General features: G+C 37.4%; 1 protein-coding gene across 1 annotated transcript; it reads right to left on the bottom strand.

Moving 5' to 3' along the window:
* Positions 1–37,876: 37,876 nt before the first annotated feature.
* On the bottom strand, positions 37,877–38,141 carry APOC1 (apolipoprotein C1). Its single transcript, XM_032484012.1, is given in 2 exon segments — positions 37,877–38,009; positions 38,011–38,141. Coding segments are annotated over 2 exon segments (264 nt in total).
* Between the last annotated feature and the right edge of the window lie 33,948 nt (positions 38,142–72,089).

The following is a 72,089-nucleotide window of genomic DNA, read 5'->3' as shown; positions in this document are numbered from 1 at the left end:
ACCAATCCTTTGATTTAGAACTATGGCCTTTCCTCTGAGTACAAAGTTGGTGATCAGACTGTTTTCTTTAACAACTTTAAAACACGTTCAAAGTAATTACTTGAAAAAGCTTGCAAAGAAATCTGACCACAGAATCCTTTGAGATTTTTGTAATCCCCATACTTTCAACCTCAACAAAACAATCTTGTCTTAAATATCTCTTTTTCCAAAGAAAAATTCATATCTATTAAGTCTTTTCAGAGCATTCTGATTAGTTTTCAGAAAAACAAGTGTTTTGATATGTTTTTAATTTATATAATGTTTAATTATATTTTATAATTATTAAAAAGCACAACAGATATATACACGTTTGGAAACTAACACACATGACTCACACACTCAATTAGTAGGGGCAGAAATGCAGGTGCAGCTTGAGAGCAACCTATTAGAACACAGAGGCATTGATTAATCTGTTTTATAGAGGGAATACAGAGCACGGGGCCAGACTGCCAGTTTGCTAAGTTACTCTCCAAGAAAACCAAGCATCAGATACAGGAGAATAATGTTTCTTTCCAGCTTTATCAAAAACAAAGCATAATTTTTATATTGGTAAAAGCTAGGGATAATTTGAAAATCTCCCAGTCTTTCTGAAAAGACTCTAGAATCAGAATCAATCCTGAAGCAAATGTGTACTAGGCCATAGTGCTAACGGCTTTGTCAAACAGGTACAAGATACAGTGTTGTACATTCGAAACAATGGAACTACTGGCATTTTCAGAGATGCTGCCAATCCAAAAGCAAGATGCAAATTACAAGGTAACTTTACACTGGTAGAACAGTGTTCCTTTTAAGAGAATAAAATATGGTTGACCCTTGAACAGCGTGAGAGTTAGGGACGCTGACCCTCCAAACAGTTGAACATCCAGTATAATGTATAGTTGGCCCTCCATATATACCGTTCCTCCACATCTGCAGGTCTGCATCCATGGAGTCAAGCAACTGTGGATTGTGTAGTACCGCAGTATTTACTATTGAAAAAATTTGCTTCTAAGTAGACCCATGCTGTTCAAACGCATGTTGTTCAAAGATTAACGTATAACATATCTGCTATGTTAAATCTCATAGTTGGAGAGTGTTAGAATCACATAAGAAATTTTGTGACCAAGTAAATTATGCAACATTTGTTTACTAAACTGTGAGTCTGTCTCTTTGTACTGGGAGCTTACAAGTCAGGATTCTGTTTCCTTCATCTTTATGTTTCTAGTACATAGACACCACGTTGCACAAAGACTCTCGAATAAAATGTCAAGATGAGTGTACTAAAGAGCGTCTCTCATGCATTCAACATGCTATTACCTCACCCTGGCTTTAATGGGGATCACAAGAGACGTTTGTCACACAGCCATAAACAGCTTACTGTCTTGATCAAGTATCTCGGAAGAAGTTAAAACAGGGATGAATCAATAGCAGGGCGCTGTTTACCACACCTATAGTGTCTGGGGGATTATCTGACTGAGATGGGTTTTTTTATAAGTAAATAGTCATCTATGGGAGTTTCACTGATACGATGTTCTGCTGTATCTTTTAAAACAAATAGGGCACAGTTATTTGGTTTATCCATAAATTACGACCTTCATTTTTCAATCATTATCATGGTGACCTGTTTCTCAATTTTCTAAGTGTTCCTCACTCCTGGTCTGCCATTTTTAACTCCAGTAGATGAGATGGTCAGCGGTTTCAGATAAATAATACTGGTGACTCGTGCTGTTCCAGAAGTGGCCTGCCTTTTGGTACCTCATTCAGTGTAAGATCTCTCAGGTTTTGGAAAGGAGAGTGATATCTTGGCATTATTCATTCCACCTTAACAGACTATGGTTTGACAGTGGAGAAATTTTGAATGCCCCTTCTCCCTTGGTAACTGAATGAAAGCTTATCTTAATGGAGATCTCTGCATAAGCTTTCTGGTTACCCAATTAGGCAAGTGCGGCAATCTGAATAGGGACTACTTTATTTCACATACCCATTCCAACATCCATAAACATTTTCATCTTCAGCTCAGCTGATCATGTCCTCTTCATGGACTTACCATGTTAGATAAACAGACTGCTAGATTTCGGATACCCTTTAATTGATATACCCTGTTCTATCACTCAAAGACCAATCAGGAAAAGAGAAACCATTCTAAATCTTACAAATAATTACATTAACATTGAAGGATTGTTAATGGAGGCTGATAGCAAGCCAGAAACTAGTAACTGCAAAGAGTCACTACAATCCCTTGGGCTGGAGGGTGACGGGAAGGAATGGTGTTGCTAGAACGCCGAAGCCGACTAACAGAGGTCTGCTAGGGCTGGAAGAGGGAGGGCCTGTCTGCCAGGAGACAGAACTGGGGAGGGAGATACTTCCCAAAGGTAGAGAGAGAACTAGAGGCACAGAGAGAACTTAGCCATGGTAGGGACACCAAAGGAAGCAGAAAGAAGGCGAAAATAGCTTGACTGATCTCACCCTCATGTGGCCAAGACTATCTTGTAAATCTTGGCACCTCAGAAGGGGCCTTGCAAATGTATTTCAAAATGGTAAAGAAAAGAAAGAAAGGGCAGGTAATGAATCTACGTATAAATAAACGGATGCCTGATACACATGCATTTTAGCGGTTTCCCAATAAGGTGCAGAACCAAAGTGTATAATCCATGGGGTTGCAGGAAGGAAATATGAGACCTTCTTTTATTATTTGTTTTTATCCAAGAGAAGGAAGAAATAAAACACGATTATTACTTAATATTTGTATTGACCCTGACACTGTCACTCAGTTTCTGTATCAGATGGCCATGTGCCTTTTACAGAATGTCATAAATGAGTGTGAGGCAAACACTACAGTCGGAGGAGGCTGGGGTAGGAGGGCTTACCCATTTGTCTGTTTTTGGAATCACTGCATCATTTGGCAGTGTGTTTTGCCTTAATATGTGGATTTATGAGTTATCGGAGCTCATTTTGACTACACTAACCTGCACATGGTAGACACTAAAATTAAAAACTTGACAATACTACTAATAATACAGGCACAGACAAGCAACAGGAAACAGCAGCCCTCATCAGCCATTTTACAAGGTGAACAATGATGTTTTAATCACAATGGGTGAGAAACTGGCCCCAAACTTCAAAATTATATAAAAGACTATTTGAAATACGGATTTGCTTCAATTTCTTATAAAAATGAATTTGGCCCTAAGTGCGTATAGTACTTTGCAAGTTAGCAAATTATGATATTGTAGAGGCAGAAGATCATAACCCTTGCATATTTGTTTAATAAAAATTCTAATCTCTATACTACAATATTACTTTTTTTCTTAGAATTTTGTTCCTGATAGTCATATATATGCTTTCATACTGGCAACTAAGTCTTTACTAGAGTGAGAGATTGTTAGCCTATGTTTAATAGTGTTTCTGAAAATGATTTTTATTTCCTTGTAACAAAGTTTTACTCAGAAATTCTATTTTTTAACAACACTACAACTTAACAGCTTTTATGATGAAACTGAAGGCTGAGACTTACTTCAGGACATTTGATTTAAAAGCAAACTCATATTTCAGAACAACTTAGAATAAAAATTTCTGTTACTAAATAAACAAGTAGACAAATAAATAAAACCCAGACCAACCTTCCCAATAGTGGCTCTGTTTTCAGATTTACAATTTGTATTTCTGTCTTATATCCCACCCGTTTTTTTTTCTCTATTCATTTAAATACCACTTGATGTTATTTATAAGGATTTTGTGTACACATGTAGACTCCAAAGTTTAATGTTATTTCCTGTGGATTGTAACTAGCAACTTCAAGCCCAATTAATTAGCTATGTAAAGCTTCACTGGTTCTTGGGTCACTGTCAGAAACAGTGAAGAGTCTGAGATTTTTATTCTACTTGCAGTGTAAAAAGTTGGCCTGCCAGAGTTTCGCAGATGCTGGCGGTAGACTTGAGACTCTCAGCTCAGAGAGGAAGGACTTTGTCACTTAAGGTGCAGCAGGCAAGGCAGCCGGAGCTTCCTGTTTGCATCGGTTCCCCGTCTCTCCCACAGGGGCGATGCCGAGCAGCCCAGAGAAAGGCTACATATTCAGTGGGTTGGTATCACAGCTGAGGGAGCCCAGTCTTTTATAATGGACCATAAGCAAAACTGCCCAACCTCTGGCCTGGAGGCAGCCATTATGTTTATTATACTGGACAGCAACAAACCTGCCTCTGTCCCAGAAACACTCTCTCTGTCTTCGAAGGGGATTCACTACACAAATAGCCTTGAAAAGATAATCCAGGTCAAAAGATAGTTAGTGCCTCTGCTCATACAATGTGCAAAACACAGGAGACCTATGGAGAGCTGTCCCCCCAACACTCAGCAGCTCAGATATGTAAGTTCCTTATTTGGGGGATGGGAAGAGCGAGGGCAAAAGGGTTATTGGATTCATTCTGTGTGTCTGATTTTGTTCAAAGGATTCTTAAAATTCAAATTCTTAGGTATATTATTAACTATATTTAGTGACAGTAGTGCATGCACCTAATTTAAAAATAAATATACATATATATGTTAGGGATGTATTACCCTGCCAAAAAAAAATGTTAGTAATAGGAGTGTAAGATTAATGACAGTTTGAAGACATTTTTATTTTAACCAACTATTAGGTTGAAAAACAATTCAGAAGAAAATGGCTAAGAGACCCTCTGCAATGAGGAGGACAGTGACACGGGGCACGTAGGCTCTGGAGTTAAGTTGATCTGATCCCATTCCCAGTCCTCCTCTGTAACAAAGGCAGGCAAACTAATTTCTCTAGGCCTCAGTTACCTTAACTTCTGAAAAAAAAAATTTTTTTTAAATAAAGAGCATCTACCACTGCTGTTAAAACAAAGTAGAAAATCAGTATTTTTAAGCAGACAACAAAACTGCCATTGTAGGTAGAAAATAAAATTATTAGAAAAAGGTTAGTTGCAATTTTAATCTTACTTTATATACCACTCATTTAATTAAAAGAAAAAGAATACAGGTCATGTACTCTGATGTCTGTGATTTCTACAAGTAGCAAAAGGGAAACTCTAAAAGTGGCAAAGGGAAAACGAAAACTTTCTGAGTTAAAGCCATGTTTCATGGCTGAATGTATGAGTATAATCAAAAATTTTAATAAATATTTAACAAACTTCTGGGTTATCAAAAATGTAATTTATAAAAGACTGAGCAGAAAGCATTGCTTCCACTTCCATTGTAGAAAAGCTTCTTTGAGAAATACTGGTAAACTGTTGCCTTATCTTTCAAAACTGTCCTCGCCAGACATTGGAATTTACATGGCATTTTTTTTTCATCCTTGATTTCTAGTTCCTAATTGTCAATCTCACGTGCCCCATATTTGTGACATCACAAATCTCCTCCCATGGAGACAGGGGCTTGTGATGTCTTAAATGTACTGTGAGGTTTGAACATTTCAAGAATAAGTAATCATTCTTAGAGCCAATCTAAATACAAGTGAAAATAAAACATAATGTGCATAAATGAATAATTTATAGACAAAAATGAGAGACAACATGTAAAGGACAGATAACACCATCACTTTTCTGATGACTAGTGTTATTGCAGCTACTTTTATAATAACATTTCATATGAACAAGATAAAATGCATTACATATTACTGTGCACCTGTGGCCCCAATGAACATTTATTCTACTTATAAATTCTCAGTTCACTAATGTTCTTAGCACTTGGTTTTGGAAATATCAGTTATTTAGATTTCTTTTGAAAAACTTGTGCAGAAGTACTTTTTGTTTGCAATGGAAGATATAACAAGTATTACAAATTTTGAAGTATTGAAAATTTTCTCAGTTAATATGGAGAAATCATCTTGCATCTGTTTGACAGTTCATTTTTAAGTTTTATGTTTTTAAGGTACGTATACTAGTTGTAACCAGTAAGACAGACAGTGGTTCCCTCCAACGTAGTTATTATTAAAACCACTACATGAGTCAACCTGTCAGATGGTTTGTAAAAGAACTAAAATTCTGCAGAACATTCCTTTTTGTTTGTTACATATACATATACATGTATATTTACAGTGTTCCTTTTTGATAATTATAAATAAAATGACCCTGAGTTTAAAACGAGTTATTTGCTAAAGTGCCTTTTTTGCAAACTCGGGATTCCAGGAAGTTCTGAGGACTGAAATGTAGTCATTCATTTCGCTCCTCTTTTATTCAGCCTCAGCTCTGTGTATCTGTGTACAGTCTGAAAGACTCCAGATCTAAAGATGATCAAGATCACATGACCGAAGAATGGGCCAATTGTATGCAGATCCAGGATCCATCAGTGGAAAGCTAACGTCCTCCTTGTTGAAAGCATATAATCATTTTGAAGCATCCTCTTTTTTTTTTTTTAAGAGAATGTCAAAAAAAGCAGAGTCTAATTTTATGTGCCTGGGAGTAGCTATCTAACCTTCAGGCAATACAAACGCTGCTATTACTGGGGAGCACAGTTCTGCGTAATTAACAAACATCATCAGCCTTACAGTTCCTGCAGAACGGGGTAAGTTCCTTGCCCGAAGGCTGCTCTCATCCTAGTAAGTCTGTTTACCCTGTCCAAGATTAGATTAGTTTAATTATTATGAAAAAGACTGCTAAGATCTTACAGCCTAATTATGCAAATGTTTCTAAATGTTCACAAAAGTAATTTATTTATTTGGAGATAAATGAATCTGTTTTGTCATAAAACAGATTGCAGTCCTGGCAATGTACAAGCAGGGTTATGTAGCCTTGGGCAAATCTTTCACCACAAATATCAGTGGGATCCCTAGATTACAACATTTAAAAATACGTAAGTGTTTTTAGCAGGTTTTTATTGTTTTTGTAAATTATAGTAATCCCAGAAAGAACTATCACAGGTTTAATACTCACCAACCTTGTTATGAAAACATGGTTTCTCAGCAGAAGCATTTAAAAGATGCTAACAGCTAAAACATTCCAGGTAGACCTATTAAGGTACACCTGTTTTATTATGCTTAGAGCAGATATCTTCACAATACTGCTGTTTTTTTCCCTCTTTCTTGTATTTATCGTAGTTTAAGTAACTCAGAAGAAAACAATGGAAACAGGCAGTAGAATATATATACATATGATATTACCTATATTCATTTGACTTGTAAAAGCAGTACTGCATTGTAAATAAGTTAAACCACTGCCTCTTTCTAAAAGTGACTTCTAACTCAGCTTTTAAATAACAATACTTTGATATACAGTTTAGTGGAAGCTTGCAAACTTGGAAACACACACTTTAATCCTACCAAATCTCTCAATCTAATTATTTTATAATATTACCAATGTCACTAATATCCCCAGACAGTCATGTCTTAAAATAACCTAACTGAGGTCAGTTATCCAGAGCTTCAAACTTTGACATCAGAAAAGTTTTACAAATTTGCATAAGCCTAAGGATATTTAGCAATAAATTCATTCATTCATTCATTCATTCGAGGAGTGGGCCAGGTAGTTGGTAAGAGAACTGCAGTGCATATATGTTGTTCTTGCTTGCCTGAGTTCCCTTATTCCTTCTTCTGGAAATAGAGCCCATTTATCCTGGGGCAACCTCTACTCTTGGTTTGACTGAGAGCGAGTGTGATTCCATCTTTCTTCCCTCCTACCACAAGAGTGATCACATGACCTAGGTCCAGCCAATCCCAAGACTTAACTACCAGAAGCTATCAGGGAATGATGATAATGATGGTGATAGAATAGTAATGAGCTGCAATATAAAAAGTCATCATTTATTGAGCACTTTCTATATGCTGGACATTGTGATCAGCTCCTCATATGCATAATCTCATTTAATCCTCAACTCCTCTCCACTGGGGTTGGAAAGCTATTAGAGTGTGATATTTGGGGTATCAACAGCCCCCCATACGAGAAGAGTCTGTCAAAGGGATGGAGCTGTGATAACACTCTTTGAGGACGGAGACAGCACACTCTTGGACTGGACTTGTCAGTTGAAGTTAGGAATCCTGGTGTCATTACTGTTGTGTTACAGTGACAGACTCTCAAGTGAGGGACTGACCATCAGCCAGGGTTGACCATACCATAAGGAGCCATGTCCTGACCAGAGAACAAATGCAGATAAACTAGAGATTCTTCAACTTGAAAAAAGATGCAGAACTTGAACACCAGAGAAGGGTGTATATATTTCAGAGTCTATATGGTAGTTGCTATGTATTATGTTTTTAAAAGTATATATGTAAGAAAAAGGGTGGATGTGCATCTATGCTGGACAGTCCGCAGTGAAATGTGAGGGAATCTATTGTTATGAGGTGTCTAGCAACATTTTTCACTTATTTTGGTAAACAAAACGCTGCTTTTAATGCGGAGTACTGATTCCATGTTTAGGTTCAAAAGAGATTGTCCCATTTCCCTGCACTTGTGCACAGAGATAGGCAGGCACACAACCAGTTTAGACCAATCAGAGTCTCCACTGGGAATTCTCTGCCAGATCAAACAGGGAGGAAAGCATTTTTCAGCTAAGTTGTTACCCTTGTTTGACGTGGGGCTTCCGGGTGCCTGGTGGGTGCACTGTGGCCATCCTGCCGAGTCTATGGAAGTCTGCCTGGGAGAGAAGCAGGCGGCCACAGGAAGAGTTGAGCCCCTGAATCTAGCTATGGCTGATGATCAGCTCTCACCCTACACTCTTCAGATATTTGAGTCAGTCAATTCCCTTTTCTGCTTAAGCTAGTTGGAGTTTGATCCCTCTCATTTGCTGCCAGGGTCCTGCTGAGAAAAGAAGTTTGAAGTTCAGATGGAATGAGCTAGAAACCAACATCAATTTTTTTTCATACATTTATGTTTGTAACCATTGTTTTAAGATTTAGTTTGTTTTTAGAGATGCGAGACATGTTCATCTCAACTAAGGGTCCTAAACACGGAGAATCAAAATTTGTCAATTTTGCTTATATCCACTAGCTTCTTTTCCTTTTGGAACCCGAGGGACATGATGAAAGGCACCTCTCAGGGCCTTGGTCAAAGATCTGTACTTCTGGTCTTGCATTTCCTGCGTCTTCAACCACTAACGATATCGTAGATTTGAGGGGTAAATCTCAACAGCAAAAGACAATGCCTATATAAATATACCAAAGTGGTAGGGTTCTTTCAGGTAGGGTTTTATTACAGGAGAATATAGCTTATTAGAAAGAGGTGTGTTAGAAATAAAGGAGTTTGACTTCTGTGTGTGTGTTTAAATTAACAGCTATTTAAATAAGCAGGACAATGAATCTACAGGGAGATTCCAGCTGAAGTCCTCTTGTGTATTAAATGGGTGGTATGAACGATGAGCTTAACAGACTCTGATATTACCATTATCTTGGTTATTGAAGCCATTAGAAGCTGTGTGCTGTCAGTTAAATGATCATATCTCAAGTGCACCTGCTTTATAATTATTCATTTGGAGCAAGATCATTAACATATTCCTTAAGTCATTTACAGACAATTTGACTTAACATTAACAATTTTTGTGCTCTTTACAACAGACTAATGAGGTATATAAATATGTGGGTGCACAGAAATACTATACAATTCAAACAGTTAGGCTACAAAAGATCTACAATTTGTGTGACGTGTTTCTGTATATAAGTAAATGGTTAAGACTCATGACCAGATATGATATTTAAGACATTTCCAAAATAATGCAAAAATAATCACAGTGGACAAATTAATGCAGACTTCTCATTCAGTTGAGTCATCAGCAGAGTACTTCAAACAACTAGTTAAAGATATTTATTATAAAACAGTAACAGCATCTAATTAATAGAATGTCAAGGATTAAATGAAATTACAGCTTTTAGCACATGGCATATAGTAAGCATTCAGTTAAAGACTATAATATTAATAATGATATGTTTAGTCTTATGGGCATATAGAAATATAAAATATAATTTTGTCCTCAAAGAATTTGTAAGCCAATAGAGAAAATATAACCAAAAGAATTCAATAATATAGATAATTTATGTAAATAGTGCCAATATGCTTACCCACTTTGTTGTTGGTTCTTATCATGTGTCATGCGTTGTACTAAATTTGTTAAGTATATTAATCAGTTTAATCTTTGGGTATATTTGGGTATATTGATCAATTTAATCTTCATTATATACTTCCAAGGTTAGTACTATTAATATCTCCAATTCACGCATAAGGAAAATGAGACACAGAGAAGTTAAGTAACTAAGTTTCAGCCACACAGCTAGGAAGCAGCAAAACCAAGGTTTGATTTGAGGCAGTTGACTCAAGCCAGTAAACGTGACCGCTGTCTCTAAGGTACAGAGGCCAACTGCCTAAGGCAGTGGCTTTAGGCATAAGTAAGCATCAGAATCACGGGGAGACTTGTTAAAACACAGATGGAAGAGCCGGTGAGTCTGGGTTGAGGCTGAACATTTGCATTTCTAACAGGGTCCCCGTTGATAATGGCGCGGGGACTACACTTTGAGGACCACTGGCCTAAGTTATATAGCAGAAGAGGAAACAGAAGCTCATCAGCAAGGGGCTCGGAACGTCCTTAGGTGCAGATTGAGCTACTGCCAGCTGGACTAATGAGCCCTTGGCTGGTACTGAGGAGTCTTCGGAAAAGTCAATCTCTCCTGCTTCTTATGCACTATAATTTTTACTTCTTTCCAGATTTTAATGCCTAGTCTAAGAGTTACAGCAAAATAAAAAGCTATGGCTATTTTGAGATGACTTCTTTGGGAAGAGATGGCGTTTATAATTATGATTCAGGGGCACATGCTTGCAAAAATGGGTTTATGTGTAATCACAGAACGGGATAAGGTAATCAGTACCTTAAGGTGAAATAAGGTAATCAGTAGGTTTAGTGACTGAAAGCATGAAAGCCTCTCCATGAGACCATTTCCAAGGAAGAAGTCACATATTTATTCATTCATTGATTCAACAGGTATTGATTAAGACCTATCATGTATTGGGTTTACAACAGTTAACAAAACATAGTAGCTGCTCCCATAGAATTTATGGTTTAGGAGGGAGAAACTGGGGACAAATATAATTTAGATTATGTTAGCGAAGTAAAGTGCTACAAAGAGAAATAAATCAGGGAGTGTGAGTGCGTTACACAGAAGTCACAGAAAGTTTTTCCTACAACACTTGGGAGAAACCTGAATGAAATGAAGGAGAGAATCACACAGAGAGCTCAGAAAAAGAGCTTTCAAAATAAGAACATCCCTAAGGCAGGAGAGGTGCCTTCTAGAGAATGAGTCAGGAGGCTCTGGTAGAATGGAGGCGAGAAAACCAGGGAATTAGCCAGAAAAAGGAGCATCATGTCTTGTAGACCAAGGGAAAGACTTTGAATTTTATTCTGAGTGAGATGGGAAATAATTGGTGTGTTTTCAACTGATCAGGATCACTCTGTATTTGACATGGAGAGAAAAAAATGTAAAATGGCAGGGGCAGAAGCAGAGAGACCAACTAGGGAGCAATTGCAAAAATCTAGGCAACAAGATGATGACGACCGGGACCAGGATGGTAGCTAAGAAAGTGGTAAGAAGTGTCTGAATCCTGAAAACATTTTTATGCTAGAACCAACAAAATTTATTGATGGAGTATATGTCAGGTATTAAGAAAAATTATGCAAAGCTTGGAAATAGGCAAAAAGTGAGTGGTGAATGATTTCAGTGTCTTACGGAGGCAAGGGGCCACCTAAATGTTATCTAGATGTATGTGCTTTGTTTGGATTAAAGATCTCATCCTTAATGAAATTCCATGTTAACTCGTAGACTTCTGTCCTCTAATAGATGCAAATAATTCCTGTTTAGTAGGAAGGATAACCCCAAACATTTATAGTTTATTTTTCTGTGGGATATTAATCAGTTTGATATCTAACCCAGCAATCTTTTCCTAATATTTCTTAGTGTGCTTATATACATCTTACTGGTTTCTCCATTGATATGCCTTTGATATATGTTCATTTTACACTTGCATGAAAGCACCATGCTTTTTTACGTTGGAAAATTACACTGTAACATGAGTAAGAAAAAAAGTTGAGGGTGACACCATCAGGGATGTTGTCTAAGCATTTAAGAGAGTGTAGGTACCATTTCCTGGATTGAGAAAGTATGGCAAGGGAGCAGGACTGAGGGGGGCAAGAGAACGCACAGTTTAATCTGAGGCGTTTACGTTTCTATAGTGGAGTCACTCCATAAGCAGAGTCAGACATCCAGATGAGAAGCCCAGGCTGGAGAAACAAATTTGGGAGAAATCATATAGATGATACTCAGAGCCATAGACTCTGCATGAGATTACCTAAGCAAGAGTGTATAAACAGAAGGGAAAGAAGTCCAAGGACTGATTCCTGGGGCACTCCAACACTTCAAGATTTAGAATATGCGGAGGAGCCAGCACAGGGCACTGAGAAGGAGCAGCAATAAGGGCAGGAGAAAATTTGAGAGTGATATCCCAAAAGCCAGGACAAGAAACTGTTCTAAGAAGGAGGTTGATAAATTGTGTCAAATGATGCTAGTAAAAGCCAGTAAAATAAGGATGAAAACTGACCACTGGTTTTTTGTATCCTAAAGACCTTTAACAGAGCAGTTTGGGGCCATAATGAAGACCAAAGCCAGACGGATGCAGTGGCATAAAGAGAGACAGTCAACCACAGTTACATACACAGTAGAATAAATAAACCAGAGAACAGTCATACAGGAAGATATCATCAGAAGTGCAAACGAACAAAGGTACAAACAGGAACTTAGATGAACCTGATAAACATAATATTGAGTAAAAAAAGCAAGACACAGGGTATGTACCACATGATTTCATGTATTAAATGTTCAAAACCAAGTAGAACAAAGCAATACTATTTATGGATGCCTACACTGGTAGTCAAACGATAAAATTATAATCAAAAGCAAGAAAATGATGATCATAAAAGTCAAGTTAGTGGTTCCTTCTTGAGAGGAGGAAAAGAAATGTGACGTGGGGGTTACTGGGATGCTGACAATGTTCTATTTCTTAACTTAGGTGATGATTATAGGAATGGTTCTAAGTATTCATATTCATTATTCACCTCTATGATATTTTCTACATGTGTGCTTATTTCACAACAAAATAATTTTGAAAAAAAAATAGCAGATTTAGGACATAGGATTTAGATAATCTTTCCAAGAAGTGTTGCAGTGGAGAGGGACAGAGAAACAGGGCAATGGCTGGGGAGAGATGAGAGTTCAAGGGGAGATAGTGCCACATGTTTGCCAGCTGAGGGAAATTATCCTGTAGTGAGGGAAACATGGATGACTAAGGAGAGAGGAGGAACAATGTGGAAGCGACATCGTTGAGTAGGTAAGAGGGAAACACAAGCAGGAGTTGGCTTCAGATAAAAGAACTAGTAGTTTAAACGTATAACAAGAGAGAAGGTGTTCATGGATAGAGATGCTGGACATTTAGCAAACAAAATGATGGCAGCGGATAGGTCTTCTTGAATGCCTCTATTTTCTCAGTCGAATAAGAAATAAGTCATTGTCTGGTATTGTAGAGAAGTAGGAAGTGTTGAAGGTTTGAAGAGAAAGGAAAGGTGTGAAATCATTATCTAAGGGGCAATGGAAAATGAGCTGTCTAAGGAAACGTCTAATAGGACTGTCTGTCAGGCAGCAAGCCCTCAGGTATCACTTGAGGTGAGCAGCCAAGAATTTAATGTAGGGGAGTTTGAGATCTGCAAATGTTAGCCACTATATATAAAAACAGATAAAAATTTTATTCTGTATAGCACAAGGAACTATATTCAATATCTTATAATAGCCTTTAATGAAAAAGAGTATGAAAACGAATATATGTATATATATGTATGACTGGGACATTGTGCTGTACACCCGAAATTGACACATTGTTAACTGACTGTACTTCAATTAAAGAAAAAAAGAATTTAATGTAAGATGGTCAGTGATGTTATGTGTTTTCCTCTAGCGAAGTTCATGTCTGTAGATACAAGCACTAAGTAGTTTAATAATTGGATATAACTAGAGTTGGGCAGATACTGCTTGAAAGATATTAGCAAGAGAGTCCAGGAAAAAAAATGTTCATAATCGTAGACTACAGAATTCAAGGTTCATAAAAGGGTGATAGTGAAAAGGTAGAGTCAGTGAATTAGGGATACTGGTGGTGTTAAAGAATAAACCATATCAAGCAAAAAAGTATATATATAGCTACAATATTGAGTTAATATTTGTGGCCAAATACTGATTTAGGAATGTAAAAATTAGAGTACAGTTTTGTGCACTTTCTCATGAGTTCCTCTATTCTTTTCAAATATCCTTTCTCTTTTCCCATACAAAACTTCCTCAAGTAGAATGAATTGAAAAGGAAAGAAAATGTATGTGGGTAGCTTATTTTATACATAATAGTTTGTACCTCTTAATCCCCTACCCCAGTATATTGCCCCTCCCCTCGTCCCTTTCCTTTTTGTTTCCTTTTTGTTATATACACTAGTTTGTTTTATTTTTTAGATTCCACATGTAAGTGATGTCATACAGTACTTATCTGTCTCTGTCTGATTTATTTCACTTAGCATAATACCCTCCAAGTCTATCCATGTTGTTGCAAATGGCAAGATTTCATTCTTTGTTATGGCTAACAAGTATTCCATTATATATATATATAATATATATATCTTCTTTATCCATTCATCTTCTTTATCCATTCATCTGTTGTTGGACACTTAGGTTGCTTCCATATCTTGGCAATTGTAAATAATGCTGCTGTGAACATTGGGGTGCATGTATCTTTTTGAATTTGTGTTTTTATTATTTCTACACTAGTTGTTTTTCTTATTTCTACAGAGGAATACTGCCTAAATGGGAAGAGTATATCAACAGTAGAACCAAGAAGCTGGGACAGCTGGGACAGCGACCCCCTTCTTCCCCAAGTGGATCCACATCACTTGATATGATGTCACAAGGTGTGTTTAGGCCTGGATTTCCATACCCCTGAGTATTCTTTTTACACTGTTACATGGGATCCCATTTCTGGAGACTGTCTGGGACCAAATTTTGCCTCATAGCTGTGAGTGGGGCAAGCTGGACAGATTGCCCTTTTTCCCAGGGCTCTGTCTCTCACACCACCTGGAAGATATGATCACCCACACTGCCAGAGGACATCTTAAGCAGAAGCTCTGATTGCTGAGAGCCAAGTCCCTGAAAAAGCAAAAAAGATTAAAGTCCAGATGCTCAGGACCATGTCATGAGCCAAGATGCCTGACAGCAGACAAGCAAGCCAAGGTCCAAAACTGAGCTGCAACCAGCCAATATGTCAGTGGAGCTTAGAGCTCACCAAAGGATCCTGTTAGAACTTATGTTAGTCGTAGTCAGCAAATGGGAAGAGAAACATGTTATAAAATTAGGAAAATGAGAGTTTTCGTACAATAGCGTAATTCTAAAAATTCAGAGAACTGCATTTTATCCTTAGAAAAATACTACAGGTTTATTGAAGCAACATTAGAAAATAGCAAAAAGAAAAAGGAAAATTAACTTCATAACCTGCCACAAGGGATACATATACATTTTTTAACAAAATGGAGTTAATGGCAATATTTCATCTTATTTTTGTCACTTGGCATACTTAGAATGGCATTTTAAGATATCATTCTTACACTTACCTAGAAAGGCAACCCACAAAAAGGAAGAAAATGTTTGCAAACCACCTATCTGATAAGAAGTTAAACTCATACAAATCAATGATTAAAATATGACTAAAAGTGGGCAAAGACTTGAATAGACATTTTTCCAAGGAAGATATATAAATGGCCAACAGGTACATGAAAAGATCCTCAAATCACTAATCATCAGGGAAATGTAAATGTAAATCAAAGACACAATAAGATGCCACCTCACGGCTGTTAGAATGGCTTGTGCACTGTTGGTGGGAATGTAAATTTGCACAGCAACCATGGAAAACATCATGGAGGTTCCTCAAAAAAATTAAAAATAAAACTACCATATGCTCCAGCAGTCCCACTTCTGGGTAGGTGTCTGAAGGAACTGAAGTCACTCTCTTGGAGAAATGATTGCACCCCTATGTTCACTGCTGCATTATTCACGGTAGGTAAGACATGGAAACAACCTAAGGCTCCATCAACAGATGAATGGATAAAGAAAATGTGGAATGTAAAAACACAAAAACATAATGGAATATTCCATAAAATTTCATACAAACAATGGAATATTATTCAGCCATAAAAAGAAGAAAATCCTGTCTTTTGTGAAAACTTGGATGGAACTTGAAGGCATTGTGCTAAGTGAAATAGGTAAAACAGAGGAAGAAAAATACTGTATGATATCACTTATATGCGGAATATTAAAAAAAGTAAAATCATAGTTGCAAGGGGGTGGGGTAAGGAAATGGGGGGATGCTGGTCAAAAGAGACAAACTTCCAACTATAAGATGAATAAGTTCTGGGGATCTAATGTACAGCATGGTGACTATAATTAACAATGTTGTATTATGTATTTGAAAATTATTGAGATGCTAAATCATAAAATTCATTACCTCAAAAAACAAATCATAATTATGGGAAGGATGGAGATGTTACAACCTCATTGTGGTAACCATTTTACAATATATGTGTGCATGAAATCATCATGTTGTAAACCTTAAACTTACATATGTTCTGTCAATATTATTTTAATAAAGCTGGAAAAGAAAGCACCATACTATTATGGATCATCTTAATGCTCAATGAATTAAGGTATTCCATCCATTTCATTAACACCCCACTGTTAGGTATTCCATGGTTTCCTTGTTGCTGTAGACATCTGTGATGCCTTCTGTCACAGTCTGAGTTAGGCCAGACTTCACAAGAGAAAAGCATAACCCTCCACAATAATGCCTTCACTTCAGAAATCAGCCACAAGTTCAGGGTTCTCTACACCACCCCAGCCACCCCACTTCTCATCAGTTAGCTACAAATTTGGGAATTCCCACTAGCAGCTCAGGTTCTGTAATTTCCTAGAATGATTTACAGAACTAAATACAGAGCTACACTTATTCCAGTTTTATTACAGCAAAAGAATACAAATCAGAACCAGCCAAAGGGAAAGATGCATAAGGACAAGTTTGGGAAGGTTCCAAATAAGACGCTTCCATCATCCTCAGGGATGCATCACCCTCCAGGCACACCAGTGTGTGACAGCAAAGCGTATTGCTGACCAGGGAAGTTCACCTGAGTTTTACTGGGATTTCATTACATGCGCCTGATTGCTTGAATGATCAGTCATGGAGTTAAACTCCATCTCCAGCCATCCTCCTAGCCCAGGAGGTCAGGCTCATGTCACAAGGCTTGATGTCCTAGACCTACAGTAATGTGGTTGATCCTTCTGACATGGCCAAGCCATCCTGAGTCATCTCAGCAGCATAAACCACTTAGGGTCCCACCATGAATAACATACATTCCTATCACTTGGGAAATTCCAAGCACTTAGAGTTAACTTCCAGGAACCAGGGACAACTGCCAAATTCTTTATTACACTGCACCTGAAGTAGAAACTTAGGTTTACCATATTTCTTCATTCATATTTTATTATCCCAGCCGATGCCTTGCAAAACCCCTATTTTAAAATATTTATTTACTTTTATTTTATACCAAATTCTATTTCCATCGCCCCTTTCCCATTGCACCCACTCTATTGTGTTTGTTCTATATACTAAGATACATCTTCATCCTTATAAAACATATAGTAATTAATATACATAAATGGCATAGTGTTAGAGAGTCTACTCTTGAACTTTACTCAACATTATTGTTAAACAGCTATGTGTATGGCTGTCTGTGTATCTAGTTAATGACTTCTAAGTATTGTGTAATATTCTATAAGATTCACCCATCTCTACTTATCAATTCCTGGAGTCATAGATACTCTAGGTTGACTCTAATTCCCTTTTTCCACAAACAATGCTTCATGTCCCTTTAGGGATTTACACAAGAGAATCTCTGGAGTATTCACAAATGAATGGGAGTGTAGATTAAAGACTGTTACAACGCCACTAAATCTAACCAGATTGTTCTCCACAACAGCTGAGCCAGTGGTGTAGGGAATGCCACCTATCTGGGTATTTCACAACATAATTGATAATCCTTAATGTTTTCCAGTTTCTAAGCTTTACAATTTGAGAGGTGCAAAGTGGTATTTTATCCTTATTGTAATTTGCATGCTTTGATTGTTGATGAATGGAAACACCTCTTATTCTTGTTAGCCATTTAGTTTTCTCTATTTGTGAGTTGACAATTCCTATCTTTTGTCCATTTCTGGACTGAGTTTACTGCCTTCTTGATTTGCAGACAATTCTTCGTATAGTTTATGTATTTACCTCTTGTTGTTCTTAGACAATACCTTTTCCCTATCTACAATCATCTGTTACTTTTGTTTAAGGGGTCTTTCATTGAAATATCCTTTTAATTTGATATACTTAAATCAACTATTTTTTTCTATGTATTGTGAGGCTCAAGATGATGGGAGATTTAACTTCTAACAATCTTTAGCTTCATTATACACTCATTGTAATATAGTAACATGATGAATAACATGTCCAGAGCCCCATGGTGGTCCCAAGGCTAGCCACAAAAGGTCAAAGTGGGAGATGGCCAACATCCTGGGAATCCCAGCCCCTTCCTCAGGCTAGCTAGACTGGTCCTTCCACTCATTAGCATATGAAGCCACCAAGCTCATAAAGACTGGCCTCACAGCTGCCTCTCCCTCTCTCTCCCTGTTCAGAGATGGCCCATCTTCTGTCTAAGGAATGTGTACCTACTTTTAATCTGAGCACCCAACCCCCACACCTCGTGACATTTCTCCTGCCTTTCAATGTATCTCTCTGAATAAATCTACCTTCACTCAACTGTGGCTCGCTCTTGAATTCCTTCCTGCACAAAGCCAAGGACCCACACTTGGCGGGGCATGTCCCAGGGGCTCAACCAAAGCCTGGGACACAGCCCTTCTCACGCCCCACATCTGTTTTCCTGCATTAGTATGATTCATATTTTTGCAGTCTTCTATAAACAATCGTTCCTCACTTCAAAGCTGCTAGGATATTTGCCTACATTTTCTTCTATTAATTTTATAATTTTCTTCTTTCCCATTTAGGTCTTCAATCCATGTGGAGTACACTTTTATATATGATGTAAGAAAGGGATTCAAACTTTCCATCCCATATAGTGTACCAGTTTTTCCAATAACTTCTAAATAATTTATTCTTTCCCTATTGGTTTGTGTTGCCATCTTTACTTATCAATTCTTATATTTACAGGTCTATTTTTGAATCCTCTCTTCTCTTTCTTGGTCCATTTTGTCCAGTGTTATGCCTGTACTGCAACTGAAATATATCTTATTATCTGAGGGTGAGTCACAATATGTTTATATTTCTTCAAATCACTCTCCCACAGACATTTCACTCATCATTTTGCTGTTATAAATGGCATATCATTGTCCCCCATATTTTATAGCTAGTTATTATTATTGCCATAGAAAAAGGTTATTGATTTTTGTTAGCTGATCTTGTATTCAGCAAGCCTGTTCAATTTTCTCATTAGAACTAATAACTTGCCTGTTGATCTCTTGGGTTATCTACATAGCTGAACATATCACCAGCAAATAATGACAGTTTTATCTCTTCCCTTTCAATCTTATGCCTCTCATTTTTATTTCCAATTTTATGTTACTGGAGCTGTTATAATAAACATCTTGAGAGCTAAATGCTTGAGCACAATCGTTTTTCCAATAGGATATATTCATAGAAGTGGATTTTCTGGGTCAAACAGAGTTTTTTTTTAATTTTTAAGGCTTTTAATTATATTGTTATAATTTAAATAATAAATTCACATCAAACATTATCTCATTAACAGTATAATAAAGTGATATTTTGGAATCCTCATCAATATCTGGGACTATCTATTTTTTATTTTTCTAATTTGAAACTATTAAAAGATATGTCATTTTAATTTGCTTTTTTATTATTAAAATGTTGATTTTTTTTTCAAGTATCAGGTATAGAATGAGTGTAATGAGGTAGTTAAGAAAATACATTTTCTTTCCATTGTCAAAATTTTATTGACATCGAATAAGACAGTTAACTTATTTGAATGCTCCCTTGCTTAGATTCAATTTTCCATTCTCTAAATGCATAAAATATTCTTAATGCATATCTTCAATGTATTGAACGTTTGCTTTGTATAAGCCATATGATACTAGGTATAGTCAGGGATCAAACAGCTTAAAGTCATGATTTTTGTTCTAAAGAAGCTTCCATTCTAGTAAAAAAAAAAAAAAAGAGACAGACATGACTGGCTCTAAGAGATGGTGTAATAGAAAGTGATGTTTGTCATAGGAGTCTCATGAATAAATCGTATGGGATGTTATACAATTAAATGAGAGCATTTTAAAGGATTCAATAGGCCGTGGAGGACAGTGAAAATTTTTGAGTAGGAAAATGAAGAGATCCCAGTCACATTTAAGAGATCTTGATATTCTGGTGGTATCTGGGATGGACTGGGGAAGGTCAAAAAAGTGGCCTATAAATCAGGTGGTTGACAATATATTTCGACCGGGTTAGGAGTAATGAGCAGCGTAACCAGGAAATTAATAACAGGGACGAAAAGGAGAGAGACCAGAGATAGGTAACGCTGTCGGGATTTAGCTCTGGTTGGATTTAGGTGCCTAAATAATAGGGGATGCTTTCTAATTTTTTAGTTTCCGCTATTGGGAAGACAGACGAGCCGCTAATGCAAACAGGTTCAAAATTTAGAGGAAAACTTATCTGACCTGGGGAGCTGCAGAATTAATGTTTGATACGTAGCCAGAAACTGGAAGTGTGTGTGTGTGTGTGTGTGTGTCTGTCTGTCAGTGTGTCTGTCTGTCTAGTTCAGAATGGAACTAAAGATATTGATTTAGGCATTATCTATGTAAAACTGAAAATGAAAATGATTTGGCCAAACCTACCAGAAAAAGACAGAGAGAGACATACAAATTTCAAGTACAGGATTGGTAGAGAATTCAGTAACAGAGAAGAGGACCCACCAGAGAGGCAGGAGAAGACTTCAGAGCTGTGGAGTCATGGAAGCCAAGGGAGGACAGAAGTAGGGTTTAATCAGAAGAGTCAAATGACACCATGGAGGGCGAGGACCAAGAACAGAGTTGGGTCTGGTGCTTCACAGGCATCAGTAACCTTCAGAGGAGCAAATCCAGGGAGTGCCAGGTGTTCAAGCCAGAAGGAATTCATCAGCTACAAGAAAGAGTAAACAATGAAGGTCCAGCACTCTACCTAGAAGCATGGTGATGAAGACACAATGAGACATAAAACAGTACATTAAAAGGGTTATGGAAAAAGGTTTGTTAGGGAAAGGGAAACCTGACGTGTTTACAGGGAGGGTAAATGCAACCTATGAAGAGGAAAAGGTTAAAGATACAAAAGAAAGAGCATAATTAAAGGAATAAAGCTTTTAAGGATGTAGGCAGTGTTGGAATAAAGATGCAAAGGAAGGATTAATTTCAAAGAGGAGGAAGGCCAAATTTTATTCAGACAGCAGAGAAATTTTTTATAAGTAAGTCATTTTTCACAAATAGGGCTAATTCAGTATTTTCAACATGTGAAAAAGAGCAACTAAATTTGTAACCTGCAGCATTTGGGACTGAGTCCATCCTCCTCTCGGATATATTAGTACATAATCATTTTGAAAAGTACCAATGGCAAAAGATGCCTTCCTCATGATAAAATGGTGATTTGCTTCATTAGAGTCATTTGCATTTACAATGTTTATTTGCTACATATTTGAGTCAGGGGATTGCTAGTGAGTAACTCAGGGTATCCTCTTCCACTGTCCCAGGGTATAAACCAAGTCCAAAAGGCTTTTTGGCAGGCCCTGAAAAAATACCTTGACCAGTGACGGATAGAGTCCTATGACTTCCTACATTGTAAATTGCCCCTGATTACAAAACTAGCCACCACATCCTGCTGTTCCCTGAGGCTCTTTCTTTTGTGGTAGGCCATCCATCCTTTGTTGTAACCTGTAGTCCTGAAGGATCAATATTTGACCTCATACTCTGTATCAATTAATGATCTGCTCAGTTTTGACACCAAAGATGGGAAAAGCCATATGACCACATGATGCTGTTTTTCTCCTTTGATATTCACAAAATACACCACTTTGTAGAAGGTGAAGGGGATAGCTGGTCAACTATGTCAACTCAATTAATCACTCCCATTCAGTGGAAGAGTTAGTCCATTTGCTAGTATGACTGAAAGAGAGGTGGGTGATGGCAAGTGGAACACTAAAGAGGAGGGCAGAGTCCACTGTGGGGCCCCCTGGGGATTCAGGGCTAGCCAAAGAGACGATTCCTGCAGAGTGCCCAGGTCATGACAGAACCCAGTACGTGCAAGAAAGGACTAGCTGACTACCATAAAGAGAATGAAATCTCTGAGAATAAAATCTTCTCAGTAAACCCTTGCTTAGGAGCTTGTCATAAGGTTGGAGTCTATTGTCAGTCTTTGTAAAAGATGTGCTTTCCCCTACCTAAGTTGATAAACTCTAAGCTTAGGTATTTGGTTCAAAAATAAAATCAGGTAATAATTTATTAGGTCTGTGGTTTGTAAATTTAAAAGTACTCAATAATAGAAGAGGATAACCCCCTGCTACAGCTCTTTAAAATGTTATGAGATTTTGTGCTTTTCTTTAACTCAAGCTTTACCTGCTCTCAGACATTTCATATTCACAAGATAAAGCGTCCTGTTTTTCAACCAGGTCCATCTGGAATAAGAGCAGATGGTACCATACCTTCACCTGCTTTTAAACTCTTGTTTGATTTGTAACGTGAAACTTGTCTTGGCCTTAAATGCTGCTACTTCTTATGGACTCCCTTCTGCTTCTTTACGTTTCTGTCTCTTATTGACCCCGTACTGCACTATGAATACTCAAGCCTGTGACTCAATGACAAATTTGCAAAATGTAGAAGACGTAGAAATTTTGGAAAAATTATAACAAAATATTACCAGAGTTATTCCTATATTGTGGGATAATTGGTTATTTTCTTCATTTTATAGTATCTCTATACACTTCGTTTTTTATACTTATTTAATACTCTCTGAAATATTCACAAAATACTGCATTATTTTTGTAATAAGAAAAAATAATACTATTTACATTTTGACAAATGTGATCAACTTTAAACTGTACCTGAATCATTTATTTTTTTCTTCATAATGCTATGAAAACAGTTTTGAATAAAGCTAGAATAAGCTGAAACTTTTAATTTCCACTCTTAAGATTCATAAAACACTTCCTTTTGTAATTAATTTAAATACATGTATGCGTTTGATTTTGCAAACAGTTACTTCTGCATTACCTACTTCTAAATAGAACTGGAGGTAAAGAAAACCCAATTTCATCAATTCTAGAGATTTAAGAAAAACAATTTTGCTTACCCAAACCAAACTGAATTCCAAACCATTCATTTCCACCCACGCTAATCTTTTAGCAACCCAATCAGTTAACCTTCTTTTGATTTTATTTTTCTGGAGTGGGAAGTATTGTGGTCAGCTTTCTGACTTTGTGGAAAAAAAAAAAAAAAGAGAGGCATTCAGCCAGAGCAACACAGCTCTCAGGCTAATTTAAACTACTGCTGTTTTTCTTACTGTAAAATTTAATTTTAAAAACACATTCAAATAATAATAAACACATTTTGTGAAGGATGGAGGATCCTGAGCTCTCTCCTTACCATTCCCAAATTCAATGTAACCATAATATCTAAGAACTAGAAGGTGCTAACTTAGAAAAATCCTTGCCTAGAAACATATCCCACTTCTTGCCAAGTCCACACAGTTGAGGTTATTTCTTGTTTGCATGCTAGTCAACTCTTCCTGGAGACCTGGCTTACAGGTTTTATTTCTTATATTGTATTTTAAGAGAAATGAGTACATCAATGTTACTGCACACTGAAAAGCAACCTAAGGGGAAACTGTCCTGAGAGGATGAATGTTCATTTCCAGGAAAGTATCTTTTAGGAAAAAGGATGGCTCCAAGGAGTCAAATTGGCAGAGAAAGAGAGTATATGATGATAAATCAATTCCATATTATCCCCTGGAAACCAGTGGCTCTGACCACCTCACTGACCACCTCGTAAAATTATTGTGAAGATTAAATGAGAATTTAGGTGAAAGCCTTTTGTAAACTCTAAAAGGCCATGCTAATATTATTGTTCTTGAATCACCTGCATCAGCGCAGTGTCTGCAGAGGTGTAAAAATAGACCAGTTGCCTGACAACCGGAGTTAAATGTTTTGTTAAGCTGAGTAAATTAGTCACTGTTAGAAACACACCGGTTTGTAAAGTTCTTCCATTATTTTAAAATTAGAATTCAAGCAGTGTGTCCCAAATGAGATGGGAGAGAGATATTCACCTGAATTTTTTTTATCAGGAAGCTCTGAAGTGCAGAGGAAAACATCATGTGACAACGTCACTAATTTCTAGGACCTCCCATCTTCCTACTCTAGGTTGTTCTGGCTCACGCCTGATATTAATGGAGTTTTTGTTTGTTTATTTTCTACCACTTATATTTGATATTTGTTATTCAGATTGCATTTTGAACCGTCATATAGCTTTCACAGTTGAAAGACTTAGTAATGCAATATTTATCCATTCTTTTACTTTAACATTCGCATTCTAATAATTGTGCTTAAACTGAAAGCAGCACATGAGGTTTTCCAGGTAGAAGGTTTTAAGGGTGTAGAAGGGTTCACAACTTCCACGGACAACAGCAGCAGTGGTTACAGGTCATTCAAACAAATATTCTTTGATTTGGCTCTTACAGCCATGTCTGTCTCTGCTAAGTGGGGGAAATAAAGCAAGTGATATAATTCCCTATGTGTTGAAACCTTTTAGCTGGGAACAGCTTTTTAATGGCTTTCTTTGCAGTCAGCAAGAAATGTACATTTATTCAACGGAAAGCAACAATGATGATAAGGAGGAAAAAAATGTTTCCAACTCTTGTTTCACTCCATGATTTTCAAAATGGTTTTGTGAAGTTTCATTTACAGTCTCTAACAAAGCAAATCAAGAGATACATATATTATCTGTGTATAAAACACAATAAAAGTATGAAGAGAAGTAAAATGACTACATTAGATGATATGGCAGTGTATCTGCTCAAACAGCACCTACTTTATACCTAATCATAAAGAATTGGCTGGCAAATGTTAGGTATTTATTCACCTTTGGGAAAATAAAATCTTCCTGGTTCAATTCAGTATAATAAGTCATTTAATGATCAAGGTGCCTTTGAAACAGAGGAATATATATATATAGCAGATGAATATACCTCATTCATCTGCAAGATGGTGTCTCTTAACTGAGGTCACTTCACCATCACCAATACTGGAGGATGACAAGTGCAATGTACTGATGGTTAAATGTAGGTAGGCATATCCAACGACCATATTGGTATTGACTATAATAGGATTTAAGCTCTTTTCTTGAGCATGCACCTTAGAGACGATCTGAAATTGAACACATACAACACATTTACAGTGGAGTTACATTTATACAGGATTTATTCAGGGGTTGGGTTTTAACGTCAGCAAATAAGGCAACAGAATCTGGTAAAGTCAACATTACCAGTGAAAAGCCATTATGCTGCACTTTAACTCTTAGAACTTAGATCTTTATAAAGTCAAAGACCAAGAATTATTTCCTTATGTTTCCCTTTGCATTTTAGTTGTAGCCTCCCCTGGAATAGTGGTGATTAGTCTAATGTGAACCAGGGGAAATCCTCTCCTTCTCTTTCTGTTTTCGCAGAGCCAAGATAATTGAATTCATGGAATTTAATCAAATGAAATACTATTGCACTCTCCTGAACCTTACTATGATATGCTCTGTATTTAAGTATATTATTTCTACTTTAATCTTCAAAACAACATCTTGTGATAGGTATTAAAGATGCCATTTTTATGTGAGGAAACTGGAACTAGTAGAAGTCATGTAACTTGCAGGTAAGTGGCAGAATTTGAATTCAAACCATGTTGATTCCAAAGCTGGTATCTTTTGTACTAAACTATTACCAACCTCTAGAAATATAAGGAGGTATTTAAAGTATGCCTATAATCGTATTAATAATAGAGCTGAACCTGGCTGAATCATTTGACTAATCTTTAGAATGCTACATTAAAAGTCTCCATTAAATAAAAAACAGAATGTCACGGTTAGGAAATACATTAGCAGCCTGGGGTTCTCTAGGCTAGGTTTTCTAAGCCCCTTAATTGTTCTACTCAGCCAGTCCTCTATAGCTCCTGCTTAGAGTATAGCTAATATATCCTTGTTCATTGATTATTCACCTCAGCAACCCCTTCTTTAAACCATATGCAAAATATTTCTATAAGAATCTTCCTAAATCACCTTTTTCATCACATCATTGCCCTCTTCAGAAACTTTCAATAGCTTCCTGTTTTCAATCTCATTGAGCTCAGCTCCTGACCTTGAGTTTTTCTGTTTTTTTTGTTTGTTTGTTTTTTATTTTTAGTGAATTGGGATCTAGATTTATTAGGAGGATGTAAGGCATACATGCAATTTAAAAGTTTACAGTAGCCACATTTTAAAAAAATAAGAAGTTGTATTAGTTTCCTATTGCTGCTATAAAAAATTAGCACATATTTAGTGGCTTAAAACAACACAAATTAATTTGCTTACAGTTCTGGAGGTTAGAAATCTGAAATGAGTTTTACAGGGTTAAAATCAAGGTTTGACAGGGCTGGGTCCTTCTGGAAGCTCTCAGGGGAAAAGCTATTTCCTTGTTTTTTCAGCTTCCAGGGGCCCTGTGCGTTCCTTGGCTCATGGCCCCATTTTCACATCACTCCAAATTTTTGCTTCCATGGTCACATCTCCTACTGCTCATTGTGAGCTCCTGTTGCCTTACTGTAAAGGCCCTTGAGATTACACTAGGCCTATTATTAGGAATAATCTGGGATAATATAGCCATCTCAAGATCTTCAATTTAATCACACTGACAAATCCCTTTTGCCATATAAGGTAATCTTCACATGTTCCTGAGATTAGGACCTAGACATCTTTGGAGGCAATTATTTAGCCTAACACAGAAACAAATGAATTTAATTTTAAAAATATATATTATTTAACCCAACATATACAAAATAGTATTATTTCAACCTGTAATCAATATAAAACAATTTATACTGCTTTCATTTTTAAATTTAAGTTGATTAAAATTAAATACAACTTAAAGTTCACTTCCTCAGTGACATTCTCCATATCCAAGTGCTCATAGTCATGGGTAACTAACAGAAGATCAATACCGTCTATCTGTGATGGTTAGGGAACTGAAGTTAGAGACAGCACAGCCCACATAAGACAGCCTTCACTTCTGATGCCAACAGAAAGTTTCAGGGTCCCCAAAACCACCAAAAGGACTTACAGAACTCACTGAACATTGTGATACTCATGGTTATGGTTTATTATAAAGAAAGTATACAGATTTATATGAGACAAGGGAAGGAGCACATATGGAAGGAGCACATAGGGCAGAGTCTGGGGAAGTACTAAATACACAGCTTCCATTGTCCTTTCCCTGTGAAGCCATGGATGGTGACAATTTCTTAAAATCCATGCATGACAATACACATGGAGTATTGCCACTCAGGAAACTGCAACCAAGCCTTGGTGTTCAGACATTTTATTGGGACTCTAGCACATAGGCATATTTGCTCATGTGGCTGATTTCAGTCTTCAACCCCTCTAGAGGTCAACTGATAGCCCATGACTGCAAGTCCTCACCTTACATCACATTGTTACTAGCTGGCTGGCTCAAGATCCCCTGCAAATGAAGGTACTTCTAAGAGTCATGGCATTTCAAAGGTTTAGAGATTACTTCCTTGAAACCTAGGACAAAGACCAAGCCCTCTGGTTGGGCTAGGTTAAATTCTTTACTATATACTCTCCAACAACATATTTAGTGACATTTTATTTACTGAATTGACTATTTCGACACCATAAAAGAACAGCTAATGAACATCTGCCATCTGTTATTTCAACAGATATCTATGTGTCAAATGGATACTTACATTTCATGGTTACCTGACATTCTAGCACAAATACTAAAGAATCTTCCCTTTGAGTAACTTAGGGATGTAAAGTAAATCTACCTGTTACCCTGAGTCATTTCTTTGTTTCTGTTTGCAAACTGGCTGATTCACATGCTGTAGACAAAAATATGTACACTTTTGATCTAATTAACAAATCAGTATCCCATTTTTGACTCATAATCTTCTATATTCAATTCAAATCGGAGATAAAAACACAACATTGCTCCTGTCCCTGCATGGCTGTAGGTCTCTCATAAATCAGGATTTTCAGCAAAAGCATCTCTAGACTCTTTGTATCAGGAGGATCCTTTTGAAATAGCTTACATGGAAGTTCCAAGTTTCATAAAATTTCAGAGCTGAACAGAAACTTAAATCTATATATAGATAATTAAATTGAGATGCAAAGTTGTGTGAGATGATTTGTCCAAGGTGACATGAAGAGTAAGCAGCAGGAATACATCTTCACCCTTGGTCTCCTAATTCCCAGGCCACTGTGTGTGTGTGTGTGTGTGTGTGTTGCTTTGTGCTACATCATGACTCCTTCTGAATATATGTTAGTGAGTGGACACTAGTAAAGGTACAGACCTGCATGACAATTTGTAGGGATGCTCGAAACACTGTTGAGGAGGATTCTCTGGCTGCCTTTTGCCTCAGCAGCAAAGAGTATTATAATTAATGAGCAAGTCATGGGACTAGGGAGGGTTAAGGCGTGGTCAAGGACTTGCTACACTTGCCGTCCTCAGTGTAATCATTATAGCTGAAAGGTAGCAAGAACACATCAGTTATTATCACAATTTGCCTGTGACTTGGGAAATTAGTTCTGTCATCCTAGGCCTCAGGCTTCTCATATAAGGAGGGAAACTACAGTGTTTACTGTTTTATCTGGTCTAAGGTGTGGAAATAATCACCTTGTGCATGGGACAAAATGAAATTATGTTTTTATGAATTTAAATTTTTTGAAAGAGAGGATAAAGCAATTGTATATCCTTTTCCCACTAATAATAATAATGCCATGTTACAAGTAACACATTCTTTTAAAAATACCTTTTCACGCAGTAATAGAGTCATAGCCACCATTTACTGAGTGAATCATGTATTACAGAAGTCAGCTCTTCTGATATTCACAATAACTTTATGAAGAGTGCGAGAATTTATTTCCAAGATGGCCACACCAAAACTTTCCCTCCATGTATACATATGATATTGGTTCACTGAGAAAAAGAGTCTGTTATCACCCTTTGAGTCTGGGCTGACCTGGAAGACTCACTTGAACAATATAATGTGGTAGAAGTGACGTTCTAAAACTTCCAAGGCGGGGATCAGAACAAGCCTTGCAGCTTTTACCAGAACCTCATGAAAGGCTCCCTCTGGAGAGAGTGAGTCACCACGGAATCTGACTGCCTCCTGGGGATGGCCATGCTGTAAGGAATCCCAAGCAAACCACGTGCAGGGGCCACCGGGAAGAGCGGCCTGGCCCCCACTGTCCTAGCTGTACTGGCCCAAGCACCAGACATTTGAGTGACGTCATCTGAGACTGACCCCCAGCAGAAGCGACATGAAGAACAACAGAGGAATCCAGTGACCAGCCAGCACAAAGACCCCAGATACATCATCCACATCATGCCATCCCTGCCACCCCTGACCATTCAGGCTTCCAGATGGACTGCTCTAGTCAACATGGAGCTTAATTTCTGCCTAAATTCCTGAACCACAAAATGGAATCCTGAAATGTTTGTTGCTTTACACTGCTAAGCTTTAGGCTGATTTGCTACACAGCAAACACAGCAATACATTAACCAGAACAAAGGTATTATTAGATCCATCCTTCAGATGAGGCAACTGAGACTCAAAGAGACTAATTCATTTTCCCAAGATGCAAGACCATTAAGTAGCAGGGCTGAGATAAAACTAGATCTAGACAAATTCCAGGGCCAATGTTCTTAACTACTATACCAACTTTTCTCTGGTTTCAGCTAAACCTTAAAAAAAATCTGTGCAGGAGAAGAATCTGTTATTCATGGGAGTAAACAGAAGTTCCAAAAGTTTAAAAGGCTTCCCTAGAAATTGTATATAGTTGGTGGCAGAGTCAGAACTAAACCCTGGGTCTCCCACTCCAAGCTCAGTAGGTTTTCTTTTTTTTAATCTTTTTTTTTCTACAGTAAATTATCTGACTGTCTTGCCAGATAACCACATATATACACCATCTTTTCTGCATGCAGCTGTTGCAGGAAAACAGATGTGGGGCATGAGAAGGGCTGTGTCCCAGGTCTCATTTGAGCCCCTGGGACGTGCCCCGCCAAGTGTTGGGTCCTTGGCTTCAGGCAGGAAAGAATTCAAGAGTAAGCCACAGTTGAGTGAAGGTAGATTTATTCAGAGAGATACATTGAAAGGCAAGAGAAAGGCCACAAGGTGTGGGGGTTGGGTGCTCAGATTAAAAGTAGGTACACACTCCATAGACAGAATGCAGGCCCTCTCCGAAGAGGGAGAGAGAGAGGGGCGGCCGCGAGGCACTGTGTTGATGATTTTTATGGGCTTGGTGGCTTCATATGCTAATAAGTAGAAGGACCAGTCTAAGGGGAAAGGGCTGGGATTCCCAGGATGTTGGCCATTTCCCACCCTTTGACCTTTTGTGGCTAGCCTTGGGACGGCCATGGCACCTGTGGGCGTGTTATTCACCATGTTAATATATTACAATAGGCGTATAATGAAGCTCAAGATTTACTAGAAGTTAAATCTCTCATCATCCTGAGCCTCAAGGCCTACTGGGGGATGAATCTTCCACCATTTTGATATTAACTGCTGTGGCATTCCTTGAGTGGCTGTGCCCTGCCCCCTTCCTGTCTCACAGCCACTAAAAATTTACTCAATCTGACAGATCTGAGATCCCAAAGTTCACCTAATTTACATACAGAAAAGCAGATTAGTTTCTTAAGTGTGGTAATCTCAAAGCCAGTGTTTGGAGAAGTAATAGGAGATGAACATTTAAAATAGGTAATAATTCTGCCTTAACTAAAGGCTTATAATTGAAATGTCTGAAGTGCTAATCAGGAGGGAATTGTACTAATCCAGCTGAGATGAATTTAGTTAAAAAAGGGTAAAAGGTAAATTCTAGCAATGTCTGAAGCAATTAGAAAGCACTGAAAAACAAAAATATTGGATACTTTTTTCAAATAGTAATTGAGATTAAGCAGCATTCTATTATAAATGAACAATAATCATAGAACAGCTTCTCATAAAGTAGATTTATATATTTATTGTTTAAAATCTACTTGTATTGCATAGAATTAAATTTGCTTAGAAAGAAGGAAATCTCTGGTTTTGAGAGAAACTTTGTATAAAGACCTCAAACAGTGCTTGTAACACAGTAGCAGTGCTTGTACATATTTGTGGAATGAATGATTATCAGTGGAGTTATGTTTAAATAATATAGATTTGAACAGTTCAACTTGTTCCCTAGAAAGAATTAAGTAAAAAGTAAGATTTTCACACAAAGAAAGTACATTGAGCAGAACTTGTGGGGACTGATTCATATCTGGTCCATCGATCCAGAGAGCCCGCTTGGGAAAGAGACATTGGGAGCCACGGTATCCTCCCACGGCTTCCTCTGTTCTCTTCGCACCAGCAACGCTGGACCCACTTGCATTCCTCCAACCAACCAGCCAGTGTCCTGACCCGCCACGTGCCATTACCTCTGCCTAGAATCCCCTTCCCGCAGATGTTCACGTGGGTCACCTTTTTAGGGATGCAGATTTCTGCTGGGATGTCTCCTCCTCAGAGGGGGTCTCCCACCGCATCTATCGAAACATGCAAACACCCATTCCCTTACTTTGCCTGATTTTCTTCAACAATCCTTACCCAGCCCTGACACTATTTTACATATTTACTTGCCTATCTATTGTCCATCTCTCCCATTGGGATTAAGTTCCATAAAGGCACAAGCATTGTTGTTCTGGCTCACTGTGACGTGAAGCAACATCTAGAACAATTCCTGGCACACAGAAGTGCTCTTTATTATTGGCTGAACGGCTAAAAGCAGTCCATTAGGGAGGAGTTAGAGGAGATAGGGTCGTAGAGCAAATCAACGTTCCTGACAAACACCTGCCACAAAACCCTATGTATAGAATCCTCCCTGTTCGGACAAGAAAGATGATACTCAGAGATACTCAGATTTACTACAGAGAATTTACATCCAAGTAAAAAGAGCCTGCTCTGGCATTCATTTAAATAGAAAATCAATCCTCTGCAGGGGAATTTCATCCAATACCCTTTGCATGATTTGCAAAACAATCAAGTGACAATCAAGTCATTTTGAATAAAATAAACTAAATCAAATAAAAATTAAATGCAAACATCAATACACTGTTAAATTTAAAATACTGTTAAAACTTCAAAGAATGGAAATAGCTTAAAATTAGCATGAAAATTAAGCAAAACCAGCTAAACTGAGTTGTTAAATAGGGCCATTAAAGAGACAAAGTAGCGCTCAGGCTATTTGCTAACCAAATAACAATTTGTTAATATAAGCACATTGGCTGCAAATGAATTCCTTATAATGTAAAATGAGCACTATTTTCATTCTCTTCACTGATGCAAACATCTACCCTCTAAAAGCTAGCTTAAAGGAAAACAGGTTAAAGAGAAATGTGATTTTTGTTGTTGTGGGAATCCTCAACTGAGACTTAATATCACAAACTATGATGCTTTTGTTTTTGTTGTTCTGTAAAACCGAGTGGATCTTATCACAGAGGGGAAAAACATCTCCGGGGCACAGATTCTGCTCCTCTGCATCACTGTGGGCTTGACCTTGTCATTTGGGCCATAAATAGCCATCTGTATTTCATCTAATCTACTCTTGGGTATTCCTAGTGATAGGACCTTAGCGACCTTTCCCCAGCAAATTATTTCCAAATCTAATCAACCCTACATTTAGAAATACTTTCTTAATGTCTAACCTAATGGTCTAGTTTCAGGTTGTTGCACCTTGTTATACTACCCTTAACATCTTTAAAGATTTCCTTTTCCTGTTACGTGTTATCACCTCCCAAGGACCTATGCTCTGTGGTGCCCACGTGTACAGTCCATCCTCTAAACAGAATTGGGCAAATAATGCTCCCTTAACCTCACTGAAAAGCCCAAGCCCTGCAGATCCCCTACCACCCGTCTAACTGTGGTCTAGATTCCTGCCCCTTGAAGAAACCAGAGTGATTGCATTTGTAAATGTCCAGGTAACGATAGTGTTTCCTTTCTGGTGCTGTGCAAAGCTGTCCTCTGAACTTGATCATCTTCAGGGTGGAAGTGAATCTACAAATGTGATAATAATAGTAATGGTAGGCGACCAAGATGGCCTTAAGCGTCCTTTCAGTCTGACTAAATTTTAAATGGGTTTCTTCCTGACTACAGGCTCTAGATCTACCTCTTCTTAGACCATTTACTTTAGGAAACTTGTAATTATAAATTCTTTTTCTGCCCCTTTGAGATGTAAATCTTCTACAGCCCAAAAATGTCTTTGAAAGGACCTGGGAGCCATTTCTGCAAAGTGTAATCAAGAAAAACAACAGCTCTGTCTCCTAGTCTCATGGGAGGGTAGGAGCCTAAGTTTACTAAGTGTCAATCAGCAAACACAGATGGCCCAACCACACTGACCAACCTCCCGCAACAGCCTCTCACACTTTCCCCTCACTCACCTCAATGCTTAAAAACTCTCCTGCCTTTTGTCTCAGTGGAGTTCAGTTTCTTGCCTCCACTGTAATAATCTTGAATAAAGTTTTCCTTGCCTGTTTAACTGGTCCAGTGCAAGTCTTCTTTTACATAGGTAAGGGGAGAGGCAGTCTCAGCCACGATAAAACACTGAAGGACTTGGGTCGTGGTACAAGTTAAACAAGAAGCACTTTCTCAGTGTAAGTAATATTATGTATGAACGAGGATGTCATCTCTGTGAAAATTCATTGAGCCGTACATTTATATTTGTGTAGTTTTTTCTGTATGTTAAATTTCAATCAATTAGCTGACTTAAAAATACAATTTGCATTCTAGCTCTGTCACTTAGAACGTAAGGACATTGTAGCTGATGCTCAAGCTCTCTGAACCTTAGTCTCTTTACAGGTTAAATGAGGACAGTAAGACATATTTCACTGTGTAGTTGTGAGATTTAAATTAATCAAACTTCCTGGTAGAGAAATAATGTTCCTGGCAGATACCCAGTCCCTAGTGGTGAGTAAATGATAGCCATCACTACTGTTCATTGTTAGTTTTGAAGCAGTGTTTTGTAGTAATTGGTGAAAAGTCATAGGAATAAAAACTAAGTCCCTTATTTCAGCAGCCTTATGACGAATCAAGATATTCATTCTATTTTTCTCTACTACTTTTTAGACTTCCAGGTAATTATGATTTTAATGCATTTGCCCCTGAAGAGCAATGAATCCAACATGGTTTATAAGACAAAAATATCTAAATATAATCTAGTTTTTTTGGTCCTATAAAAATCTAGTTTTTGAATTAGTTTTACAAGTTTACTAATCAACTTCCTACATTAAAGTTCAATTCAGTCAAATCAACAATCCCTAATCACTGGCCCTGAACCCACCCAGTATGCCTTACATATTTAGTTTTATTGATCATTCACTAACATTTATAACTGCATGCTAGACACTGTTCTAGGAAGTGGGAACGTTATACTTAAAAAGACAAAGTCCTTACCTTTTAGAACTTTTAGAACTTACCTTCAGTAGTAGTGTCAATACCCAGGTTAAAAGAAATGGATCATTATTAAATACACTGATATGAAGAAATTTTTTTAATATAGTAGAGGGTTACAGCATGGGTCAGACAATGATCAGGAAAAGGCTTTCTCAAAGAAGTGAAATTAGTGCAGAGACATGAATAAATTTTTTTTCTTAAGGAGTCTTGTAAATAGCTAAGGCAAAGTGGCTCTAGGTAGAGGCAACAAGTACAAAGACCTTGCAGTAAGGAAAATCTTAACTCAAGACTGAAATGTAGGATCCACACTTTGGTATTGGTTGATATGTCTCTCAAGATCCTTTTAATTTACAGCTCTACCTGCATCTTTGTGTGTGTGTGTGTGTGTGTGAGAGAGAGAGAGAGAGAGAGAGAGACAGAGAGATTTATTTATTGAAAGAACCAGGTCATTTGTCTTATAAAGTTTTTTGCTGATTCCATCCCATTGTGCCATTTAATGTTTCCTCTACTTTCTATTATCATTTAAGAATGTTCATTTTATCACTACAACACACTTTATCCTCCTGCTAAAAACTGAATAAGAATATGAAAATATTAGGGGTCTGAACTATGCCAAAATAACTTTCTGATCCCAGCAGAGAGTCTATTTTAAAATTCACTATTTTACATTTGTACTCTGTGTTTGCTCATCACCAAAAATACCTTGACTTCTCAAGCATATGATGAAATGCTTTTAGACTAGACATTGCATTTATGTACAAACAGCCAAAACTTCAGTTTTACCTCATTTTTTGCTTCACAAATTCCTTTACTTTAACAAAACAGTAGCCTTTCATCCTTAGCACCTACTATGAAGGTGGCACTGAACCGTGTTTTAAAATCAAACCCATTGCCTCTAATAATTATTTTAACCCTAAAATAGATGTCTTCAATACTTATTCTGCTAAAAGCAAGGTACAAATAAATGTTTAAAGTTGTATCGCTAGGTTTCAAGTGGAATTGAACTAAATGAATTTGAATAGTGTGTCACTTCAATTTTGTCTTGCATTGGATTTTATTCAGAGATCCTTTTGTGAAGTATTTAGAACACAAAGTGTAATTGACTTTTTATACCAACTGAGAAAGAACAACAGGGGACTCATATCTAAATTAAAATACATCTCACCCAAGACTATAAAATAACCAACAGTGCATTCAATTGTGGGAAGCTCTCGGTTTTGAAAAGAGAAGTTGAGAAATTCAGATGCTTGAAAGCAGAGCTGCTTTGGCCAGGTGAACAGCTACAGCTGTTTTATCACCTGCATTAATTACCTAGGGCTGCCATAACAAAATGTCACAAATTGGGTGACTTTAAACAACAGGAATTTCACAGTTCCAGAGGCTAGAACAGTCTGAAATCAAAGTGCTGGTAGGGCTGCACTCTCTCCGAGGCCCCTAGGAGAGGGTACTTCCTGGCCACTTAGTTTCTGGTGCCAGCATAACTCTGCTCCCTGCTTCCATCTTCACATGGCCATACCTCCTTTGTGTCTCTTTCCTCTTTTTATAAGGACACCAAATCATATCGGATCAGGGTCCACCCTAACCCAGCATGACCTCATCTTAACTCCATTACATCTGCAAAACCCTATTTCCAAATAAAGTCACAGCCACAGGTACCAAGGGTTATGATTTCAACATATCTTTTTCAGAGATACAATTCAAGGCATAATATCACTCTCCTTCAAGACTTATGAAAATCAGTATAGCCCAGGTTCTTAAATGCTCACCGTGCATCAATTAGTATGTACCTGGGGCAAATTGGGAGCATCACTATTTACAGGGTTGGTTTGTAGCATTTATCTGTACAGTAATTGGCCCCTACAAAAATCCACCTGTTTTAACACTGTAATAATAAAAGGCAAAATGGTGCAAACTACTCAGTAGGTCTGAATTTTCTTTCTTTGATCTATGAAGGCAGATTTCCCTGTTTTATCCAGATAAGGCCATCCCATGGATAGGTGAGAGAGAAGCAGAAGGAATGACCCTAAGAAAGGCAATTTAGGCCCTACTGTCCCCTAAGACTGTCCCTTCCATGATCACTCATCATTCAACTACCTTCATCAGGGGAGAGTCCTGCTTTTTTTGTTTGTGCATTTGGTTGATTAGTTGGTTCTGTTTTTCTAAAAACTTCTCTCTGTTCAAGTTAAGTTCTCTCTTTATTTCTCCAAACACATAGTAGGGAAAGAAAAATAATTATTCCCCTATTCTTTTAAGTTCTTAGCTGAAACTACTATAATAAACAACAGATAAACAAGAGGGAAACAAACACAAGTTTATTAACATGCATACTTCATGGATACATGGGAGATACCCAGGGGAAAAATGAGCAACTCTCTAAGGTGACTTAAAATTCAGGATTAAATACCATCTTAATAGGGGAAGGGGAGGGAGGGATGCGGGCCTCCTAGGGGACAGTGAATCATTTTTAGGAAAGATGACTGGGCCCTTAGAAGAATAGCTGGAAGGTGTGATAGTTAGTGGCAAAGTTTGAGTGTGATGTGGACTTGTACTTAATTACCACTCCCTGAGGTGAGAGTCAGTCTCCCCTGGCTGAAGAACGTCCCTGAGTGGGGATCTATTACAATTGAGTTCTTTGGGAGGATCTGTCATTAGGCGGAGAAGGGAAGTCCAGAGAAATCCTCTGCTCTATTTGCTGTTTTTCAAGTGTCTACAGCTAAACATAACCAATATGCCAAAGTGACATATTTTGAGGTGGCATATTCTGCTCCCTTCAACATCTGAAGACTTCTTATAGTCACTTCTTCACGTCAACAAGATCCTCGGTCAGGGTTTACTCCAACCTGCTGCCTTAAACTCATTCATGGTCTTTTGTAGTATGGGGACCCACTCAGACCCTCAGAGTTGGCTTGAAGATTATTTTATGGGGTTTTTTTTCCCTACCTACGATTTTTTTTGATGGGGGTGCTGGTATGGGACATCATAGAGGAAGTCCTTGGCACAAGGGCAGGGGACTGGGAAATTTTAGAGCCCCCTCCTGGGGCACAGCTGCAGAGGAGCTGGGCGGCCTTCCTGGTGTTCAAGAGGAAGGATTCTTAAGTCCCTTCTCTACTTCGGGGAGCACATCTGAAAGTCCCGTGCCAGAACTGTCAGGAATGCTGTTCTGTTTGATGTGATCAGTGACATGCTGGGTCTTCTCCTCCAGGGTCTTCCAACTCCTTCACCTTTTCTAGAATGTGGTCCAAGATACTGCTGATGTCAGGAGCCCCTTGGGCTGGGGCTGAACCTTCCAAAATCATCCACAAAGCCCCCAGCAGGACTGGGAGCTACAGAATGGGCTTCATGGTGGGGCCGGAGGGGCACGCTGAAGGCTCTTTCCCGGGCGCTGAGGACAGCATGGGCGAAGATTGTTTCAAAATGAAGACATCTGAGATACAACACATCTAGAAAGAAGCCTTTTTGGAGCTTCCCTTATCTGACCAAAGGGAGAAACTTTTGAGAGTAGGGCCACCATAAGTTCCTTTTCTGGGGCAGTTTCTTAGCCAGGAAAGGAAGCAACCACTGACACAACAGAATAAATTATACAAACACACATTATCACAAACTGTCATACCTTCCATTTGTTCCTTACAATCTCATTTGTCTTTTCCCCATAAACTCATTTGTTCTTCCCAGTGAAGCCCTTTCTGCCAGCTCCCTTTCCCCTATTAAGTTGGAATATAAACCTCTATCTCTAGCCATGCAGGGAACCACTACTTTTGTGACTCATTCCCATATGAATAAACTTTTTAGTCTTTTTCTCTTGGTTATCAGCAAGGCCCCCCAACCATCTGAACCTGTGGTAGAAGAAAAACTGTCCTGGAACAGGAGGTGAAAACAGATCAAATTCCACTATGAGTAAAGGGTTTCGGACGAAACATGGAAGCCCTTTGGGTAGAAGAAATGAGGAAATTGAAACATGCTGAAGACCAAGAGACATGTTGGCAGGAGAGCACTACTTAGTGGGAAATATGAAAGAAATTCAGAAAGAGAGAATCTTGGGAAGAAAAAAAGAGTAAAAGGACTTTGCTTTATAAATTCTGGCTTATGTATCCTGTTCGCCAAAGAGTGGGAACTAGCAGGTTCTAACTTACTGACATATTAACGAGCTGGTAATTAGCCTCACTCTCCACACACCTTCGACCGCTGTTCTGGAATGAACACCCACGCTGCCCGCTTATCCACTCTGTAACTCACACACTCCTCCTGCTTGTCCTCCCCACTGTCTACGTCTCCCTGACTGACAGTCCTTCTCTTGTGGAACACCTATTATTAATACCAACAGAAAGAATTACTTTTACAAAATGTCCAAGGATAATTGATTACACTTGGCTTGTTTCCATCAAAAAAAAAAAAAAAAAAAAAAAAAAGACCAGGCAATTGACTTTCACTTTTCTTCCAACTCTACCCTTGCATAAATAAAGCTCTTCTTGGTAGCCCTCAGTGTAATGCAGAACATGATGCATATTTTCTATGGTGAGTGAACACTTTGTTTCCATCGCTTCCAAGGCAAATATATTTGGTTCCAACCTCTGGGAAGTTAAGCAATTAATAAAACTGGCAGATAAATGGCTTTAAAATCCAACCTCCATTGCATACAAATGGACAAACACACAGAGCACCTTTGATGTTTAAGAGAATCAGTCTCAAAAGCCACAAAGTGATGACCACTGTTATTAGCAATAATTAACTCTGACACTACAATTAACTTGTTTCACATGTGTCACAAAACATCTTTATATATGATGAGTATTTTTACAATTATGTTAGGCATTAATGTGGAGGTTTCTCTCTGTCTCTGTCTCTCTCTCCCCCATCCCCACTTCCTTCCTCCCTTCTTCTCCCTCTGTTCCTCCCTCCCTCCCTCTCTGGCTCTCTGGATTTTATCAGATACTCTCATAATTTGCAGAGATCAGTGCAAAATGAAAATGTGGGCCCCTATGATCAAAAAGCGGGAAAAATTTACCATTCAAAGTACTAAAATAGAAAGTTTTCCTTTAGAAGTATTTTTTACTTAGGTAATAGAATACATGAGTAATGACATAAACTTACAAATTAAAAAAAATACCTTTTACTTCATAACAGAACATTGCTTCTATTAACATAAATACAATTTTATTATATCAAGTTGGTTTCCTGCAAGAGAAACCATGTGAAAGCGGTCCCCTCCCAGGGAGACACAGACACATAGCCACTCTGGCACAGATGCAGCGGGGGCTCTGTCCGTGACCCTTCTCTCTGTCCCTTTCCCCTCGTGTGGGGAACCAGGTCTTGGGGTCACTGCAGCTCCCTTAGTGGGAGAAGGGAAGGCCGTGTCCCCACAACTCACTTGGAGATGAGGGACAGGCTGCCCACTCTCGGCTGCACTCCCTGCCTAGGTCTTTATATTCTCCTGCTTGCAAACTTAAGCCTGGGTTCTGGATCCTCCTTAAGAGGGGCCAGAGGATGCTGGCAGGATAGGAAGAAAGACGGTTGCCTGGGTGCACCTGCCAGAGGCCTGTCATGTTGTAGGCAGCGAGGCAGCCCTCTGGGAGCAGAGAGACATGGGTGGGAAGAGTTCCGTGTGACCCTGGGGAGAGCTCACGGTTCTTGCTGCCGCCCCCACGCCTCCTGCAGTGACTGTGCCTCCCAGACCCTGCCAGAGAGAGCGGGGTCTGTGGGAACAGGACCTATCAGAGTGACAGTGGCAGAGTCAACGAGGCAAGCCGCAGCATGGCCTGAGTAGGAAAGTAGTGTACGTGCTATGGCATGAGATACATTATTCATTCACCCAAAGAGCTGCAAGAATTGGTTAATTTGTAACGGAAGCAATCAAGAGAAAAGTCTAGCTTCAGCTATTGAGGACTCTTTACCAGGGACGGAAGACCGTAAGACTTTTGAGTATTGATTTGTATGAGTTCATTGCTATCCAATCTCTCATTTTTGAGCTGGGATTTAATCTCCAGGCAAAGACACCTGCGGCTGGTCCTAATTCACTGCTAGGATGTCTCCCTGAAGTTTGGAAAGATGCTAATCTACTGTATGTGAGGTGGAGGTGTCAGTTCTGCCTTGACTTAATATTGAGGAAAGGGTCAAAAAGATCAGAGCAGGGTATGTTAGAAAAGATTTATTATGTAAGACCAGAGAACCTATCAGCTGATTTTGTGCCAGGGGAACTCTCAGAAGTCACTGCTTTTGCTAAAGCAATGAGAAACCCTCCAGCAAAGGGGCAGCACCAAGAAGTCCAATCTGAGATTACTCTCTCAGGAAGGGACTGGTGTTGGGAAATGCTGCTATGTAGCTAGGTTCTCTAGCATCCATCAGGATAATAAAACCCCAGAATGAGAGTCGGGGGAGAGTGCAGACAAGGGTAGATGCTGTTCCCTGTAACGTGCGGTGCGGCTAGAATGGCACCTGCTGGATCTTGACCTTTAGGATTCCACAGCAATGGCCATGGAGACCTGATTGTGAAACATCAAGTGATTATATATAAGTGGAGCTGCCCATGACGAGCCGTGTATTTTCAGACTCAATAAATTAAAAGGTCAAGCAGGCAGGGCTGCAGTCTATTAGAAAACAGAGATGGTTTATTTGGGGTCAGACCCCAGCAGGTCTGTGGGGCATAAGTTCCATGAATAGGTGGCCCATACTCCTGCCACTTATCTCTGTAGCTCTGATTCCTCTCCTTCAGCTCACAGCTGTGGCCCCATGGCAGGGAGGGTGCCCTATGACTAACTGACAGAAGATAAGAAGAGAAACACCAGACTGGCTCACAGATGAATAAGCTCAATATAGTCATTAAAGCAAACAATGGCTACCTGTGAACATATACCAAAGTGCAATGGGGGGGGACACCCTCTAGCAATACTCTTGATAATTAACTCTTTGGGGGAGAAGAAGTGGCCTGACATAAGGAGATAGATAGATAGATAGATAGATAGATAGATAGATAGATAGATAGATAGATAGATAGATAGATGATAGATAGATAGATAGATAGATAGATAGATAGATAGATACTTAGATACTTAGATAAATAGATATTCCTGGGAAGTGGAAAATGCCTTGATTTGTTGGTCAGGGATCTAGGTCGAAGGACTGGAGGCCAAAGGGTCTGGGAAAGAAGCATGTAGTAGAACTTACTGGACTGGGCACGAAGTCTATAGGTCTTTACGTCTCAGAGAATAATCACATCAAAGAAAGCGCTGAAAAACCAGGAAGACAATGAATTGCACAGTAGATGTGAGCCAGTTTGGTCCTTGGTAACCCTAGTGCTTGCTCAATGGCTCAAGAACAGAGTGCCTGTGGTGACAAGAAAGAAGGCTGTGTTCCACATCCTGGACTTCCTTCTACCAAGATGGATGGAGCTACTCCTGCTGCTGAATGTCTCACCTGCAAACAACAGTGATCTACCCAGAGCACAAAGTGCTGACCAACACAGTGTCTCTGAAAAGACCAGACAGCCACTGTGGAACAAGCTGATTACACTGCACACTTTCCCCTCATGAGGGAACCGTGTTTCAGTCTTACCAGGACAGATGTGTGTTTTGGCTGTGGGTTTGCCTTCCCCCACTCCATTCTGCTTTAGCTAAATACCTGATTCACATCTTATTCTTTTGTCAAATCAGGGAAATTAATGATCTGGATAATTGATGAGGCAGAAGACTTTGGCCTTGATCATTGACAAAATATGTTTCTAAGATTTGTTATAAAGCACTTTTCTGTGTTACCTACAACCAGCAATGTTGGACATAAAAATAATGGTAAGAATTAGACAGTGTCTGGTTAGAAAACTCAGTATAAATCACCCTTCATTCATGTGTTTCTTGTGGGAGCAGTACACACAAGGATCTTCTTTTTAGAGGTTTAGGCTATTCTTGGAGATAAAACTGGCTTGCAGTGGTTGTAGCATTTGTCTTCAGCTCAAGGTCTACAAAGGGTTTCTCACCCACTAAACCCAAATGCAGATCATCACCCTGAAGCACACACATGAAATGAAACAAAAACATCTATAAAAATGAAGGACAAAATTGAAAAGTATTAAAGGTAATATAACTATGGAAGACAGACAAAGGACATCCAGTGTATATATAATTTCTGCATTGAAAACAAACCAATAAGATAGACAAAAATATTTGACAATAATACAGAAAACAAATTTTCTGAAACAAAAATAATTGCCTGTATAGATCAAAACCTCTTTGGAAAACAGTGATTCAAAAACCTCTCACAGACTGAAAAATTAGAGACCACTCCAGAAATTAAGAAGGAAGTTTCAGTTAAAGGGATTAACTTCCTAACACATTTGTCACCTAGGAGTTAAGTGCTGTATTTGCCTCCCAGATCCAATCAAATGCTAAAATCCAAAGACTGAAAATCTTTGTAATCCACTTACTTCTCTATGTGCCCTGGTCCAGGGCAACTGCATTCAGACTACTGTACACTTTTACTCCTTGGTCTTATGCCCCCTCAAATTCTTCTCCACGATACAGCCAAAGTGATCTTTCTAAAACCTGACCATGTTAAACTTTACCTGAGCCTACTGATCCTGGAAAACACTGATGGTTAAGAAGTTCCTGCAACCTTTTGTGTTCTGGGATATGGCTTACTGCAAAGAACCTTTCCCATATGACCTAGATAAAATTCACAGATGCCTCCCTTTATTTATCTATGACAAAGCCAGACACAGGCCGTCCACATTCCCATTCTTTGCTTCATAAATGATTAGCTTAATTCTTTTGTGCCCACAATCAATCTGGATAAATTACCTGCTAATTTCACTTGACCAAACTTTAGGTAAGCTTCCCTTCTGCCCCCACGTCCCTGAATTTTGACCCATCCTCAACATAAACCAGAATACAACCCCTTTTTAATGGCACCTTCCAGGAACAGGCTGACCTCAGGGCACAACAGTCTCTGATCTACTATTTAAGCATGCCACTTCCATCCATTTATTTTACTTCCCAACACCTGAGTTTTCTTCTTGCCTTGCTCACTCCTCCTTATAAAGGAAAAGCCCTTTTCTGCCTGATCTTTGAGATACTTGCAGATGTCATGGTTGGAGCATTCTTCCTATTGCAATAATTCCCCTCCCCCATTGCAACAGTCTTCCTCTTTTGCAGAAATCCTTTTGAATAAATTGCCTCTCCATATTTAAGTCCAAATTTGTTCTTGTTAGACAAACCAAAATTTGACCCAGCCTCTCCCCTACTTAAAACCTTATTGGCTTTTCACTGTTGTTAAGATAAAGTCCAAATTCCTCCTGTTTATAAGTTGTTTCCTGAGCTAGTTTATCCCGGGCATATAGCTCTTTAATTGTCTCTTTCTTCTCCTAAATCACCTCCTTTGTTATGCCCATTTCTCTAAATTCAAGCCATCCTTAATTTTTGGAAGTTCCTTAAATTATTATACTTTCTCCAGAATTTAGACTTGCCAGTCTCCCCTTCCTGGTCTTGCCCTCAACCTTTCTGGATTATCCTGCTTGTCTCCCAGGCCTCAGGTGTGATGCTCCCTCATCCAGGAGACCTTTCCAGACCTCCCATGGGAGGGCATGGTCTCCTTTAGGTCCTTTTGAAGACTCTGTGTTCTTCTCATACTGCTACTGTAACTGCTTCTCTAATGACCTTCTCTATCACTAGATTTCTACCTACATAATCTACAGAGATTATGTGTTTTTCATTGTTTCATCAATAGTATCTATCAATGGGAGACACTAAGTAAATACCAGTTGTATCAGTACAATTGTATTAATTGAATGAAAGAATGAATTAATCGCTTAGACAATAGGAGAAGCAGAGACCAAAATAGGGGAATCTGCCTCCAGCAAGAAATAGTTTATCAGTATTATTTTGGTGATAAGTGACAAAAACTGAACTTGAACTAACTTGGGCCAAAAAAGGGTGATGGCTATTGCTTTCATAAGAAAATTAAGGTAAGGAACATATGGATTAGTTAGGGCTCTCTCAATAGCAAGTTTCAGGAAACTCAACTCAATTTACTCTAGTTAAAACCTTCAGGGGTAGGTTTAGCTGTGGTGAAGCTTACCTGAAGGGTTCGAACAGTGACCCAAGATCTGGTCTCTCATTGTCTCTAGTTTTTCACTATTCTCTTCCAGGTGGAAACTTCAGTCTCAGGCCTCACTGGATGGTAACATGGGAGCAACAGAGCTCCCTCCTTCACAATGCCAAGGTCAGCTTCCAAGGCAACCTTGTTGCTGTTGGGTTTTTCCTGGTGGTTCCTACAAAAATTCTGAAACCTGCTGGACTAGGATTTCCATAACTAAACTAGGTAATGTGTCCTTTCTGAACCAATCTCTCTGATGGGAGGAAAGTAATTCCCTGTTTGGTTTAGCTTATGTTACACACCCAGCCCTGCACATGGAGGTGGGGCCACGTCCACATCTCAGAATGAGAGAGAACTTACCTCCATCTGAACATTAGCCCTTCTGCCAGGCCAGCACTGAAGGCAAAAGAGACAAAGGACTAATGACTCTCCAGGTGGTCTCAGAGCTGACCTCTGGGCAAGTAAACCCAAAGCCTCAATGTACTCAGGAAATCTGTTCCCCTGTGCCACTCTCTGCACTTTTACTTTCTGCAGGAGGGTTGAAACCATGGCTCCTCGCTTATCTCTCTCCCTTCGAATTCAACAAACATGACTACTCACCAATAGTTTAACATTTAAAAACATATTAAGCAATTATTTTCCTTTCCCACCATAAACAGGAAACATTTCATTGCATATCTCAACAGACATGTAAGCAATAAGTTTGCTACAGTAGTTACAGGACAATCGTAGGAAACAAATGCCCAAATCCAATTAGCGTGCCATTAAACGCTTGTCACACAAGGCAACAATAATAATTACAACTTATTATCCTAGAGGAAATATAAAAACCAAGAGGTAATCAAAATATCGCAATATACTGCAGAGAAAAACCTACCACAATATTCATTTCTTTGTAATGTCAAATATATGACCCTAAAGAAGTCAAAAAAAAAAAAAAGTAAGAGAATCCTTCCAGCAGTGCATAGTACTAGTGGAAACATTTTTCAAAGCCTGTTCTCCAAACTATTTCCAATTCTGAGTTTAAGGAACTCTTTACCCTTTCCTTATCTTTCCAAGTTCATGAAAAAGTTTCCTGTAAATAGATTCCAATGGCACTTAACAGCAGATTAATTCTTCCCTCTAGCTCTCCCATATTGCCTCATGAAATAAAACAATTCAAAGCTGGCCTGCCTCTAACTGGAAGCCACAGTCAAAGACCTTATTCTGATGAGCAGGAAGACCTCCACTAGGTGAGAGTAACTAAGGTAATTTAAATATGGGTGAACACAGGAACAAATTCCCAGGCTCTGCTACTCTCTTTGTTGAAACCCATTCTTTTGGAAAATCATTTTCTTTAGCCATTGGACAACAAAATGCATTGTCAAGAAATTTTATAGCAATAATTATAAAAGATGTCCATTTGAACCCATTGAGGTCTCACTGATTTTATAACACCCAGCAGACCTCCCTGCAGGAGAACACTATATTTATGTGAGCAATATATGCGACAATTGAGATCGTAAAATTAAATGACCACATAGAACTGTCATTTATATGATGAGCGCCTACATATGTGAAGGCTGGTTTATTTTGCAGCGTCGGGTTGCGTTAAATGGTCCACTCTCAGTGAACGTTTTTAATCACGCATTTCTTCACTCTTTCTGCAATATTACACTTGAAGGACTAGTAAGCAGTTTGCTATGAAATGCTAAATGGTTACTGGCACTGTTATTCTGACAGAAGAGCTCACTAAAATAGAAGTACAGTACATATTGTATGCAATTGTTTTATGAGAGACATTATGGTTACTAGAATAACATTTCACCATTACCAACTGCTGAGAGAAAAGTCATTAAGATATTTGGCAAGCCAGCGCAATTTTTCAACAGAGCTATAGCACAAGACCTTAGAACGGCTTGCAGAGAGGGAGACTGGCTGTCTCACAAGGGAAAAAAGAAATCAAGTCTCAAGTCTCTGTTGTTTGATTTATAGTACTTTATTTTCAGATTCCAATGAGGAAGTTACAGGGTATGTTAGAAGTGTCAGAACAACAGGGAATCCATGTAGAAAATAGGTGTGTATCCACCTGCAAGTATTTCTGGTATATGTGTGTGATTCTGTGAGTGTAAAGACCTCTTAAGATAATTCTTATGACAATGTCAATGGGCTAAAACAACTTTTTGCAGGGAACTACCTTTGTCTGGAGATGAACTTCTGTACTTTTTTTTTTTTAACTGAAAAGACATTCATGAATTGTGGAGGGGTGAGAGTAGGGATCTGTCTGAAAACATTTCACCCAAATAAAGGAGAATAAAATAAGTAGTTTGCTGTAAACATTTAACATTTCCTGCCATGGTTATTAGTAGTAAAAAAGTGATGATAGTTTTATAAATGCTTTGTGTGTGTGTATATGTAATATTTACATACACTTATATGTATATAAACATATATAATGTATAAACATATATATGTGCATATAAAACATATATACTAAAAGTCTGTATATACTTGTATGTATATATGTCTATATATACTTGAATACATATGCATCTACATAATACAGATAAGATAGATAGCTCTTTGATTGCTAAACCGACAAAGATTATCATCTATTCCTGCCAATGCTGTTACTTCTATCTTATTAAATCAGGAGAAACACAAGCATTCACCAAAAACAAATATACTTCAGGCTGTACCTCCACAATAACAAAGATAGATCAAATTGGGACTAGTTAGTCAAATATGTGCATGTGTGTACATAACCGTGAAGGCAAGACTAAGAAAGCAATCTCATCCTCCCTGCTGCCACGGTTCCCTCAGTAAGTCACAAGCTACCTCACACAGAGCTCCGCCGGTAACTATTGATTGAGTAAATATTGAAAAAAAAAATACACCTGTGATCTTTTACTAAATAAAATATCAAATAGATATTTTAAATTACCCAGAGAACTGGATTCTCTTCCTATGTATTTAATACTATTAACTCCAGTAAAAGGCTTTGAGTTTCTCACAAAGTTATAAAGGGGAGGTTGGGGGGAAGATACTCAGTCAATTCAGTTAAAAGAAATCAAACCAGCAAATCAACTGAATTTTTCATTCTTTGATATTTTAGTTCATGAAGAAACACCTAAAGGATATGTAATCACATTCAGATTGCTCAGCATAGCCAACTCTCATTTATATTAGGCCCTTATTTTTTATAAGCCAGTTTTTATCTCCCTGTTTACTGATAATAAAACTTACCAATATCATTAAGATCAATATGGAGATTCTCATTTTTTAAAAAAACAATTTTGGATACCAAGGTGACAAGGAAGGTACTGTTTTTGATGGAGGTGATGTTTCCTAACACGAAAATAAAGTACACCCTCAACTGCTGATTTTCCAATAACCTCCTTTTGATCCAGGTACTTTATTCCAAATAAATTATTTTATTTAAAATGACAAGTTTATCTCTTTACATACTCTTCTACATCCCACCATAGCTACATTTCTTTCCAGTAGAAGCCAAGGGAACCTTACCTAGTCACTGAATTTCTAGCCCTGGATATTGGGATTCTGGAGGAGGGAAATGAAAGAGCTGGAGAGTGTTGTCCTTTCATTCTAGCCTCCTGCTCTCTCTCAGATCCAATTTAGATCCAATAATGAGTCAGTCGCCTATACACACAGCTCCTTCCATTACATCATGTCTGAAGGAGTTAACTCCACTCTATAGAGAAAGATGTAGGAAAATTTTAACTTCTTCTCCTCCTCCCCATCACCCCTCCTCCCCCTCCTCCTCCTCCCCCCTCCTCCTCCTCCTCTTTCCCCCTCCTCCTCCTCTTTCCTTTTCTTTTTTGGCTACTTCTTTTTCTAGTATTGTTAGGTAGTTAGACACGTAGGGGCACAGGACAGATAGGTGGAGAGAGGGAGGGTGGCCCAGAAGATTGAGTCAGGGTAAAGGGACTTTAGTTCTTCTAAATGAGAGCCAGCAAGAAATCGGTAGAACCCGACAACCACGACTGCATGGTAGCAGAAAGGACTTAACTGCGGACACGACCAACATTCACTGTATTACAACTAACATTGCGGTTTAGGCTCCCCCCACAGGTTTTTCTGCATACACCATGGGAAAGGACATGTGCAAAGGGGCCAAACATGACTAAGCATTCCAGGGACAAGGAGCTGTCAATCAATCAAAAAACCACCTCTAAGCGAGGGTATAAGAGAAAGGGGAGACAAAAATCCTCCCTTGGATCAGCAGGCCTCCCGTTTTTTGGAGGTGTACTTTTTCTTTTTTAAATAAATCTTTTAAAATCTTTCACTACACAACGCACCATCTCCTGACTGTAAACTTATCTTTAGGGTATGACAAGAACCAGGGTCTTTAATTTTGGGGGTTACAGTATCTCCTTGTCTCCTAAGTGGCACCTGGTGGTTGTTATTTGAATAAATGAAAATACAGATGAATGAATTAATCAATAATTGGAATAAATAAATGAGAGTAAGAATAGTTAGGATTATCTGAAAATCTATATCTGGATTATATATTTGAATTATAGTTCCGTAATACATTTCCTATATTAAGCACATATACTGAGTTACCTGACAGTGGAAAATATTTATAAGAATATTATGTTTCCCATATGGAGTTATTGAAGATGTTATTCATATTTGATAAAAAATATCAGCACAGTGCAGAAAACTTTAGAGAAACATTTTAGCCCCAGAAGGCACTATCTTTGCCAAACTAATAGGACTCTTTCTTTTTTTTAATGGAGCAGCAGACACCTTAAAATTGCTGAACAGCAGCCCTTGGAAAAAGATTTTAACAAATTCCATACTTCAGTTGAAAGGGGCTGTGAAAACCTGCCTGGTAAACAGAACAGCTTTATTTTTTCCAAGTTTTCAAGGCTTGTAGCTCTGGGGAAAGCTTAATTAAACTCAATGAAGAAAAAAATTAAATCATAAAAGTTGAATAAGTCAAAATATAAAATATTCAATTATTATTGCCTGTTGGGGTTTGTTTTGTAAATATTTTATTCACAGTCCACACTCAGCTTCCTCTCCTCCCATCTTTTAAGGGCCGTCTGGGGAATAAACCCACGCTTCCCCACTCAGTCGCTTGACTTCCTTTTAGTCTTCTTATAATTTATTAAATGATGTTTTTTAGAAACATAAGTACTTCAAGTTTTCCTTCTTATCACTTTGTGGGTTGTTCTTTTCACCCATAGAATTGCTGGAATTAGAGATATAAAAAAGACCCATTAGGACATCGGTCCATCCTTTGGGGATTTAGCCACAATTGTTTCTTTCATGGAGCTGCCACCAGTGCTGCCTCAAATACACTACATTAAGTGTCCCATTATGGCAGAACTCTCCCAAGATGGACGGGAATGTGTTTCATTCAATATACAGACATCTTCAGTAGTTGTTCGCACTTATGTTCCAATTTCTAAAATAATACGGAGACATCAGATTCATCTCATTGCTTTTCTACTATGTACTTGTTCATGAACAAGTGAGCTCAAGGTGAATACTCAACAAAGTTAAAATGCATTAAATATTAATAAACCTCCAAGGACCAAGTCTATGTTGAAATAAATGGCCTAAAGCTTAGATATGAATTAATATTATATCACTATTGTTTTTAATCAGTATCTTGGCAGTCATTAACCACATCATCATTATATTTCTATTCAAACTAAGATGCCGTAGTTTTTCCAGTAAACCCAAATTATTAGAAAGTGTTAATATCAGATTCATCTTTTATGATAAACATAGTATCTTTCATATTATGTTTCATGTTGTAATATCTTTATTCTTTGGAGGTTGATTTAAAAATATGAGTATTACTCTAGTCTATTAATCAAGTCATACTTTATAGGCCAATGAGGGCAGGTTATTCAAATGACAAGTTGCTTTCAAATTTACGTTGAGTAACTCACAATTATCACATACTCAGTTTGATTAAATAGGAGGATAGTAAGTAATAGTTATAATTACACGTTTTATTCTATCGCATCTCTTGGTATAAATTAATCATTTTCATGCCTGCCAGTCATTTTGGAATAGTTGTTCTGTGTGTGAGGACATTACCACATTGAGTGTCTCCTTCCCAGTTTGGATGGCAGAGCCCAAATTCTCTAGTTCCTTTGCAGTCACTGCTCAGAAATACAGCCTCGGCCACATAAATCAGACGAGGCCAGACAAGACTGTTCGGATATGACCAACACTATGTCAAGCACTGCACAGAGCTTCCATTCTGTTGGTGCAGTTGGAACAAAAGTGTCCAACAAAGTAGAGCCCCTGAAAAAGAAGTGGCTTCCATGTCATGACAGTAGAAGTTTCAGCGAAGTCATGTTCCTGGTGTTTGCCTCTCTGTAGTGGCTGTGGCACCAGTGGAGGCTTCTTCACCAGGCCACTTATGAGCCTGGTTATGAGCATTGTTCCAAGAAATTAATTTTGAATCATTGTCTCTCCAGCCCTTCTGAAGATTTTCTGAGATATCTAACATCTTTAATACATTGTTTTTCTGTTTAAATCTGCCAGACAGGATTCTGGTGACTGACTGATATGCATGGTTCATTATACTCATAAGAACATGAAGCTTGGACATTTCCTTTATCCTCTATGATTTTAAGATTGGGAAAAAATAAAATAATATTCAATAAGTTAACCAACATTCACAGAAATTTTTGAAACTTAAGTTATGATCTAATTTAATAAGTTACAGAATGGCTTGGTAGAATCAGCAAAAAGGAGCATGAAATGATTAAGAAACAATTCAAAAATGATTATGGAATAGAGATAACCAAGAAGCTGCTTTAAAATGTCAAGTTGCAGGTATCTGCAAGTACCCTGAAAAGCTTGTTCATCCCTACTGTCTGAAGGATAATTACTGAGGTTCCCTTGCCTAAAGATGAATGAGTAAACTTGAAATGGGAAAAAAAGAAGAAAGAATCTTAAAATTTCAACAAAGAGGAAGTCTTGAAAAGGCAATTAATACAGAAAAATGACTTCAAGGAGTATGCTATAGTTTCCTCTTTGAAAAATCAATATTCAGTAAACATTTAAAGAATAAAAGCGGTAAGCAAAAGTGGCAAGTAGAAGTGCTCTGAAGAGTGACTCTGAATTATGAAATACTGTTTCATATGCCAGAGGAGTAAATGAGGAATACTAATTTGGTGAAACCAATTCATCCATTTCTAATTTGCACGCCACACTGTGTCATCCATTGACTAATGCTTGAAATACATAGCTGACTAACAAGATGGCTCTTGTTCATCAGGACAACTCTTGACGCCAAAACAGTAACGTGATTGTCCCCAAAGCAATAGACTATTACCAAACTGATTTATGTGTTATCTCTAGGATACTTTTAAATTCACAGCCCATCACATGAGTATAATACAAAATTCAACTGAGAATTCAGAATTCAGCTCTGAAAGAACATCTCAGCTACACACATAATTGCAAGTTAACATTTGAACAGTTGAAAAATATCTAATGGAAAGAGCCAGAGTTAATTGAATATTTATCCTGCAAAAAAATAAAAAACAATATTCTTACATGGCTTCTGGGATATCACATAAAAGGGAAGGGGTGGGGGAAGCCACACTCTGAAGCTGAGCACTCAAAAGAGCTAATATACTATTCAAATTAAATAACATCCATATGCGACTATTTTTCTAAAATCTGTTCATTAATTTTGACATTCAATTAGAAACCCGTTGTTCAGATAGTACAAGATGGAAAATTCACATGCATGTGGTTTGAGTACAAGGATCTTAAAAATTATAATATAAAAAACACATTCACCTGCTTGATAAACTAACACAGACATCACATCTAATATGAGAGATTGTTCTCTGTGTGGGCTATCGTGTTCAATGTGGATATCCATTTGTGGGAAGATACTATGTTGAGATATTAACTGGTGTGCTTTCTCCCATTCTGCATTCATAGATTCCTTCACTTTTAACCCAAAGGCACCTTTTAAACACCCGCTCACCACCCTTCACCACCACTCGTAACAGCTAGACTTGAGGGACTCGCCATGGTCTCTTATTAAGCTGTATTACTGAAAATAACATGGCCAAGTGGTTATGAGTGTAGACTCTTGAGCTGGACTCTTTGAGTTCAACTGCCAGCTTTGGATAGTGATAATCAAATAATTTCAGGCAAGTAATTTAACACCTGTGTACCTCCGTTTCCTCACATACAGAATAGCATTGTCGTATGAGATTACAAGCATAAATTGCTTAGAACAGCACCTGCCACACAACATCAAATGTTAGCTGTTCTTAGTTGTAACCATGTTCAAAATTCACCAGTCCAGACTAAATCAAAAGATGCTATGGTCAGGAGAGGAACAGCAGAGCTAGGACTCATGTAGGGAGTGTGGGAATAAGAAAGAGCCAGAGCAAGGACGCCCTACCCCTGCTCTTCAGGGAAAGGCGGGGGCAACCTGGACCCAGAAGTCAGCCTATTGTTGACGATAATCCAATTTGGCCTGATGCTTATCTGTTCCTTGAGACTCCTTCCAGGTTCCCAGTCTATATCCCAACCCAATATCAACAAATTGACACCCGGCAGCCTAGGACTCTTGCATAATCCTCCAGACAGAAGGTGAGCGCTCCAGTGCCCTGTGGGAAGCGGGGGGCATACAGGGAAAGCCTTGCCTGTGCCAGTATTGATATAAAGAAACAGGCTTGAGATATCCACTAAAGTAGCAGAGCAATGAAATGCGTAGCACCTGCCACATATTTATTGAACTTCTACTATGTTCTAGATCTTTCCACATGCATTGTCTCACTTCCTCTTGAACTCTCAAGTACAGCAATACTCCAGTTCTTCTTTCCTCAATGTGATGGTGAGGTCTACCAAAGACATTAAAAAATGAATACACAATGCCAAGATTTCTGTTTATTATGTTTCCTCTAATAAAACGGGGCATTCAAGCATTTAACAGAAGCCCTGCATTTAGAATCAGGAGCCCCAAATTTCAATAGGCTCTACCTAGTAGGTAACTAGTAGTTAGATGATCTCGTCAAGTCACATAGTCTTTTGAGACCTCACTTTTTTCATCTGTAAGATGAGACACTGCATTGTGTCTTTGCAGAATTATTTTAAGAACTCAGCAACATAATAAATGTGAAAACATTTTAAAAACTATAAAGTGCTCCATAGTTTTCAGGTATAAACCTGTAACCATATATGAGCTGCTCCCTTGAAAATGCTCCACAACCACCTTAACATAAACTCATTCTCTCCTGAGAAATGCACACTTGTATGCGAGAAGATCACTTTGAAGTTTGGCAGTAATAATAGTTCATTGATTTTAGTAGAATTTTTTATTACTTCCTAGGTAAAACCCTGTTTATAATGTTTAATGATTAAATAGGTTAATTTCAAAGTTTCTTAATGAAATAATTGGAGAAGATAATAAAGAAAAAGAGTTGACATAGCTTATTTTGCTATCATTTTTAGTTCAAGAGAGAAATATTTTTTAATAAGTGGACTTCTAAAAAGAAGACATCAAATACACATACGATTCTTGTATTGTTTTAATTCTTGTGCTCTACAACAAGTGCCCAAATTAAAATTATAGAAACAAATTCAGTATATATTCGTTGTATTAAAAAGCTGAAAGACAGAAAAATAACAGTTATGTTCCTGTCCCAAGGTCTGATAATGACAGTGGTAGGGACGTCTGCCACTCAAAGATTCCAAAGAACAAGCCTAGAGCAGTTTTACATGTTTGATTTAATTTCATTGTGTGAACTGATATTTATTAAAGTCAAATTCTCATTAGTTTTGAGTTGATTATCTGGTTTGTAAATTATCTAGGGATTTTTTGGGTCTCTCTTAATCCCTTTGGCTCTTGAGTTTTGGTCATTTCAATGTTAATTAGCCTCTCTGCTGAATGGTGGGAAGAGGAAGTGAAAAGAAACATGAGATGTGTTATGCTGTCTTGTTAGCAATTCCAACAAAGACCCATTAGAGAGAATTTGGAAGAATTAGCTTGAATTATTTGTAGATTTCTACCTTTCATCATATTTGTATTCTTCCTTAATTTGTCTCAATTAATAAGATTTATTTTCTTACTGATAAATGGTGAGTCTAAAGGATCAGCTCATACATATTTAAAATTCCACAAAAATGTGTTTATCTAAAAGTGAATTAAAGATCCTTCAAAAAAATCTAACTTTTACTCTACATATTTTATTTTGTAATGCTACTACATTATTTGTTTTTATTATGCACTACATTGAGGGACTGTAAAATTTTCGTTAAGTAGTATGTAATCTTCACATTCTACAACTCAATTCTCTAACATGTTCTTTAAAAAGATGTCTTCATGTTGAAACACACACATACACCTTGCTTATTTACTTTTAAATCTGTATATTATTCTGTTAGATTAATGCACAATATTTATCTGTTTTTCAATTGATGTATTTTACCTGCTTCTATTTTTTTGCCATTATGAATTGTACTGCAATGATCGTTCTTGTACATGTCTCCTTATTAATTCATACCAGAGTTTCTCTATGGCATACACCCAGGGGTGAAAATTCTATGTTATGAGATACAACAGCTTTACTATGTATTATTGAACTAATCTCTAAAGAATTTGAACTATTTAACATTTTTACCAGGAGTATCTGAAAATTTCTGTCCCTCTAACACTCGTTATTGTCAGATATTTTTTTCATTTTTGCCAGTGACAGGGATGAAAAGGCTTCCTATGGTATAGATATGTGTATGTATATATACTATTAAATACTGATATATATTAATAATTATATATTATTATATTATATATAATTATATAGGCATGGCATATTATATTTAATATAATAACAGATGTATCACTTTTTTAGAGCAGTTTTAGATTCCCAGCAAAATCAAGAGGAAGGTATAGAGATTTCCCATATACCCCCTGCCCTAACACACGCACAGTCTCCCCCATTATCAACATCCCTCACTGAAGTGGTACCTGTGTTACAACTGATGAATCTGCACTGATGTAGCACCACCCAAAGTCCATACTCTACATCATTAAGGTTCACTCCTGGTGTGGTATATTCTGTGGGTTTGGACGAGTGCATAATGACATGCATCTGTTATTAAGGTATCGTACAAACTGTTTTCACTGCCCTCAAAACCCTCTGTGTTCTGCCTATTACCCTCTCTCAACCACCCCCCCCCACCAACCCCTAGCAATCACTAATATTTCTGCCATTTTGTATAGTTTTGCCTTTTCCAGAATGTCATAAAGTTGGAATCATACAGTATATATGCTTTAAAGATTGGCTTCTTTCGCTGGGTAATATGCACTTAAAGTTCCTCCATGCCTTTTCATGACTTGATACTCATTTCTTTTTAGTGCTGGATAATATTCTTTTGTTTGGATACACCGCTTATTTATCCTTTTTTTTTTTTTTTAACCTATTGGAGGACATTTGTTTGCATGCAGAAAAACTTTCGTCTTCCTCCTTTACTCTCACACAACTCCTGGATTCACAATAATTCTGACACATCTGATCACTAAATATCTGAGGGATTTTCCCACACCAAACAATGCTCCATGACCACACCTGGGTGTCCTACAATTCAACTCAATTTTGACACGATCTACTGGAGACGGAGTCAGATCCCATGGGTTAAGGGCACAGTCCCATGAAACTGCTGCCCTACTTCACATGCCAATCACAAGTAGTAGGTCTCCAAGTGACCCACAACTTATGCCCAACTTGGCTACAAATCAGAGGCTTCCAGAACCTCTTTCCCTTGGATTTGATTATTTGCCAAAGTGGTTCACAGAACTCAGGGAAACACATTTGGCAGTTTATTAAAGAATGTGATGAAAGGTGGACATCCAGGTAAGGAGATACTACATAAGGCAAGTTTGGGAGGGTTCTGAGCAAGGAGTTTCTGTCCCTGGGAAGTTGGGGTGCATCACCCTCTCAGCATGAGGATTTGTTGACCAACTTGGAAGCTCTCTGAATTTCATACTATTGGAATTTTTATAGAGGTTTCATCATGTAGGCATGATTAATCATTAAGTCCATTTCCAGAAACCTCTCCCCTCTCTGAAAAATGGAAAGAGGGGCTGGAAATTCCAAGCTTCTAGATATGGCTTGGTCTTGGTCTTTCTGGTGAACTGCCCCAATCCAGAAGCCTTTCAGGAGCCCGCCTAAAGTTCTCTCATTAGAACAAAAGGTGCTCCTAGGGTTCTTATCACTTAAGGATACACAAGGATTTCAGGAGCTCTATGCCAGAAATGAAGACAAAGACCAAACATATATTTATTATGATAAAGTACAAGATCACAGGTTACTTCCAAGTTCTGGCAATTAAAAATAAAACTGCTATAAACATCCATGTACAGGTTTCTGTGTGATCATAGGTTTTTAACTCTTTTGGGTAAATGCCAAGGAGAGTGATTGCTGCATCATATGGTTAAAGAGAATGTTTAGTTTCAAAGGACACTGTCAAACTGTCCTACAAAGTGGCTGTACCATTCTGCATTCCCACTAGCAATGGATGAGAGTTTCTGTTGCCCCATATCCTTGCCAGCATTTGGTGTTTTCAGTGTTCTGGATTTTGTCAATTCTAATAGGTGGGTAGTGGCTTCTCACTGTTGTTTTAATTTGCATTTTCCTAATGACATATGATGTTGAGCATCTTTTCATATGCTTATTTGCCATCTGTATATCTTCTTTGGTGAGATTCTCTTATGGCTTTAATTTACATTTCCCTGATTACTAGTGAAGTTGAGCATCTTTTTATCCACTTATTGGCCATTTTTATTTTTTCTCCTGTGAATTACCTATTCATATGTTTTGCATATTTTCACTGGAAAGCTGGTACTTCTGATTGTCATTCCTGTGCTGTAGGTATCTTCTCTCAGTCTGTGACTAGCATTTCCACCTTGTTTACAGTTCCTTTTGTGCAGAGTTTCAGTTATAATGTGGCAGATATGTGAGAATTTTCTTTTAGGATTTGTGCTTTTTGTATCTTGAGTACATAAATCCTTCCTTACCTGAAGGTCATAACGATATGATTCTACATTTTTTCCCTGAAAAGTTTTAAAGAACCTAATTGAACATTTTGCATGTGGATAAACAATTGTCCAACACCATTTATCTAAGGGCCCATCGTAGAGGAGGAAATTAAAGAGTAATTTTTCTCTACTCATCTTAGATTCTCCAGCTGGGCACTTTATAGTGACAAAAGACAGTTTAACAAGAGAAAAAAAAAAAACAGAAGTTTATTAACGTGTATAGTACATACCCATGCAGTACTCAGAGACAAGTTACTCATAGCAATGGTAGCATATTAGCAAAGAACAATAATTTTGAGAGATGTCACAAGACAAGGAAAAAGTTCTTTGAGCCTCCGAGTAGCAAACTGTGGAAAGGCTATGGAGAAACTAATGGTAGATAAATGTTAGTAAAATTTGTTATGTTTCCTCTGGTGCCATGTCTGGGTTGATAAGGCTCTAGAGTTGTCTCTAGCGATTAATTTCTGCCCTTCCTGGTAGAGAGGAGAGGGGAGACATCTTACAAATGTATGTCTTGCTTTTATAAAACTGAAGTATAGAAGATTTATAATAATCTATTAGTTTCAGGTGTACAAAACAGTGATTCTATATTTTTACAGATTATAGTCCATTTAAAATATTGGCTATATCTTTGGTGCTGTGCAATATATCCTTGTAGCTTATTTATACATAGTACTTTGTACCTCTTAATCTCCTATCCCTTCCTTGCCTTTCTCCACTTCCCTCTCTCCACTGCTTTGTTCTCTATATCTGTGAGTCTGTTCCTATTTGTTATATTCATTTATTTTTCAGATTCCACATGTAAGTGGTAACATATAATATTTGTCTTTCTCTGTCTATTTCACTAAGCATAATACACTGCAGGTTCATCCATGTTGTTGCAACTGGCAAAATTTTGTTTTTATAGCTGAGTAATATTCCATTGTATATATCATTCCATTTGTATATATATAAATATCTTCTTTATCCATTCATCTATTGATGGACACTTAGGCTGCTTCCATATCTTGACAATTATGAACAGCGTTGCATGAACACTGGGGTCCCTGTATTTTTTTGAATTAGTGTTTTCATTTTCTTCAGATATTTACTCAGGAGAGGAATTGTTGGATCGTGTGATAGTTCTAATTTTAGTTTTCTGAGGAACCTCCATACTGTTTTCCATAGTGGCTACACCAATTTACATTCCCACCAATGATGTAGTAGAGTTCCCTTTTCTCCACATCCTTGCCAACATTTGTAACTTGTATTCCTTTTGATAATAGCCATTCTGACAGGTGTGAGGTGATATGTCATTGTGGTTTTTTGATTTGCATTTCTCTGATGATTAGCAATGTCAAATATCTTTCACATGCTTGTTTTCTTTGGAAAAATATCTATTTAGATCTTCCACCTATTTTTAATTGGGTTGTTTGTTTTTTGATATTAAGTTGTATGAGCTATTTATATAATTTGTATATCAACCCCTTATCAAAAATGTCATTTGTAAATATATTCTCCCATTCAGTAGGCTGTATTTTTGTTTTATTGATGGTTTCCTTTGCTGTGCAAAAGTTTTTAAGTGATCAGGTCCTACTTGTTTATTTTTGCTTTTGCTTCTCTTGCCTGAGGAGACAGATCCAAAAAAATAATAATGTTAAGACCAATGTCAAAGAGTGTACTGTGGATGTTTTCTTCTAGGATTTTCATGGTTTCAGGTCTTATATTTAGGTATTTAATATATTTGAGTTTATTTTGTATCTGGTGTGAGGAAATGTTCTAATCTCATTCTTTTACATGTAGCTGTCCAGTTTTCCCAGTACCACTCATTGAAGAGATTGTCTTTTCTCCATTGTACATTATTACCTCCTTTATCATAGATTAATTGGCCATAAATGCATCAGTTTACTTCTGGGCTTTCTATTCTGCTCTATTGATCTATGTGTCTTTTTTGTGTGCCAGCCCCACACTGTACTGTATGATTTGATTACTGTAGCTTTGCCCAATAGTCTGAAGTCAGGAAGCATGATCCCTCCAGCTTTGTTCTTTGTTCTCAAGATTGCTTTGGCTAATGAGAGTCTTTTCTGGTTCCATATAAATTTTAGGCTCATTTTTTCTAGTTCTGTGAAAAAATAGCATGGGTATTTTGCTTAGTTTTCTCTTTCACTATGAAATTTGGTGAAACAGTTACCTATCCAAGCCTTGAGGTCTTTAAGGGACGTCCCTTTGTGAGAGTGTCCTTACATAATCTGTGTGTGCCCAGTGGCTTTGGTGGGAGAGCTGGAGCTGAAGTAAGCCCAAGCCAAGTCTTCCCCCAGGCACTTAGAAACTTTGTAGGAGATGGAAGGGCTAGACAGAGCCAGATATGAACTGGGGCTTCTCCTCTGCTCAGTGGCTCACACCACCCTATCAGTGGCAGGGGCAGATCTCCAGCTGCTGGAGCAGAAGCCCCGAGGGTCAGGTCCCAGATGGCTCTGTTCCCTCTAAGTGTACGTTCTCCACTTTCCCTGCATTGGCACCTTTGCCCCAGAGGAGAGGAGTGCTGGAGCAAGAGGGGCTGGGGCAGGTGTCCAGTGCAGGCTGGAGCATGTGCCAGGGCAATCCCAGCGCCAGTCAGAGCTCTAGACCTCTCCTGATGTGCTGCCCTGGTGACTATCAACAATGGGTGCCCTACACCTCCATTCAGTGCCATGCCAGGTCCAATACAGCTCTGGCCCTGACAGCTGCACACTCTTCTCAGTGGTGGCAGTTCTCACCCTAGTGTGAAGTTGAGACAGTAGTACGAGGGGCCCAAGCAGTGGCTCGGCTGGTGAGCTTATCAGGTTTGGAATTTGCTCAAGGAATTTTTAGCATTTTTCATCATGAGGTTTATTTTCTTCTTGATTTGTTAATATGGTCTTTTGGAGTAACAGATTTTATATTGCAGTTGATCTATCTTTGTATTCCTGGAAAATACCATAGTTAGTTGTATAATTCTTTAATATACTGCTGAATTTGGCTTCATAGTATTTTATTCAGGATTTCTGCATCCCTTTCCATCAGGCAGATACATTTATATTTTTCTTATACTCTCCTAATTACTGTAGTGGATCTACACATCAGTTTAGTGGCTTCTGTGCTTTCACTGTCCTCTAAAAGGGTAGGTAGAAAATAAATATGTTTGGCCCTTTGAAATTTTGGTAAAGCTCATCTTCTTAGCTTAGTGTCTTTTGAGGCTTGCTGTTCTTCTGGTCATGAGGGTGTGAGTGTGTATATCCTGTATCTCACCAGGAGCCATAACCAGCTCTAGACTTCAGGCAGCAAATCTCATTGCGGTCTCCTTTGTTGAAGATGTACTTTAGGTCCTGGAAACTCCATATCTAAAGTGAGGAGGCCCATATCATCTGCTCTCCTCACAGTGCTGCATTTCTTTTCTGTTTCTGGCCTTAACAGATGTTGTCTTTGTATTTAAGGAAGGCCATGTTCTTCTGATTTTCCTGTTTACTCTTTTACCCATCTTTGATAATGTTCGTAACAAATGACATTATTAAAGCATGATGTTTCACACGTTTAAGTAAACAACTGCAAAAACTTAGTTTTCTTTTTCAGATATTTGATCACTGGTGTATTCATTTCCTAGGGCTGCTGTAATAAAGTACTACAAACTGGGTGGCTTAAAACAATAGAAAGCTTTCATCTCTTAGTCCTGGAGGCTGGAAATTAAGGTGTCTGCAGGGCCATACTTCTGACACCGGCAGGGAAGAGTCCTCCTGGCCTCCTCCTAGCTTCTGACGACTCTCCAGCTGGCCGGCACGCCTTGGCTTGTGGCTGCAGCACCTCACCCAGCGTCACAACGGCGTTCTCCTCTCTGTGTCACTCTCCTCCTCACATAAGGACACCAGTCATGTGGGATTATGGGCCCAACTTAGTGACTTCAGTTTTGCTTGATTACATCTAGAAAGACCTTATTTCCCAATAAAGTCCCATTCACAAGTACTAGGACTTAGGACTTCAACATATCTTTTTGGGAGACACAACACTAGGTATATGTGGCCATCAATTATATATTGAATTTAATATTCAATGTTATATAAATCATATATATGTATATATCTTTGTGTTTCTAAACACATATATATGTGTATGTATACGTAGAGAGAGATGTTTATACATATTTCTATAACTTTCCCTTTGCACCATCTCAAATTCCGGTCTTTACTTATTCAATCCTGGCTTGCTTTCCTTAATTCTACACAGCAATTTCTCTCTTTGAATTTTAACTATCATCCTGACTATATTATATTATAAAAGGCAATGTCTCAGTTCAGCCTGCTGTAGCAAAGTACCACAGACGGGGTATCTTATATACAACAGAAATGTATTTCTCAGTTTTGGAGGCTGGAAGTCTGAAATTACAGTGCCAACATGGTCAGGTTCCTGTGAGAGCCCTCTTCTGAGCTGCAGGCTGCTGACTTCTCCTTGTATCCTCTCATGGCAGAAAGAGAGCTAGACAGCTCTCTGGGGTCTCTTTTGCTAATTATCTCCCAAAGGTCCCACCTCCAACATATGAAATTGTTGAATATTAATCCTCCACATTGGGGGAGACACAATGTGAATTTTGGGGAGGCACAAATAATCAGGTCATAACAGGCAGTCAACAAAAAGGCCCCAAGCTTCTTACTAACTGCAACAAAGTACTTTAACAAGAATCTCTCAACACAGTTTCTAAATAATGACAAAGAGTATAGAGCTCTTTTTGACTAGTAATATTACCTCCTTGTAATTTGTGGAAATTCCTGGCTTAAAAAAATCGGATGATTGATACTGATTGAAAAGGCACAAAATCTCACCTGCAATAACATGTCAAAATTTTGCAGTAAACTAAGAAATCAGGGAATACAGCTACTCTAGTATACCCAGCAGAAAAAAATAAAACAACTGGGAAGCAGAACTCTTGAAATTCAAGACGAAAATGACCTAAAAATGCATTATGGAGTGTAGTACACATACTATAAATATGCAAAATACAACAAATTAGCTACTTATAAATTAAATACTCTGCATTATCAGTCAATACATGCAGAATAGTTATTATCTGCAAGATCCATGAATTCAGTTCTTATGTAAAACATTATGTTCATTTTAGGCATATAACCTGTGTTAACAGCTCATGTATGAGTGTAGGGGGGGATACAATTTCCTCAATGACCAGCAAATTGGTACATTATCTCTAGTTGTCATTTATGCCTCAAGCATTGTTTTACTGATTTTACCAATAAGTGTTAGTTTCATTAGTTATGGATAAAATATGAAAATCCACAAGTACTAATCTATATCAGGGTTTCTTCTCTGCTCCTAATGCTATTTCATGGCTGTTTCTCAATACTTTTTTGTGTGGCAGAACTACAGGTTCTCTCAGAGGACAATACTCTCGTCATTATCTGATGAATATATGAGTCAACAGAGAAGCAGTGGCTTATTTCAAGTATCATTGACAGCCGTTAGTCAATTTGCTTTCATTTTTACCATGACAGAAATGCTATTTCTCTCCCTCACCTGCTGGACCATGACAGCTGGTCAGATACCAAAACTCGAAGAGTACCAATTAAAATAAAAATAGCTAAATCTGGAATAAGTAACAAACAGCAGCTTTGGAACAGTGTGAAAATTTATAAGTGATCATTATCAACACCTGCAGTCTACTTTGCTTTGCTTATGATGACTCACTGACAACAGTTCTAGTCTAGGTTGCACAAAAGGCTGACGAGTGAAAACAGAGAACTCCAACTTTCTTAGTGACAATTAAATTCAATTTCTCACCAGTTACCTTTTTAAAACTCACTCAGTATATATTGATATCAAATTGCATCAACATATCTGTCCTTAAATTTTTCCATAGTTTAACTATTATACTCTGTGATTATGGGTGATGGAAAAGAGTTTTTTAAAAAATGAACAAGGGAATTACTTGATCAGTTTTTTTCTCATCTGTAAAATGAGGAAGTATCTCTAGCTCAGAACCATACAGAAAATGCTACTTTCAACTGCCACACTCAAGGTAGACATTGATTTTGAAGGTTTTTTTGTGATCTAGGTTATGTACAGTCTTCTTTATCAGGCTTTGAGGTTGATGGTCTTGTTCCTTGAACCTATGACCTGAGAGGACAGAGTTAGCTGCCTCTCCCTCCATATACTCAACATACTATGGTATGACAGGGATATCACTTAGAAAAGGAAACAATGGAATCAGTAGTCTCTGGCAATGTAGGAATCCCACAGGATCAGTCAGCATTATGAAGGTTTACCACCCTGGGGTTAGGAATTTCCATGATTAAGACGAGTGTCTGCTTTCTGGGTGGGAAACCCTTGTTCAGTCAGTTTCCTATACCTGTAACCACTCAAAGTTGTTTTGAGCCTGATTTGTTTTGTTTCCTAAACCTCATGACTTCCATTCTTAATGGAATTCTAGTGACCATGAATGAGGCCATCTGGAACACAAAGATGAAAAGACCTTATCTTAAACCGATCTGTGACCTGAATTATTTTATCTAAGAAATTTGATTAGGCATTTTTTTTCTCTTGTCCTTTTAAAATCCCAACTCTTATTCTTAATATTTAGAAACAGCTTTTCCAACACTGTTGATCCTGAATTTCTAGACTTTTTAGGATACCTCTTATTTATACTGTCACAACCTGCCAATTCTTTCTTAAGCTCATTGATTATTGTAACACCTTATCAAAGCTATCAACAACAATAGCACATACTAAGGATTTTTTTTTTACCCAATAACACTCCCAAGAGCTGCTTTTTCAGTAGTTATGAACATTGCCTCTCAAATTATTCTGGGTTAACAGTTTACTAAACAGACTGTCACCAAATAAAAATAAATTTCCATCATTCTAGCTTTGGATAATGGTCTCCTCGCCTGCTTTCAATGCCTGTATTAATCTGGGAAATAACTATTTGCTTCTTTAAAAAAAATCTGCAAAATTTCAGAAGCATAACACTTAAAACTGTGCATTTTTATAGTGTTATAGTTTGATATGGGTTTGGTAAGGGTCCTGAGAAGTTTCTTAGAAGTTTGACCCAGAGATTAATCCTTTGCTTCCAGTCACATAAGATTAAAAGGGAGTGGGAAGGGTCCCACAGGACATGTTATGGCTAAGCTTACAATTTGTGTCATTCCTCCTGTTAGCCATAATACAGTCACCTGGTCCCACCCAGATGTCAGAGAAGCTGGGGTCAATTATCTTTTTATTTGACCAGAAAGAAAATCAAAATAACAGTGCTTTCATAGCTTTGTTGCTGCTACACTTTAAATTTTTATTGTGATCATTCATTTGAATGTGATCATTACTTCACATTTATTCATGAAGAATATTTTCACTGAGTGTAGAATTCTAGGGTGGCAGTTATCGCCTTTCAGCAAATTGAAACCATCATCCATTGACATCTGTCTTCCATTGTGATTGTTGAGCAGTCAGATGTCAGTCTAACTATTTTCCTTTGAAATAATTTATCAGCCCATATTCCTTTACTTAAAGACTTTCTCCTCTCTTTTAGTTTATATATACATGTATGTATATGTGTATATATTTTCAGTTTTATTAGGTTGTGAAGTCAAACATTTATACTGATTTTCTTATACCAGCTGTACTTTATAATATCAAATAATCAAGTAAAGTTTCTCTTTATAGAAATATGACAATTAACAAATGAAGAAAGGATGACAGAATTATATTTACTTTGTAATTTCTAATCTGTGAATGGATTTAAGCAATGATTAGTTTCTGTTACTACTGCTGTTTAACAAATTACCCAATCTTAAGTGGATTAAACTAACCTTTTATTCTGCTCAAAATTTTGTAAGTCAGGAATTCGGGAAGGACCTGGCTGAGCATTTCTCACTTGGCTGAGGCTACAGTGATCTGAAAATTCAACCAGACGAAATATCCAAGATATTTCACTCATATAGCTGAGAACTCTCTTGGGACTTGACTTAAGTATCAACAAGTGAGTTCTCCAGCATGGCACTGTCAGAGTAATCAGACTTGTTATTTGGCAGCTGACTTCCCTTAGAGCAGGATTTCTCAGCCTTGACATTTTTGACATCTTGGGCTGGATGGTTCTTTGTTGCGGGGGCTGTCCAGTGCATTGTTGGATGTTGAGCAGCATCTCTGTCCTCTACCCACTAGATGGCAGTAGTACCACCTTCTCAGTTTTGACAACCAAAAATATCTCCATTCATTCAGTGATTCCCTGGGAAGGAGGAGGGGGTGTTACATCATCTCTGGTAGGGAATCATTGCCCTAGAGAGAGCATTCAAAACAAGCCAACTGGAAGCTGTTGGTTCCAAACTGACAGTTTCTGACCAAGCTTCAAAAGTCTCATAGCATTGTTTCCACTGTGTTCTATTGGTTACAAGAAAGTCACTAGAATACATTGAGATTCAAGGGGAAAGAATAAATATCTCACCTCTTACTAATGGGAGTGTCAAAAAATTTAACACATTTTAAAATAGTCCCAAATTGTCACCAACTTCAAAAAAAGATAAAGAAAAAACGAAAACCAATGTGAATCTGATAAATCCTCTAGCTCTAACTAGAAATTTATAGGACACACAGGTAATATATTACATGACACACACAAGAATTTAATGAGCAAAATCCAATAGTCCAGATCATGAGAAAGTCTAAAGGTTAAAAGGTCCAGTTTGTCTAACAAATAAATTTCAAGTCCAAAAAATCTATAAGCCTATAGATTAAAAGTGACTGAAGAAACCTATCAAATTGAAATGTGTGTACCTTATTTGAATTCTGACTCAAACAATGTAAGAAAAATTATGAGACAATTAGTGAATTTGGATATTAATTAGATATTTGGTATTAAGAAATTTTGTCACATTTTCAGCTATAATAATGGCACTGTGATTTTGTTTCAAAAAAGATTTCTTATACTTTAGAAATATGTCTTGAAATAGTTGAGGTTGAAATGATATGATGCCTGGGATTTGCTTCAAAATAATGCAGGACTAGGGTAAAGGGAGCAGTCATTTCTAGTTCTTAAAAATCCTATGAGTCTGTGAAGCATCACTGAGTATTTAGAAGCTTGTCACTACTTTATTCACTTTTAATCAATTTTTTCAAATTGTGAAATGTACATACATTTCAGTAGAATTGAAGAGGTTATTTTTTAAAGATTTAAAACCTGTATTCAAATTATAAAATATGTGTTCATGGTAAAAAAAAAATTGAAAATGTAGAAATCTTTGAGAGAAAAATAGTAATGACTTAAAACTCAGAGAAAAGCAGTATCAAATTCTTACATGTTCTCTTTTGGTCATATTCCTATCCATGGACATAATGCAAACATAATTAGGATCCTACTGTACATGCCGATTTCCCAGCCAACATTATGTAATGTGCATTTTCCCACATCATTTAAAATTCTCCAATAATTCTCTCTCAGTAAACTTCTACAGTTGTAGTCACATAAGTCCTGCACAAAAAAGTAATTACAAGCTCTTTTGCTAAATATTATTTAAAGTATTGTTATAAATGGAAACTTAGTTTTGCCTGCATTTACCTATTGGCTTTGAATAGTATTTTTTTTAAGTTTAAAAAAGAAAAAGGAGTTTTAAAATTAAATTCTTTTACATTAGGAGTTTTCAATTGTTTCTTTTGGATTTTCTAGACAATTTATAAATAACTTTTTTCACCTTTCCAATGATTAAATCTTTCTTCCTGCTTCCTTTCTTTCTATACTGTCAAAATTTCCAACATATTAAGTAATGATAGTATTAAGCATTACATTTTAAAAATATATATTCTTCAAAATTTCTTTATCAGCATCAGATGATATAAGTTGAATGCTTCCAAACTAGGGATGTCATTTTAGTTTTGTCAGTCCTGAGAGAATAGAGATTCATAGAAGTCTCTGGTCCAAGATAGCATCAAGAATTCTATGTAAGTTTAAAAGACTAAAGATCAAACCTCTTCTTAGAAACAATAACTAGTACATATGTGTAAACTTAAAAAAATGTGCAGTATACTGTATATATGTATTTACATGCAATATAATGTGTATGTGCAGCTGAACTGTAATAATTCTACCTAATAAAACTGAAAAAGGAGAAAAAAAAAGAATTCTGGTCTAACAATGGGTCATCTTTGTTCACAGGATCAGATCTAAGTCAATCACTACATTTGGGTCAATTCTAGGAGAATTTGAGGGTGATACCAAAGGCTTTAAGTTCAAAAAGTCTTTGGTGGTGCATTCTAATGATTGCTATAAATGATGTAGAGATGGAGAGCTGAAATCAGGGACTGAGCCCAAAGCCTTCAGGATATTGGAAGCTATAACAGCCCACAACATAGCCCCAAACAAGATTTTTAAATGATGGACGTTTGAAAACAGTTTCTTATCCTGAGGTCAGATGGTAAAGAGAAGGACAGCAACACACTGAATAAATGATAAACTCCATAGAGGTACAGCTGTGGCCCACAAATTTCATATTCAGGATATTGAGGTCAGTAGCCAGCCACGGGCACATAAAACAAAGGCAGATGACACTTTTGTACATTATTAAAGGCAAAAGAAAAGTCATCATATGAGTACTAATATTTCTGTCTTGTTGATCAAAGAAATACTTCCATAATGGTGAAAAAAAATCAGTCAGGTCTGACCAGTCGTGTTTGACTGACAGATATCTGATAAATTGAATACTGAACAAAGTATCATTTTTACATTTTCTTTGTCATATAGAGAACAGAAGTTAAAAGCAAAAATTATAAAAGCTGTCATAACCTACTCTGTCTCTATTAAGTATTGGTAAAATTGAATAGAAACAATTACACACTCTATCTCTTCTGGAAAAACCGTGCTGGTTCTAGTCTGTACCAATGGGTGAGCTCTCAGTCTCTCCCCTCCCCCCCTTTTTTTTCTTTTTTGTCATGTCCTACCAGCTAAAGCCAGCAAGAAAAAATAATTTTGGCTAATTATAGAAGCTTTTATAATCAGTAAATTCTCAGTTACTGGAGATATCTAAATAGGACCTGGATGATAATTAGTGCAATTTTGTTTAGAAGGGATTCAAACATCAGAAGGCTGATTGGATTTTATGACCCATTGTGTGACATCCAATGCTGAGTTTCTTTTTTTTTTTTTTTTTAAATCATAAAGTAAATTTTCTCTACCATGTTCCAGTTATCTCTTACAGAGTGACAGACCACTCCAAAACTTAATGGTATAAAGCAACAATTTTATTATGTTCACGGATTCTGTAAACCAGAGACTCAGATATGGCATACCAGGCTTGTTTTGCACTCTCTGCTCCATAATTTCTGAGGTCTCCATAAAACAGAAATAAAAATAGATAACGTTCTCTGATGACAATGTAATAAAATAGAAATTAAAACAAAATAAACAAAATACCCCAAATCAAAAAAAACAAAAGCAAAAACAAAACACCAAAAAGTCTTTTCCACCTGGAATTTAGAAGAAAATTCTCCATGAAACAACTCGTGGATAAAAGGGGAGAAAAACCTGAAATTGCATAATTTCTAGAACACACTTATAATGAAAATATTAAGCAAAAATCAATGATTAGAAGAAAATCCACAACCTTTCAAAAGTGCATCAACAAAAATGATATAATAATATTTTCAAACTCAAAAGTTTAAAAAAGAACACAAAATTAAGGAGAAGAAAGCACAAGGGGGAGTATTATAAAGATAAAAACAGAAATTCATGAGGAAGAAATTAGAAAAATAGTAGAAATAATAATAATGTTTTTTTTAATATTCAACAAAATAAACAAGCCATTAGCTAAGCTACTTTTTAAAAGATGAGAGCAAGCAGAAATACACGAAATAAGAAGTAATAAGTGGGAAATAACCATTGAAACAGAACAAGTATGTATATACATGTACACATACATATACACACACACACATAACGTGTATGTATATGGGTATATATATATACCTGTATATGTACATGCATATACACATACATGAGTAGGTGAGTATGTAGGACTAATTTCCATAATTCAACGCAGATACATTTGAAACTCAAAATGAAATGGGTAATTTTCCATGAAATGCAATTTAACAAAACTGATCACAGTAGAAATAGAAAGCTTAAACAGACTAATTTCCACAGAAGAACTAGAAATAGTTATTAAAGCACTATATACATAAAGGCATGAGGTCCAGGTGATTTCATGAGCAATTCTACAAAACCTTTAAAGACTAGCTAATACTAAAGTACTAATCTTAAACCGTTTCAGAGCACAAAGGAAAACTTCTGGATTTTTGTGAACCAAATACTACACTGATATCTAAATCAGATAATGATTTCTCAAAAAAGAGAGCTGCAGATCAATTTCATGGAGCATTAATGTAAAATGATCCTGTGGAGAGCTCTGGTTTTTGCATCTTACTGGCAGAGTTCAAACAAATTTTTGAAATACATTTATATTCATTTTATCCTTTGAAAGTTATCCTCAAAGGTTTGGAGGTCATCCAGAGAGATGCCCAATGGATTCACCTAACAGAGGGAGATAAACTACATTACCAGAAAAGTGAGCTTCAACCAGCTGCTTAGGTCAGAGAATATGTTTCTTGACTCAGAGTGAATCCCAAGTGCAACAGAAGTTTTAACGCTTTATTATTTTCTGTAGATTTTTTTCCTCTTGCATTGAATTTGTCTTGATCATGTTTCTGATCTGCACCTAACTGATAAGTTATTTCCCGCTGGTGGCAGCAATGATTGGGAATTTATTCTACAGTCTTACACAAAGGTGGGCAGATAACTTTTGTAAAAGGCCAGATGCTAAATATTTTAGGTTTTGAGAGTCATATAGTCTTTGTTGCAACTACTCAACTATGCCACTGTGATGTAAAAGTAACCATAGACATAATGTCAATGAATAGGCACAGCTGGGTCCAAAAAAACTTTATGAATAGGCACAAAAATTTTAATTTCTTATAATTTTCATGTGTCAGAAAATATTATTTTCATTTTTTTACCATTTGAGAAAATGTAAAGTCTGTTCTTTGTGAGTCATTCAAAAATATGCAGTGGGCTGATCTGGCCCACAGATTGTGGTTTGCCACGGTTATCTAGTCATGGGGTGATTACTGTTGAACAATGCTAGATACCCATTCTGTTAGACGAGAAAAAAGAAAATCTGGCTTATTAGTCTTATTAATTGTCTATTTTGAGTTCAGATTGATTTTAAACTTTGTACTCATTGGGAAGAACACTTTTTGATTGTGTGAAGCAATGAGTACTTAGGTTTGTGCTTACTTTGACCTGTGCCTGGAGTTGAGGAGCTGATGCTCTGTGTTCTCTGGGTGTCTGTCTATTAAGTCTCTTTGTCTACATTTCAGCAATGCTTTCGCATTTTGTTCTCCTTCTTCTGGAAGCTTTCAATGAATTATATTATTTGTCTCAAATTAAAAAGAATCCTGTTGGGATGGGTTTCTAGAGATAAATAAGCACTTCTCTAAGTAAAATATTTCTAAAATTCCCAGAAAATAAGAATTAACCTGTTAATATTTTAAATGAAATAGATTTTTTAAAAAATCCTTCTTACAGAAATTGCTAGCACAAAAACATTTTGGAAATGAGACTAAAGTTTTCAATTTAAAATAAATAGTTAGTCTTTTCCCTGCTTCATCAGTGTTAATTAAGTATTACACAAGCATACCTTTCGTTTTACTTGGATTTTTATCACATAGAAAATGTTAATCTGAAAATCCTAAACTCATAGAGGTTTACAGATCAAATATTCTGACAACATTCTTATGTAATATTAAGATTATGAAAAATGTTTGTGTTTAAATTATGCTAATGAAATTTTTTTAGCACTAGCACTAGTAATTTATAATGTCAGTTTAAATATAACTTCTAGAACATTGGATTAATGTTAAATTGAGCAAATTATTAGGTAATTCTTAGACATGCAGATATTTTCTAAATGAGATGAAATACTAAAACAATGACTAAAGAATAATTTATTTTTGTATACTTCTGCTTCTTATTTTTATATTCTACAGCAAGTTTATATCACTGAGGCATGAATTTATTTACCTTGATTTATAATGCCTGAGTCTGAAAAGAAGCTATGAAATTATAAATTCACACTCTGTTTTGATGAGCTTGCCTCCTTGGTTTTCTGATTAAATCATTCACCTAAAATGAGGGTCAGCA

This window comes from Camelus ferus, chromosome 1 (genome assembly GCF_009834535.1).
Source record: "Camelus ferus isolate YT-003-E chromosome 1, BCGSAC_Cfer_1.0, whole genome shotgun sequence".
Taxonomy (NCBI): Eukaryota; Metazoa; Chordata; class Mammalia; order Artiodactyla; family Camelidae; genus Camelus; species Camelus ferus.
Note: the sequence above shows the minus strand (reverse complement) of the source record. Positions and strands in the feature narration are given on the sequence as shown.